The following is a 61213-nucleotide window of genomic DNA, read 5'->3' on the forward strand; positions in this document are numbered from 1 at the left end:
CGGCTCCTTCCAGACCACTGATCCCATCAGGAATTAGACAGACAACGAGAAAGTTGAGAGAGCTTCAGCTGAAGAGCGTCTGGAGAAGGCCAGCTGGGGTGTGTGGGGCACTGAGCATCTTGGCATTGATATAATCTCATGTGGCCGGCAGGGCCAGGTAGGTATCAAAAGTGAGAGAGAAAAAAAACATTTTAAAATTCTTTATCATTTAATAGGGAGTCATTTAATCTTCTTTATACAGAACCAAAGTTGAGTTTGCTTGAAATCCACATAATGAGAAGGAGCACAGGTTCAAAGTTTTACCTCTTCGGTGGTTTCGGTTTCGTTTGCAGCACTCAGCGGGAATCCTTCCAGTGGCACGGAATTCAGCACTTCGGGGAAGTGTCAGGAAGGCTGGCCTTCCCCTAGTGACCCATCTCTGTTCCACGATTCGCTGACTGCACCTGCCCTCCCCCAGACAGCAGTCCCATCATCTCTCCCCCCACCACCGCTCTGGCCTGATCTGGCGGTGCCAGGGTTGGGTTCACTAAAGTCAGAGCCACCCGCCCAAGGGACCAGGCTTGTATTTGGGTAACAGTAATGACCAGAGTTCTAGCATCCTACTGGTGACGAGCATAGGCACGCAAAGCTACAAAACCTCCAAGAAATGGCTAGGAAGTCAGATTGAATTTTGAGTTCCCTGGCATACAAAACAAAGTACCTAGTCCCGAGTCAAGCTCACCAAGGGTGAGTGAGGACCCTGTGGTGGGGAGAAAGGCCTGTCTGTACCCAGAAAGCTGGGAGAAACCCGGAGAGGCTGTGTATGTATGAAACTTGAAAGCCATGGGGTAGGGTAAGACCCAAGCCCTGGGAAACACAGGTACTTCCAGACTGAGTGAGGAGGAGCCCCACAAGCAGACTAAGAGGGAACATCGAGGGGCTGGAGGAAGCCAGGAGAGCATGGTGTCACTTAGGCCAACGTCGAAGAGCGTTTCAAGGCACTGGGGGTCAGTGGGCCAAATACTCCAGAGCATCCGCTAAGACAGGAAAAGTACCCTCTAGATTGGACAATTAAGTAATCTCCAGCACACTTTGCCAAAAGCAATTTCTTTTTTCTTTCCTTTTTTTTTTTTTTTAAACTCATCTTTATTGTTGAATGTATCACAGATGTTTCTCCCTTTTTTCCCCCTTGACCCCCTCCTCCTCAATCCCGCCCCCCTCCTGCCTTCCCCACACTATTGTCTGTGTCCATTGGCTATGCACATATGCATAGAAGTTCTTTGGTTTATCTCATCCCGCCCTTCCTCCCTGCTTCCCTTTGAGGTTCATTAGTCTAACAACCAATTTGTACTTACTTCATCTTTTTCACCTGTCCCTCCCAGCCCCCACCCATCTGGCAAGCAACAAAAAGTTCTCTATCTATGAGTCTGTTTCTGTTCTGCTTGCTCATTTTGTTTGTAGATTCAATTGTTGATAGATATGTATTAATTGCCATTTTATTGTTCATATTTTTGTTCTTCTTCGCCTTCAAGAAGACCCTTCAACATTTCATAAACACTGCTTTGGTGGTGATGAATTTTTTTAGCTTTTTCTTGTCTGGGAAACTCTTGATATGTCCATGGATTCTAAATGATAGCTTTGTAGGATAGAGTCTTGGTTGTAGGTCATTGCTTTTCATCACCTTGAATATCTTTTGCCACTTCTTTCTGGCCTGCAAAGTTTCTTTTGAGAAATCAGCTGACAGTCTCATGGGTGCTTCCTTGTAGGTAATGGACTGCTTTTCTCTAGCTGCTTTTAAGATTCTCTCTTTGTATTTAACCTTTTGCATTTTGATGATGATGTGTCTTGGTGTGGACCTCTTTGAGTTCAACTTGTTTGGGATTCTCCGTGCTTCCTGGATTTGTATGTCTATTTCCTTCACCAAGTTAGGGAAGTTTTCTGTCATTATTGTTTCAAATAGGTTTTCATTTTCTTGCTCTCTCCTCCTCCTTCTGGTACCCCCATGATGTGAATGTTGGTATGCGTGAAGTTGTCCCAGAGGCCCCTTACACTATCCTCATTTTTTTTTTATTCTTTTTTCTTTTTGCTGTCCTGGTTGGGTGTTTTCTGCTTCCTTATATTCCAAGTTGATGATTTGCTTCTTGGCTTTACCTACTCTACTATTGATTCCCTGTAAATTATTCTTTTTTCATTTTAACTTTTTTTTTAATCCTCACCCAAGGACATTTTTGCATTTATCTTCAGATAGAGCAGGGGGGAGAGAGGGAGAGAAACATCAATGTGAGAGCAACACACCGAGTGGTTGTCACCCACATGACCCCAACCAGGGCCGGGGACAAACTGCAACTGAGGTATGTGCCCTTAGTGGGAACTGAACCCGGGACTCTCTGGTCCGTGGGCTGACGCTCTAACCGCTGAGCCAAACCAGCCAGGGCCCTGTAAATTATTCTTTACAGTTGTCACTAATTTATCATGGTTAATTTGTTCCAGACTCTAGCAGTTGCACCTGGCATTGAAGGATTCCTGGGGTGCTTCAATGCATAGACCTACAGTCTATATGTTCAGTAATTTTAATTTTAATTGTAATTGTAATACATGGGTGTATAATTGACTCAGACAACTGAGCATGCACTGTATCATTTTCACTCTCAATCAACTTTTTTTTTAATCCTCACCCAAGGACATTTTTCCATTTTTTGTTTGGATAGAGTGGGAGGGAGGGAGAGAGAGAAACATCGATGTGAAAGGGACACATCGAGTGGCTTCCACTTACACAACCCAGCCAGGGCCGGGGACAAACCGCAACCGAGGTACGTGCCCTTAGCGGGAACTGAACCCGGGTCTCTCTGGACTGCAGGCCGACACTCTAACCATTGAGCCAAACCGGCCAGGGGTTCGATCAATTTTTTAATTAATATATTTGAAAAAACCTCAATAGAGTGAGGCTGCGAAAGTCGAAGTGAGAAGTGGCGAGGGATGACTGTATTTCACTTAGTGCATCCTTAATTTCTGACTGGTCCTTTTTTATGTTGTTGATGTTCTCACTAAGTTCCTTGGAGTTCCCCTTAAGTTCCTTGAAGGTCTCCTAAGTTCCTTAAATGTCTGACCAAGTTCCTTGAGCAACCTTATAATCAGTGTTTTGAACTCTGCATCTGATTGATTGCTTATCTCCATTTTTTTTTTTTAGTCCTTTTCCTGGAGTTTTGTTCTTTTCTTTCATTTGGGACATGTTTCTTTGTCTCTTCATTTTGGCTGCTTCCCTGTGATTGTTTCTATGTATTAGGCAGAGTTGCTATGCCTTCTAGGCTTCATAGGGTGGCCTCCTATTGTAGATGTCCTGTAGGATCCAGTGGCACAGTCTCCCTGATCACCCCAGCTGGGCCCTTGAGGCACACCCCTAGGTGGACTGTACACCCTTCTATTGTATTTGAGTCTTGATTGCTGTTGGCACATCAATGGGAGGGATTTACTCAGGCTGATCAGCTGCAAGGACTGGCTGTGCCCACTGCCCACCAACCTCTGACTACCCTGGATGATCAGCTGTGCAGGGGCCCAACACACAGAGCAAGACTTACTTCATCAAAGCTCTGGTACCCTATGAGTCCACTCATTGTCACTTGTTGAGGTGGTTGGGTGATGGTGTTTCAATGTGGTCTGGAGCTGTTCACTGGGTGGCTGGCTCTGGGGCAAGGTCAGCCACTGCCTGTTTTCAACCTGGGGCCACCCAGCATAAGCTACAAAGTGATCTACAGACGGCTGCTTCTTGTGCTGGGCTTGGAGGTGCCCAGGAAAAGCCAAGTTGTGAACCAAGGCTGGCTGCTTCTAGTGCCAGGCCTGGGGTCACTTAATGAGAGGTATGGAGCTTGCTGAGACCAGATGCTGCTTGTTTGAGAGATTTTAGGAAACTCTGAAGCAGGATCCCAGACAGACCAGTCCTATAGTAAGGCCTTTGGAGACAGCTTGAGTGGGGCGGGGCCTTAGGGAATCACCAGGGCAGGGCTAACAGTGTGAGCTAAGTTGCTGAAGTCCCCCATATATAGCAGCTGTCTGCCTACCCTGTTGGGGGAGGGCTCACCAAAAGAGCAATGGCCTCCGCCAGCACGTCTGTCCAGGAGAAAGCTGCCTCTCCAGCCCTTGTCCGGAGGCCAAACAGCTCAGGTCTGCCCTATTCTCTGGTGCCCCTCAAGCTGCCTCCCCTCCAAGCTCCGAGGGAGCAAGTCCAAATAGGTCTGTGCAATGGCCCTTTAAGAGGAATTGCTGGGGCTCCAGCCACCTCAGCCTCCCTCTGTCTCAGTTCCCGCTGGTTTTACAGCCAGGAGTTACTTTTCTTCCTGGCACTGGAACCCTGAGCTGGGGGCCTGGTGTGGGACAGGGACCCTTCAGTCCTCAGGGAGGACCTTCCCAGCCGAGGTGTCCTCCTGAGTTTTATCCGCCACACGTGGGTGTGGGACCAGCCGGTCCCCGCCTCCGTCCCTCCTACTAGTTTCATGCGGCTGCTTCTTTAATTCCGTAGTTGTAGGACTTCCATTCAGCTCGATTTCAGGCGGTTCTGAATGATGGTTGTGTTGTAGTTTCGTTGTAATTTTGATGTGGTCGTGGGAGGAGGCAGGGCTGCGTTTACCTACGCTGCCATCTTGACTGGAAGTAAAAGCAATTTCTTTTTAAAAATATTTATTTATTTATTTCCAATGACAGTCTACCTTCAACATTATTTTGTATCAGCACAGTGGTCAGACAACCATATACTTGACAAAGTGTTCCCCGCGACACCTCCTCACCTTGAATGTGCCCGATACTACCTGATTTTGGAAGCTAAGCAAGGTCAGGCCTGGTTAGGACTTGGAAGGGAGACCAAAAGCAATTTCAATAGAGTATTGGAGGATGAAGACAAGCCTTGGGACCAGATTTCAGTTCCACCCGACTGCTCTCTGGAAGAGAACAGATGTGGGCTGTGGAGTGTAGATGACAGCTGCTGTCTGTCATGCGGATGGGAAACAGAGCCAGTTTGCCAAAAGAGAAAAAATAGATGCGGAGGCACCAAGAGGGAAAAAGAAGACCTCCTGCCCTTGCTGGTGTGCTCAGTGGTTAGAGTGTCAGCCCTCGAACCGAAGGGTCTCGTGTTTGATTTCAGGTCAAGGGCATGAGCCTGGGTTGCAGGTTCGATCTCTGACCCTGGTCAGGGCATATGTGGGAGGCAACTAGTTGATGTCTCTCTCTCACATCCATGTTTCCATGTTTCTCTCAGTCTCTCTCTCTCTCTTTCTCTCTGTCCCCCTCCCTCCCTTCCACTCTCTCTCTAAAAAAAAAAAATCAATGGAAAAAATATCCTTGGGTGAGAATTAACCAAAGAAAACAAACAAACAAAACAACGAACTCCCCTACAGTTCCCCAGGCGGTTTCTGAGGCCCCTGGTTTCTATGAGACACTCAGCATCCTCAGACAGTAGTGACTCTCAGTGGGTTTCCTGTGGCTGCCACTCAAGAGAGTTGTAACTCATAGGCCATGTCACTTGACTAGATGAGTGGGAGTGGAGGTTATCCCTGAGAGAGATCTTGATGGAGAAATAGACGTTTGCTGGGGAGAAAGGGGGACATCCCAGGGAGTGGCACAGCATACCCAAAGACAAGGGGTCTCAAGGAACTGAACCTGCTTCCAGGGGAACTGGGTGTGGGTCCCTATAAAGGATGTTACAATCTCAAATCAAAACCAAGGAAGGCTTGCTATAAGCTTTGTAAAGAATGTATACCATTGGTAATCTCAACAATTACAACTGTTTACATGTTGAGTGCGTATAATGAGTTATTTATGCAAACTGTTAATATCTCCATTTTATAGGTAGGGAAACTGAGTCTCGGAGGGGTCACACAGCTAGGATTCAGACCGACTTACCAGAGGTTGCATGGCTATGAGTTGCTGATGCTTAATTGGATTTCAGATCCTGAAACCAGGATCTGTTGCCTCAAAGTATTTTTACCTGAAAATAAATCCATGGATTTTGGCAAGCCTTTTGGAAAATGTAAAAATTGGGAAGAATCTCATCTATTCTCTCGAAGTGGGCAGGAATTGCTTGTTCTATAGCTGGATATAGCTGTAGGGAAGTTAACACAGACTCCAGCAACACCCCCTGCACAGAGAACCCATTTGCTTCTTCAGCCAGTCAGCAAAGGTATGCTCCCATTATTGCACATCAGGTCTGAGGCTGGAGGGTGTGTTTGTTGGGGGGGGGGGGGGGGACGGGGAGTGTCATTCATTCATTCATATGACAATACTTGCTGGGCTCCAATGTACAGTGCCAGGAACTGTGCCAGGCACCACGGTTAGAGGTGACTTACAGCTCCTCGTCCTCTGGGAGCTCCCTCTAGAGGCAGGAGGTACACAGGAGCCGCAAAGTCATTTCAGACCGTGGAAAGGGCCATGATGGAAATAGGGTGATCTGAGACGAGGGACAGGACGGGCACCACTTTGAAATGGGTGCTGGGAGGCCTGTCTGATGAGCTGACACTTGAGCGGAGATAAAGGTGGACAAGAAGGGGGTGTTCATGTGAGTATCTGGGGAAAACACTCTCACTTGCCCCTTTTAGTGAACAGAGAAAAGGCCAGGTGGCGGAGGAAAGTAGGTGGTACAGGCTGAGCTCAGTGATGAGGTGGACGGGGGTCATATCATGTAAGACCTTGTAGACCACGGTCACCTTCAAACCAGGTTCTGGAGAAAGCATGTACCCTGGCAGGGGCGTCATAGAGGTGCTTCCAGAAAGTAGCGGGAGAGCTGGTCCTAGAGCCCATTTATTGAAACACACTAGTGGGCGAGGGGTGTGGCCCGAGGCTTTCGCTTTAGCCAATCAGAGGCCGGGGGCGGGGCGAGGGGCCTGTGGCTGGTCAGCGACCTCTCCAGCCCACCTGCTCCCTGTATTTCTCTCTAAGATTGTTTTATTCTTCAGTCCCGAACAAGTCATCAATTATATGGGTGAGTGACAAGGTTAGGCTTGACTTACCTTCCCCAGGGGACGGATTGGAGGGAAGAGGATTGGATAAATTCTCCAGGAACGGCTTTGACTGACAAAGCACGAAGGCTTTGGGGTTAGACATGCTTTCGTTCCCAGTTTTGCTAGTAACTTATCTAGGAATAGTACAGGAGTCCCCTCCCCTCCCTGGGCCTTGTTTTCTTTATTTGTGAAGAAGGGACACTGGGCGGTGGTTGAAGGGTGGTGAGTGATGTGTAAGGTTTCTTCCGAAAAGGCCTTACATTACTAGCGAGACCAAGTGCACAATAGAGTTGGCTAAATTCATTAGTGTCATAGAGGTGTTCTTACTGACTGCTTAAAAAGAAGACGTATTTGGCCCTGGCTGGTTTTGCTCAGTGGTTAGAATGTAGACCTGCGGTCCAGAGAGACCTGGGTTCGGTTCCCGCTAAGGGCACGTACCTCAGTTGCAGTTTGTCCCCGGCCCTGGTTGGTCGTGTGGGTGGCAGCCACCTGATGTGTCCCTTTCATGTCAATGTTTCTCTCTCTCTCTTCCTCTCTCTCTCTCCCGCTCTATCTGAACAAAAAATGGAAAAATGTCCTCGGGTGAGGATAAAAAAAAAAGAAGACATATTTGCCTATGACAGTAAGATGGGTCAAAACAAATAAAACATATAACTTTGAAACAATTGTTCACTGTAAATAAAGGTAGAATCACACCTCGACAAGATTATATTTGAGATCATTTAACAAAGACTGAGTGCCCCCTCTGCGCCTGACCCAGTTCTGGGCACAGGGATACATCAAAACAGCAGAAACAGACGCTCTCAAGGGACTGACAGTCCACTTGAGCATTTAAGATGTTTTTATGTGTGTAGATTTTTTTTAATATGCAATTTTGCAAATGTAGAGGAATAAGAATTAGATTGATTTTCTAAGATTAATTGCAAGGAAGCCATGCAAACTTCTCACCATGTGTGATATTCAGCCAATGAACTGATAAGATTCTGTGGCTTCAAATTGCAAATAGGAATTTCTGTGGGTCCCCTTTCTGGAATAGCTGTTTGGGTAATGTGTATTAAGGGGGTACATTTCCTCCTGTGGGCAATGATTTATACCTTAGCCCAATCACAGCCCTGCTTTCCATATACACTTGGAAATTCGCTGTCACCAGGGCTTCATCAGTTTCATCGACAGCTGAGAGGACGCGCCAGGGAGTCAGATTGCATTCCCAGCTCACAGATAGGGACATGCTGCAGTTCTCCCAGGCCTCGTCTCCCAAGAACCAGGTGCTCTTTGCGGACCTGAGGGCACAGGGAGACAGTGGGCCCATCCTCCTGCTCTGTGCCAGAGGAGGACAGGCACGAGTAAGAAGCTGTCACACAGTCTGGGCTGTCTTCATCTACCACGGGGCCTTTGAATGGACACGTTTAAAATCTGTGGGTTTGGAAAACTCACGTGCTCTGTATTTTCCCATAAGCACTCTTGGGGTCTTGATCTTGTTTCAGTTCCTCTGGGAACTAGAATGTCTGTGCAGGAGTTCTCTGTGTGGTCGGGGCAATCACCGAGGGTCCTTGAGACCGTTTTCAAGGAATCCATGGGGTAAGAAGTATTTTTTTTTTTTAAATCCTCATCTGAGGATATTTCCCCATTCATTTTCAGACAGAGTCGGGGAGAGAGAGAGAGATACAGAGAGAAGGAGAAACATCGATGTGAGAGAGACACACTGATTGGTTGCTTCCCGAATGACCCTGACCAGGGCCAGGGACTGAACTGCAATCAAGATACATGCCCTTGACTAGAATCGAACCCGTGACTCTTTGGTCTGCGGGCCAACGCTCTAACGGCTGAGCCAAACCAGCCAGGGCAGTAAGAACTCTTTTAACGTTAGCACCAAAACATTATGCGCCTTTCCCCTTCACATTCTCTCTGGAGTTTTCCGGAGGCTACACGGTCTGTGTGATGTTGCGACAGACTGCAGAAGCAGCGACGAGAATGCAGCTGTCGACTATTAAGCCAGGCATGAAAGAGATTTGCAAAACTGTGAAACAAATCGGCTCTCTTATGAAAACGTGTTAACATAAATAACATCTTAATGAACACGTTTTCCGTAAAGGATCCTGTACCCTTACATTCTGTGCATGAGGATGAAAAGAAACTAATCATTATCCGAATCAACCCATCCATCTCCCAGGTGGTCTGGATTCCAGCCGAGGCTCCCTCTCACAGCAAGCAAGGTACCTCCTCTCTGGTCACATGGAACCAGATGGCTCCTAAAGGGGCCCTTCTGGGTTCAGCTATGACACTTTAGGGTGTCTTCTCCCATCAGACCTGGGAGCTCCTCACACAGGGCTGTCTCCCTCCCCAGTGTCCATCTTCTCGAAACGTTTGTGGAACAGGAAGAATATCTGCCCAGAGGCACTGCAGGGACATTGAGAAGAGACAGTGAATATGAATGAAAGTGTGGTAAAAGTGGCAATTTGCCCACACTGGGTCTATAGAAACTTTAACAAAGGCCTAAAAAGCTGAGCATAAATATGGACACAGCATACAAAAGAGGAGACAAAATCTGTAAGGAGACACTTGTCAAAAGTACTCTGAAATTTTATTAATTTATATCTATTAAAAAAACAACAACCTTATATGCAACTATCTGCACAAAAATCTCACAAGACCAGAGGCAATACATCCCTGTGGCATGGGCTCAGGAATTTATGACGACTCCCTATTTAAAACACACTAGAGCCCTGGCCGGTTTGACTCAGCAGTTACAGCATCAGCCCATGGACCGAAGGGTCATGGGTTTTATTCTGGTCAAGGACACATACCTGGGTTGCAGGTTCGATCCCTGGCCTCAGTTGGGGTCATGTGGAAGGCAACCAATCGAAGTGTCTCACATCGATGTTTTTCTCTCTCTCCTTCCCTCCCTCCCTTCCACTCTATCTAAAAATCAATGAAAAAATATCCTCGAGTAAGTGTTAAAAAAAAGTACAGTCCCTCATTGTGTTTTATATAATTGGTATCACACTAAATATGCAGTTTTGGGTCCTGCCTTTTTTCCACTTCACTTCACTTTGGGAACATTTCCCCATAACTTTACAAGTGCTTTGTAAATATGAGTGTGATGGCCACTTCCAGTTTTGCCCCACCCCTGAGGACTGGGCACCGTGCCGCCTGGATGGGAGGATGGAGGAGACATAGAAAAGGAGGTGCTGGAGCACTAGCCCACAACACTGGTAAATTAGGGGCCGAGTTCCTTCTGTAGGAGGGAGTTCCAGCTCTCAGCAGGCTCTTCCTACAGGTGGGAATCTCCCTGCTCCGTGGGACAACCTGCTGGTGGATTTCCATTCACCTGACATCAGACGCAGCCTAGGTCCGTGTCAGGAGGCTCTGACACGAAGGCCAGCCAGGACAGAAAGCATTTCTGAACTGACAATGTCAGTGAATAGAAAACATGCTCCTATGTGCTCTCTGGCTAGTGACACTTCTGCAGGTGCACAGGTTAGCAGGCGTCAGGGTAAGAAACTGCTCTCAGTGGCTTTGAGCGTGTAGCTCTGTGGCTGAGTGAGGGTGTCAAAAATCAAAGCCAAATGACAAAACGAGAAAGCACCCCTGGATAGTTGGTAAATATAGCACTTTAAAGTCACCCGGGGCCTTCACAACCCCAGCAGTCCCAACTTTTGCTGGGGTGTTCGTGTTGGTGTGGAACTGGCAACAAGGAGAAAGAGAAGAAAAAGGGGTGGGGAGAGGGTGCCCCAAGTGTGCTTCCATGACAACCACATTTTCAACTTCAAAGTGCTCCCAGCTTTGTTCCTCTGGAGAGCGCTGTTACATCATGGGGTAGGCGATGACAAAATAGTTAAGCTCTGAATCGATCAGCTTTCTGTACTTCCGGTAAATTTCCCGCAGTGTCCTGTCCTCTTCATTGGTCTCATATCTGTTTGTATAAATTCTCACCTGTGCCGATAGAGAAACACAGCTATGCACATACACCGTGACTGCATCACTCAGGCACGGAAAACCACCTGAATGATGTACACGTACCATTGTTGGCAGAATCGAGAAAAGCCCAAACCCAACCACTAGGCAGAATCCAGGTTCCATTCGGCAAGATTGTTAATGGAAATTGACTCAGGTCTGGCTGGTGTGGCTCAGTGATTGAGCAAGGACCCAGGCACCAAGAGGTCACCGGTTTGATTCCCAGTCAGGACATATGCCCGGTTGTGGGCCCGATCCCCAGTGGGGGTCATGCAGGGGTGGTCAACCGATGTTCTTTCTCATCAATGTTTCTATCTCTCTCTTCCTCTCTCTCTAAAATCAATAAAGAAAAAAAAATTGAAAAAAAAAGAGCTTAACTCAGGTATATGACTGCCCCCACTCCTGCTTCACCTTTGACCTTTGTCCCAGAGCAGAAGCGCCGTGTCTGGACGCCTGCGCCGCGGGCCTGGGTGCCCCTTCCAGCCCTGCCCAATGCGCCATGGGGCTCTTACCTTGAGTGTGCGCAGGGCACACTGCCCTTCTTCTTGACTCTTCAGGATCCACTCCACAAACTTCACATCAAGGAAAGCCCAGATTTTGAAGTAAAACAACTTTCTGCAGGTCAAGATGAGGAGGTGCAGCTCCTTGTCAAGCGCCTCGTGGTTGTTGTTGAACTCAAAAGTTAATTTCTGGAAAATCACCAAACGGGAAGAGGCATGTGGGCGAAGAGGCCGGGACTAGCTGGATCATCCCATACCGTTTCCGTGACTGGACTTCCGCCTGACAGCCGTGGTGGCTGGAGGGCCTTAGAGAAGATGGACTGCCCGCGGAGGTCACGGAGGGAGGGATTGGAGATGAAGGCGATCTCATCCAAATTTGCAAAACTTGGAGTTTGGAGGCAGTGTATTTGGAGTCCAGAGATGAAGGTCCTGGTCCCAGCCCTTTGGTGGACTAGACAGGTGACTGTGGACGTACCCCCAAACCTCAAGTTCTCCTGTAGCACTAAGAGCGGTAATGCTGTCTGCCCGCCCACGGGAAACCTCCGTGAGTATCAGATAAGCTATTAGCATTTCGTAGTCACTCACTGTTCGTAGTGGTATTTATACCTATGAATGTCAGTCGTCACAACCTTCTGTGAGTGAGGTCTTTAGTTGGGACGAAATAATGCTAATTTTATAGATGGGGAGCTGCCAGATTACGGAACAGCCCACACCTCTCAGCCTTTAGTGACTTGGGTCAAATTTGGCTTTTTGTTTGAAGTTACACTGTTTCCTGCCTGTTCTGACCCTATGGGAAGGTAGGAAGGGGCTGCCGACCTGCTACTCACCAGTAGATGCACCTTTTTTGTTAATTCTCATCTGAGGATATTTTCCCCCTTGATTTCTAGACAGAATGAAAGGGAGGGAGGGAGAACGAAGGAGAGAGGGAGAGAGAGAGGTGGGGGAACCATCAATGTGACAGAGACACATCGATTGGTTGCCTCCTGCATTACTGGGGCCGGGGATTATTGAACCTGTAGCCCAGGTCTGTGCCCTTGACCAGAAGTCAAACCCATGATCCTTCGATTCAAGGGCTGACACTCTAACCACTGAGTCAAACCGGCCAGGGCTCTTTTATTTTTTTAATAAAAAATTTTTAAATCCTCACTGGAGGATATGTTTTATTTATTTATTTATTTGGAGAGGAAGGGAGAGAGAGAAGACATGTATATGAGAGAGAACTGATCAGTTGCCTCCCGTATGCGCCCCTGACCAGGGATTGAACCTGCAACCTAGGTATGTGCCCCGACCAGGAATCAAACCCACAGCCTTCTGGTGTATGGGACAACACTCCAACCAACTGAGCCACCCGACCTGGGCTAAATGCACCTTTCTGGTCAGATGTTGCATCTCTGAGCTGGGGATACAGGAGTTTTTCCTGGTTGACAGTCAGTCAGAAAGCTCCTCGTGTTCCATGTGCAGGGAGTGAGCATCCCATTTGTTGTCGGCTGTGGTTTTATGGGTCCAGGGAGGCTTACTGTGGTCACATTCCTCAGAGTCTGACTTTAAGACTCAGTGAGTGTGTGAGCCCAGCCGAGGGCAGGCAGCGGTGGCCTTTCCTCCGGGGAAGCCAGTAACCTGGGGGCAGCCACTCCTTGAAAGGCTCCCCGCCCTCAGGTTACACCTACCTGCAGTGTGTGCCGGAAGGTGGGCAGGAGATCCAGCAGAGTGGGCCGCATGGACCAGTCTGGGTCACTGAAGTAGCAGCTTCTCAGACTGATGCTCCTGACCGGGATCTCCTGCAAGAGGATCCGGGCCAAGCGCTCGTACTTCATGATCCGCTCAAAGAAGAAGTTCACCTTCAGGTTGGTTGCGTGCCTGGCCAGCTTGGCCCAGGACATGCCCCAGATGACCTGCCCATGGGGGTCATGAATGTGGCACTTGATGTTTATGGTCCAGAGGTTACTGGCATTGTTCTCACACAAGTTCTCGAGCAGCTCGTCGGAGATGCAGTTGTAGTTCAGGGTCAGGGACTCCAGGTTTCGGAACGTGGCCATGGTCTTGTTGAACTGGGGGCTGCTGTAGACAGCGAGGTGATGGCTGAAGAAGTCCTCGATGTTGAGCTCTGACACCACAGTCTCATTCCTTAGGTAGCTCAAGGAGTTGAGAACATGGCAGCCTTGCTCCACGGTCAGCCTGGCCCCTTTCAGGTTGAGATAATCCAGGTGTTTGCCCATTTTCTTTAAGAAGAAGCTCAAGCTTTTGATGAACGAGCTCCTGATGCTGTTCCTCCAGACCAGGCGGTCCAGCTCCAGGTGCTGGATGGAAAGATACTTCAGACGGTTGTTACTCTTGCCCAGACTCGAGAGAAGGCCTCGCATGGTGACCTGGAACTTCTTGGTCAAGACAGCATTGTAAGGATTCAGGAATTTGATCTCCAGGTGTTCCAGATAACGACCAAATTTCTTAACATACCAAAAAGCTGACTCGAATTCAGACGCGTGAACCCTGGAAGGTCTCCCACTGAATGTGATGGTCCTGTATCGCCAGAGGTCAGCTGAGTACATCATCTGATTCCATTTTCTGCAGACAAGGGCTGCCCTGGACCTGTCCCTGTCTCCCAGCCACCAGAAAACACGATGTAGGCACACATCGGGCAGAGCGGCCCAGCAGCTCTGGTCTTGGGGCTGGGGCAGTTGGCTTTCTTCGTCCATCAGGGAACTGGGGTGTCCAGTGCAGCGGTGTGGGAGGCAGGGCTTCCAAATAGGAGGAAAGTAAAGCAATAGCTCGTGTTCTGTGGGGAGTAAAAAGGATGAGCCATTACCTGCCAAACAGAAATGAAACCCAATTGGACAACTTTGTACTGTGGCCCCATGTGTAGTAGGCACTGTGCTGGTGAGGGTGATGCAGTAATAAAATCACCGTACAGTCCCCACCTGCAAGGAGTCTTAGTCCATTAGGGTTCTGTCAGGACACAGACCAGCACTTGATTACAACAGCATAGGAGAAGTGAAGAGGTTCAGGTGTGTGCACGGGCAGGGTAGCACGAATGGGTGGTTAATTCTGTCTGGCTGGGTGAAGAGGAAGTAGAGGGCTGCTCAGAGGAGGTGATGTCTGAGCTGGGTTTTGCAGGTGAGTAGGATTTGCAAGGCTGGCCAGGTTGGCCTAGTGGTGGTGGTGGTGGTGGTGGTGGTGGTGGTGGAAGAACTGAAGGTTTCTGGGCAGCGGGATCAATCCGCGCAAAGCCACACGATGAGTTCACATTCAGGGAACTACACGTTGTATGGAGCAATGGAACTGCAGCTGGGGCAGTGGGACCTGCTCTAGTAAGGGGCTCTGAATGGTGTGAGAAAGACTATGGCCCCTCTCCCCAATACTCTGGAATCCTGGCATGGCTGGCCCCCATCTCTGCGTGAGAATCACTGTGTTGAGCTATACTGTTGATGGCTTTGTTGACATTCAAAAGGTGCAGCAGCAGAACAAGGGTGGAGAACCTCCACTGAGGTCACAGGAGGCCAGGGAAGGTCAAAGGGGCACATGCCTGGAAGTGATGTGGTCCGTGTTGAGGTATGGGAAGGACCCTCGGGGAGCAGAGGCAGGAGGGTCTAGAGCAGAGTTCAGGCTCAAACCTGGGACTAGGGTGGCATCATAGTGAGAATGGAGTGGGTTGTGAGTTCTTTGGAGGACAAGATTTGGTGACTGGGGAACCCAGAAGTAGGTAGGACCGGAAGTCTCTGGCTTGGCTGTTGGACTGCAGGTGGTACCCCCAGCCAGGCCAGGGAGGACCAGGGGAGAGCTGGGCTAAGGCTAGCCTGGAACACCGAGCCGTTGGACTTTTTATAACCATATGCTGAAATCTTCATGGCTTTTTGCTTTCAGTGTTTCTCCTGTCTGAAAACTCCTCATTTTCCTTAACGTGCCCTAACCCCCATTCTTCAAGCTTCAAGCCCTACCACTCCATAACGCTTTTACTATTACTCTACCAAGTGGCCCAAGAAGACTGATAATGGCTCACAAAAACTCAGAGCTGAAAGAGAGCTGATGATTGATTTCTTACGGATGGAGACTGAGGCCCAGAGAGGTGAAGCAGCTTTCCTGAGGTCACACAGCAAATGACTAGAACCTGGGCTGATTCTTTCGTCTATATTTTTTACTACCTCTATAGGTGCTGAAGGACAAGTTAATTGTATTTCTCAACTCCAGACAGACATTTGTCTGGTTTTATTTATTCATTCATTCCCTTTCAACTATTTCCCACTGCATTGCCCCCCACCCCATAGGCAACTCTCCCAATGTGTTTGATCTGCATCTTTTTGTTTGTGTACGTGCTCACCAAATGTATATTTAATATGTGCAAGAATCATTCATGTCACTCTGCGTACATCTCGTCCACTACGTCCATCATGGAAGGAGGGTATCCCTGTCTGTCTCCCATCCACTCTCCCTAGATGAACGCTGGCCTCCTCCAGCTCCCACCAGCATCCCAGCGGCCATGCACATCGTTAAGTGGGCTCCTGTGGAGGACTTTAATTGGGATCTTCTCCTGTGCCTTTGTCCCCATCACCCCATGATCGCCTACGGGACAAGTGGTATCCTGACTCCCGCTGGCCCTCCCATCCCCAGATCCAGACAGACCTCCACGGGGACTTGGCAGCAGTCTGCCCCCACCCAGGACCCAGGGCTCCAGTGGGTTCCCAGAGTCGCTGCCTCTATATTCAGCTTGCCTACTCTTTCCACTGTCCATCACGTAGTGTGACCCGTGTCCAAGCCTTTCTCTCCACGGGACCCACACAGTCCTGGAGATGAAGGGCAGACTCATTCATTTTGTGAGCAGGTACTTCAACATTGAACAAATGAAGGAACAGGTTTGTCCCCTCAATCACGTATAGACTGCCCAAGGCCAGGGGCCTTCACAGCACTTAACCCAGGGTAGGGCACCCAAAAGGTGCCTAAGGAAAGCTAACCCAATTCAAAGGATAAATGAAACCCTTTGCCCCAGCAAAGTCACCTGTCAGAAGCATTATCAGATGCCTGAAGTCACAGGGTGGCTTTGGAAGAACATAGGCGGTGGGCTGGGAATGTTGTTGTAAGTGGTCCAAAGTCATGTGTAATTACTGGGGCCCCCTCCCCTCCCCCAAGATCCCCTCACCAATGAGAGGCAGCGTAGCTTCCTGGGTTGGATCCTGGTTCTGCCAATTGCTATGTGTGACCTTAGGCTAATTGATTTCTTTTTGCCTCAGTCTCCACCTTTGTAAAGAGCAGTAATAATAGTGCTTTTCTTCTGGTGTGGAAGGAGGACATAAGCTGATATGTGGAAAGCGCCGGAACAGTGCCTGGCACAAAGTCAATGCTGTACAAGTGTTTGCTGCCCTTAGTAAGTTGGCGCCAAGGGACTTCCACATCCCTGAAGGGAAGGTGTGAGGCGCCCATTGTACATATGGGGAAACAGAGGTGTCAGACGGTTAAGCAAGTCTCCCACTGAGATGGAGTAGTAAGTGGGGAGGTGGGATTTGAACCCTCCCTAAGGACTCTCAAACCTAGGTGTGGTCTACCTTATTATCACAGAGCTTCCCGCCCGGGAAGGAAACCTAAGGATGTCCGATCACCCCTGGGGAGGGAGGTGATGGGGAAGCTCCCAGGAGGAGGCGGATGAGGAAGGCAGCCCACCCCTCCCCTTGAGGGCCTGGGATGTCTCCGGGTCACCCCCGCCTGCGCCCTCCCTGCACCCGCGCCCACCTGTTACTGGCTCTCTGCGCCCTGCTCCTGCTGCGCCCCGCTGGGCGCCTGCCTGCTCCGTTTGGTGCCAACTCCAGGACCTCCCGGCGGAGCCTTGACCTCTCGGGGGCTAAATGCCTAGCTCTGGGCCGCCTTTGTGACGCGCCGCCCCTTCCGGGCTCTGCTCATCCCTACTGGACGCGGGGGCCAAACCCGGGCGCCAGGTCAACCGAGCATGTGCCTAGCCGGTCTTTGAGGGGTGGGTCCAGGACGGTGGGGGTTGGGGGGCGGGGCGAGGCAGGAGGCTTGGCCTTTGCGTTGGCGAGGATGGGCATGCCCCTGCTCTTCCCTCTTTGGGCAGGGAATAGTTCTGTCCTGAAATTGGGGCTCAGTCCACTGTCTTCCTGTCCTGACCCAGTCCTGGGGGCCCTGTCAGGTCCCGAGAGACCCAGCTTAGGCACCTCTTCTTCAGAATCCATCAGCACGTGCTGTGCCATGCTTCCACTCTCCCCCCAAAGGAAGGCTCCCAAAGGAAGGCCTGAAGCAAACCTGACCCCCCCGTGGGGCAAAGCTTGAGAACTACTCCACCTTTCCAGTTGGGGGAGGCTATGGAGCACCTAACCCACCCAGTTTCCCTGGCCCCTCCCCTCCCGGCAGGGGCTGGTGCCCTAACCCGTCACCCCAAAGGCCAGGCAGAGAGGTAGGCATGTACACTGTTTGCCAGCAGCATCTCTAGGCTTCTCCCAACCACTCGCCTACAAACAGCCTTCCAAGGCACCCCTCTGGGTTTCACCAGTGAGCCAGGAGGGGCCTACGGGAGGCTGGGGACAATGTTTACTAGAGGACTGTTTTCATCAGGAAATGGATGGACAGATCAGAGAACACCCACACCAGGGACTCTTAGGCAGCCTCTGCCTACCACCAGCCTCACTTCTCTCTCTCCCCCCTTCTTCCTTTTTGGCCCTCCCCTTCGGGGTGCATTGGCTCACCCCCCATACTAGCTGCTGCCATCCCTTGCCCTGGACAACCAGTGAGGACTCTAAAGACAGGTGAACACGCAGCTTTCAGGGAGGGTGTTTTATTCTTCGGGTAATATATACATACATATCTCAAAAGTCAACAGTAAAGAAGACAGTCCATTTAGAAAATGGGCAGAAGACCTTAAAAGACATTTCAGATGGCAAATAAGCAAATGAAAAGATGTTCAGCGTCATTAGCCATGAGGGCAATGCAATTTGAAACCACAGTGAGATGTGGCCACATACCTATTAGAATAGCTAAAATTAGGAAAAGATGATCATGATAACACCAAATGCTGGCCAGGGAATGTGGGGACCCTTGATCTCATACATTGCTGGTGGAAATGTAAAATGGACAAGGCTGGGCTCCCCCAAGGTGTCCAGGCCTTGGGGCCCAGATGCTTAATGAAATTCTCAGGCAGAAGACCTGGAGGCTTGTTTATCTCCTGGTTTTTCCGTAGCTCTTGGGCAAACCAACATCTCTGTTCAAAAGGAGGAAAATAGTTAAAACCCAAACCTCTTCTTCCATAGGAAAAAGAACCCAAGGAATAAAACCCGCCTCCTTTCACAGTAAAAGCTAGCACAGAAGTTATCTTCTAAATCTGCAGTACCTTTTTTTTCCCCAAATCTAGTCGGAGTTTCTCAGTTGTTTTCCTTTCAATGAAGCTAACCACCAGCATTTCTCCTAAAGAAATGGACATAAAAAGAAGTTTGATGTGTTTAAAGTAGGAAGTGCTATTTCCTGGGTATCTCTGGATATTGCTATCCCTAGTTCCCAGGGCACAAACCCTAACAGATGGCAGAGAAAAGGCATGGAGCCCAGTGAAGCAGGAAGGGCCTGTGGGTGGCTTGGAACAATGTCCACTAGAGACCTGTCATCATCAGTGGGGTGGATGGACAGATTAGAGAACACCCACACCAGGGACTCTTATACAGCCATTAAAAAAGAAAAAGAAAAGAGAGAGAGACAGACAGACAGACAGACAGACATATTGACTTGGAGGGAGGAATGTCCTTGGGTATTGCCAAATTACAACATTAAAGTTGCAAGGAAATCTGTATAATTGGACTCCAAATGTGTATGTTTATATGTGGTTACATAATAGGGTGTATGACCCATGCTGTTACCCTGTAATTATTTTTGTCAGACGTAATATATTTTTATTTGATAAATTCGGCAACCCTATTATATAAGGATAAAGAGAAGTAGGGAAGGAAACAACAAATTGTGGGATGTAAGAGAATATGGCATTACCTCAACATAATAAAGGTCATATGTAACAAACAGCTGATATACTCAACCAGAAAAAACAAAAAGTGTTTCCCTTAAGATCAGGAACAAAACAGGGATGTCAATTTTTACCACTTATATTCAACATAGTACTGGGAGTCGTAGCCTCAGAAATCAGACAAGAAGAAATAAAAAATATCCAAATTGGAAAGGAAGAAGTGAAACTGTCACTATTTGCAGAGGACATGAGACTGTAGAGAACCATAAGGATTCCACTGAAAAACTACTAGAACTGATAAATGAATTCAGTAAAGTAGCAGGATACAATATCCTGAAATTGGATGAATTTTTATATACCAATAATAAACTATCAGAAAGGGAAACTAAGAAATCCCATTTATAATTTTATAAAAAAAAATAAAAATAAATAAAACACCTAGGAATAAATTTTTTAAACATTTAAAAATTGCTTTTTGAGACTGGGAATTGAACTTGTCACCTTTTGGTGTACAGGACAATGCTCCAACCAACTCAGTTACACTGGCCAGGGTCCTAGGAATAGATTTAACCAAAGAGATAAAAGACTTGTACTTAGAAAATATAAGACAATAAAGAAGAAAACTGAAGAGGATACAAATAAATGGAAGCATATACTATGCTCATGGATAGAAAGAATTAACACCATTAAACTGTCCATACTACCCAAAGCAATTTATAGATTCAATGCAATTCCTATCAAAATACCAATAGTGGTTTTCACAGAACTAGAACAAATAATCCAAAATTTTATATGGAACCACAAAAGACCCCAAATAGCACCAGCAATCTTGAGACAGAACAAAGAAGTTATCATGCTACCTGATACCAAACTATACTACAAAGCTGTGATAAAACAGCATGGTACTGGCATAAAAACAGACACATAGATGAATGAACAGAATATGATCCCAGAAATAAGCCCGCACCTATAAAGTCAACTAATCTATGACTTGGGAAGTAAGAATATATAATGGGGTAAAGATAGTCTATTCAATAAATGCTGTTGGGAAAATTAGATAAATGCAAAACAAAAACGAAAAAGAAAAGAAACCACCTTCTTATGCCACATTAAAAAAAATCAACTCAAAATGAATTAAATACTCAAGTGTGAGACTTGAAGCCATAAAACTCCTAAAAGAAAACATAGGCAGTAAAATCCCTGACATTTCTCTTAGCAACATTTTTTTTTCTGATGTACATTTCCTTGGGCAAGAGAAAAAAAAAGAAAAATAAACAAATGGGACTACATCAAACTAAAAAGCTTCTGTACAGTAAAGGAAACCATCAACAAAACAAAAAGACAATCTACTGAATGGGAGAAGATATTTGCCGATGTTACATCTGTTAAGGGGTTAAGATCCAAAATTTATAAATAACTCATACAACTCAATACCAAAAACAAACAAAAAACTCCAATCCAATTAAAAAAGGGCAGAGGACCTGAATAAACACTCCTCCAAAGAGAACATAGAGATGGCTAATAGACATATGAAAAGATGTTTAACATCACTAATCATCAGAGAGACGCAAATGAAAACCGAAATGAGGTATCACTTCCCACTTGTCAGAATACCATCATCAATAAATCAACAAACAAGGGCTGGCAAGGATGTGGAGAAAAGGGAACCCTCATGCACTGTTGGTGGGAACACAGTTTGGTGCAGCCACTGTGGAAAACAGTGCGGAGGTTCCTGGAAAAATTAAAAATGCAACTGCCTTATGACCCAGCAATTTTACTTCGGGGTATACCTCCAAAGAAACCCAAAACACTAATTTGAAAGAATATATGCACCCCTATGTTCACTGCAGTGTTATTTACAACAGCCAAGACATGGAGGCAATCCAAGTGCCCATCAATAGATAAGTGGATAAAAAAGTGGTGGTACATATATACAAAGGAATATTACTCAGCCATAAAAAGGAAGGAAAATCTTGCCATTTGCAACATCATGGATGAACCTAGAGGGTATTATGCCAAGTGAAATAAGTCAAACAAATGGAGACAAATACCATATGATTTCACTTATATGTGAAACCTAAAAAACAAAATAAATGAAAAAACAAAACAAAATAGAAACAGACTCAGATACAGAGATCAGACTGATGGTTACCAGAGGGGAGGGGGTTTGGGGACTGGGTGAAAAAGGTGAAGGGATTAAGAAGCACAAATTGGTAGTCACAAAATAGTCACAGGAACGTATAGTACAGCACAGGGAATTTAGTCGATAATATTGTCATACCTATATATGGTGCTAGGTGGGTGCTTGAAATATTGGGGGACCACTTTGTAAAGTATATGTCTAATCACTATGCTGCACACCTGAAAATAACCCGAAATAATATTGAATGTAAACTGTAACTGAAAATTTTTTTAAAAGAGAGAATATGGCACTAATAACACCCCCAGCAAGTATGAAATTCACCCATCTTTGTAAAATTACATGTGTATGTATAGACGCTTAAAGAAGTTAGAAAATAAAGATTTAGGTCTACCTTTCTGTAAGGAGTGTGCATCAGAATGAGTGAAAAAGGCAAATGGTGGAACAATTAATACAGGAAGATAATATATGGGAAAGAAATCATTCAAACCCCGTATAGGTTTGTTCTGGTTTGTGTGAGTAAAGGCAAAGCTTGGGAAGGAGACCCACCGGGCTGCTGATGTTGGTATCTCAGGGAAAGTATATAACTTTGTATGGTATTATGTCATGTATTTTGAAAAACAGCAATAATGAAAAAAAAAAATTTTTTTTAAGTGAAGCATCCAGTCTGAAGCTTAAGAGCATAAGCTTTGGAGCTGTACACCTATGGATTGTAGGTTGGGCTCTGCCACTCTCTAATTGCATAATCCTGGGGAAGGGACTCGACCTTTCTAACTTCCTCATTTGCAAAATAGAGATAAAATATCTGCCTGTTATGTATAATGAAGATCAACCTTTTGGAAAAAACTCTGCATTATAACTGGCACGTAATGGTTCACTACCTTTTTGTTTTGTTTTGTTTTATCCTCACCTGAAGACATTTTTTCCTTTTTTTTTTTTCAGGTAGAGTGGGAGGGAGAGAGAGGAAGAGAGAGAGAGAGAGAAACATCGGTGTGAAAGGGACACATCGAGCGGCTGTCACCTGCACGACCATCCAGGGCCGGGAACAAACTGCAACCGAGGTACGTGCCCCTGGCGGGAACCGAACCCGGGTCTCTCAGGACCGCAGGCCCATGCTCCAACCGCTGAGCCAAACCGGCCAGGGCACTACCTTTAATGCTAATTCTTGCTATTACTAGAAAAGAATCTAGGATGTAAAACTCAGGATAATGAGGCTACAAATCCTGATCTGCTGGAGGTCCATCTCAATCTGCTGGAGGCAAGATACCCGCTGACGTAGGGTCTTGAGCAAGGCTCTGCTCTCTGGACCTCCATTGGCTTATTTACCCCCGGAGAGAGCTAGACTGGATGCCGTCTGCTTCATGCATTTACTCAACTGTTGAAAGCATTTGTGGTCAGCCGCTGGGCCAGCAACTGGAGACACAGAGATGAAAGAGTTGGCTCTGCCTTCAAAGGTAGCCCCGACTCTGGGAGATCATGCAAATAAAGCAGGTGTAAGTGGGAGGAGAGAGTGGATTTGGGCACACAGAGCAGGAGGAGAGAGGGAAGGGCCTTTCCAGTGGTAACTTCTGCAACATCCTGGCAGGCCCTGGCTTTCTCTAACCCTGTCCAGATGGTTTACAGCCAGGTGAGGAGGGAACAGAGGCTGGGTACCTGGTGTTGGTTTAGGGTCGGCAGGGGAAGTAGGATATTACACTGAGGACACTTCTTCAGAATGTCATAGGCCGCCTCGTCTTCTGCAGGAGAGGGGACCCAGGGCTCGTGCTCAGACGTCAACGGCAGACCCATGGTTCTGACGCTGCCACTTGGTGCTTGCTTTGTGGAATTTTCAGGAAGAAGAGGGAGTCTGTTCATATTTTTTGTCTTCGGACGAACATCTTTTTCTGCTGTGGAAGTTGGATCTTCAGTAGCCTGACTTGGGAGGGATGGAGGAGAATTTCTTGGCTCTCTGGTTGGAAAACGTTTTGCAGATGCTGAGGTGATGCGACATTTATGCTGCAATTGTGAGTAATACATAAAATTTAAAAATGACTTTGGCTTTAATGGCTGGACAGTACAATAGAATAGATAACCAGAAAACTTTCCCCCACAAACACTTAGAAATGCTGGATAAAATATGGCAATCATTCACTGAAGTGGAGAGCCGACTTTGTAAGACGGCGAGAGAGCTCCATGTCCCAGCATGAGGACCTGACCCGTTAAGCGCGTGAGCTGACACTTTGGGAGACGTGGGGTCAATCTCATTACTGTGAGCTTGGATGACTGCAAAGTCCCATGCACACAAGGTGGGGAATTGAAAGGAAGACTCCCTTTTCCCTGCACAAAGCCGGGAACCTTGCATGCTAAACTGTGGGGGCTAAGAGAAAAGAATCTGTTAGTTGGAGAAGAAAAGCGGCAAGGAAGCCTGTCTACCTTGAGCTGGAGTTGGAGTGTGGGGAAGAGAAACGGAAGCTCCTGAAAGCTCAGAGCCACAGGTTCATGCCTTCCTGGTGCTTGGGGCTCAGAGTTATTTATATTAGTCTCATGGTATGGGCACACCCAAGTGGAATAATTAATCGAAAAGTTAGAATGTATGGCAGCAGCCACAAAAGCCCTTTGGAGGGTATATAACTTCAAACTAGGTCACCCAGGATTCTCACAGGTGGAGTCCCACTAAGTAGAAACTTACAACTGAAACTTACAACCACACGGGAAGCAGTCTCCTTGAGTAAGAGTCATAGACAGAAGCAATAGCAGGATTAGTCTCCAAGAAGTTCAGACAATAGCCCTGGCCAGTCTGGCTCAGCAGTTAGAGCGTTGGCCTGTGGTCCAGAGAGACTGGGGTTCGGTTCCCGCCAAGGGCATGTACCTCGGTTGTAGTTTGTCCCCCGCCCTGGTTGGGCCATGTGGGTGGCAGCCACTTGATGTGTCCCTTTCACGTCGATGTTTCTCTCTCTCCCTCCCACTCTTTCTGAACAAAATATAAAAAAAAATGTCCTCGGATGAAGATTAAAAAAAAAAAGAAGTTCAGACAATAAACTATAGGATAGAGACTGTAAAATAAATAAACATAAATGGAACATAGAACTTATATGCAGGTATGCATACCCATAGACATAGACAACAATGCTGGGGATGGGTGCGGGGGTGGGATCGGGAGGAGGGGATCAATGGGGGGAAAAGGAAAAACATTTGTAACAGAAATAAATTAATAAAAAAAATAATTTTAAAAAATGAATGGAACAAGAGAAAAGAATAAGACCCTATTTAAAAAAAAAGAGTAGGCAAATTTGAATGAGATAAGTAGAACGAGAAATGAAAAATACAGACATTGAAGCTCAATGGATGGACTAAAATCAGCAGATTGGCTTGGAAGGTGGACTTGAGGAAACTCCTCAGAATCGAGGAGTGAGAAATAGAAAAGGTGAAAGGTTAGGAGACATGAAGCTAGAACCAGAAGGCCAAATGTACATTTGTTACGTTCTACAGAAAGAGTGGGAGAACATGGGAGAGTTAAGGAATATTGGGGATCCAAGGATATTAGAGCTGAGACTTTTTCTCAACTGATTAAAGACAAATATTTAGATTCAGGCAGGAGACATCCTGAGGAAGAGAGAAAACAAAACAAAACAAAAGACATTGTTTTGAGCAGTAGGAGTAAAAGTAAATCCTCTGAGATGTATTTATCTAAGAGATACCCTGTAGGGACGCCACAGGAGACTGAGAGGCAAAGGGGATCTCGGCATGACCAAAGAAAAAGGTGATCTTCAAAAGAATGACAGGGAAGAGTTATCAAACAGAATCCCAGAGGTGGAGAGACGGTGGGATAATCTTCAAAATGCTAAGAGGAAAGAACTGTTGACCTACTATTTGATATCCAGTTAAACTACCGTTCAAGAATGCAGAAAAAAGAAGCACGTTTGTGTTTTTTTCTAATTTTTCCCCCCTTTTTATTGGTTTTAGAGAGAGAGAAAGTGAGAGGGAGAGAGAGAGAGAAGCATCGATGAGAGAGAACATCGACTGGCCGCCTCCTGCATGCCCCCCACTGGGGATCAGGCCCACAACCTGGGCATGTTTCCGGCCTGGGAATCGAACCGGTGACCTCTTGGTGCATGGGTCGATGCTCAACCACTGAGCCACACTGGCTAGACAAGCATGTTTTCAGGCAAGTAAAGATTTCCTCCTCACAGCTTCTTGCTGAAAGAACTACTGAGAAGTGTATTTCAGGAAAAGAGAACGCTTCCCCGGAAGGAAAGCGTGGGATTCAAGAAACAATGTGAGCAAAGGAAATGATAGATGTGTGAGTATATCCAAACAGGCATGAATTGCATAAAACATGAAAACAAGGTGAAACTAAATTATTCCGGCAGCGTTCACATGTAAGGTGAGAGGAGAACATCAGAGTTAACATGTTCTCAAATCCACATATTGTTTGTTAGAAGGCCAGAGAATATGATTAATTTTAGACTTGAAGTCAAGTATTCATATAAAAAAAAATGTTATGGGTAACTACAAAAATGAGAGAAATAGAATGCAGCGCTGGCTGGTTTGGCTCAGTGGTTAGAGTGTCGGCCTGCAGACCAATGAGTCGGGTCCGACTCCGGTCAAGGGCATGTACCGTGGTTGCTATTCGTCCCCAGCCCCAGTAGGGGTCGTGAAGGAGGCAACCAGTCGATGTGTCTCTATCACATCAATGTTTCTCTCTCTCTTTTCTCTCCCTCCCTCCCACTCTATCTAATGATAAACAGAGAAATATCTTTGGGTGAGGAATAAAAAAAAAGAAAAAGAAATAGAATGCAAAATTGCCAAATCAGTAGAAAAGAAGAAAGAAAATGAAGAAAATCTGTTCAATCCAATAGAAGGCCAGAGAAGAAAAAGCATCAGCAGCAGTAATGAACAAGCATGGTCCATGGAAGGCCCGGAAAAGATGGGAGAGAAGAATTATTTTAAGCCCTGGCCAGTTTTGCTCAGCGGTTAGAGCATCGGCCTGCGGTCCGGAGAGACCCGGGTTCGGTTCCCGCTAAGGGCATGTACTTCGGTTGCAGTTTGTCCCCGACCCTGGTTGGTCATGCGGGTGGCAGCCACTCGATGTGTCCCTTCACGTCGATGTTTCTCTCTCTTTCTCCCTTTCTCTCTCTCCCTCCCACTCTATCTGTACAAAAAATGGAAAAATATCCTCGGGTGAGGATAAAAAAAAAAAAAAAGAATTATTTTAATATTGTTGAAAATGATGAGGGTATTGTAGTTAAGTAGGAAAATGACTACTAAAATTTTTTTTTTTTTTTTTTTATTGCTTTTAGAGAGGAAGGGAGAGGCAGAGAGAGAGAAACATGGTCAAAAGAGAACATTAACTGGCCGCCTCCTGCACGCCCCCCACTGGGGATCGGGCCCATAACCTGGGCATGTGCCCTGACCGGGAATTGAACTGGTGACCTCTTGGTACATGGGTCCACGCTCAACCTCTGAGCCACACAGGCTGGGTGGGAAGTGACTACTTTTAAGACATATATTAAAGGATGTTGGGTGAAATGACAGGCTATCTTGGATTTTGCTTGAAAACACGTTTGAAAAGAAAAAAAGGATAGATAAGTAAGCAATGTTGAAAACTTTTGATTACTGGTATATCTGGGTGATGAATATATAAGGGTTTATTATATTATCTCCCTACTTTTGCATTCGTTTGAAAACATTTGCAACACCATTAAAAATTAAGATGGTAGATAAATTCTACAGCTATCCAAGCTATCACTTTCAGACATATAAGATCTAAAAAAATTAGCCTCTCATGCATCATTTCTCAAGAAACTATTCAAGGATACACTCTACCAAAGAAGGAGTAAACCAAGAAAGAAAACGACCTGAACCTAACACTGGGGAGAGTGGAAGGAAATCGCAGAATGACAGCCCCTCATCAGACCTGGGGAGCCACAGGCCCCCACAGTTAAATGAATAGAGTCCTTGATGTGTTTGACTGTATTGAGGGGTAAGTTTTCAGATCTGGTAGAAAGCTTTAGGGGTGATTTAGTGATAGGCACCTAGAAAGTGAAGCAGATAAAAAATTGAAGCAATTATTAACTCCAGGGAAACCCAAAAAATTGTAGAAGAAAGGACATGCAATTATAGTTTGTGTGGCATAGCCATGTACAATATTTATATGGCCATAGTAACACTGGTGACTGGTTTAACCAGAATAGGTGATATCCATAAACTGGGAGGATAGAGCGAAGAAACTCAAAGGTGTGTAGAGGGCAAGTGGTGTAATGAAGTGAAATTCGTCTCCCTAAATCCTTGTGAATTAATAGATTATATCTAAAATTGAAAAAGGAATAGCAGTATGAGAAGGTGTGTAGACATATGGAGGTAAATACCAGAAGAAATGGCTAGAAGAGTTGTGACCTGGGAGCAGTTGGCGTTAAGGGGAGCAGAGAAGCTGGAGTTATAACTGGGGTGGCAGGAGACAACGAACAAGGGCTGTAATGAAGTAAATTAGATAATATGTTCGTAATGAATAAACGCTATGGAAAGGCAAGCAGTAGAGAGAGGTAAGGGGCGCGGTGAATGTGAAGTGGTGGGGGGGTTACAGTTGTAAATAGATTGTTTATAAAACACCTAAGTGAAGATGCAGAGTAATATATAAGTCTGAAGTTTGGGAGAAAAGTCTGGAATGAGATACAGATTTGGGGAGTATCTGCCTACATAAGGCATTTTTAAAAATCGTAAGATTGGATGAGATGATTGAGGGAGTGAGTATATACAGATAGAGAAGAATACAGAGACTGAACTCTAGCACAAGGTTGGGGAGCAAGAGGAGGAGAGATCGGTGACATAACTGAAAACCAGGAGAGTGTGGTATGCAGGAGGCCAAGAAAGAGGTGAACTGAAGTGACCTGAGGAAGAGGGAATGATGGACTGTGTCCCTCATACACTGAGCACTGAGGGTGGGCCATTGGATTTAGCAATTGGAAGGCCACTGATTTTGACAAAAGCAAGGTTTTTGGGGAGCGGGTACAAAGCCAGATTGGAGCCCTTATAAGAATGGGCGGAGCCCAGCCGGTGTGGCCAGTGGTTGAGCCTCGACCCATGCACCAAGAGGTCGTCAGTTCAATTCCCGGTCAGGGCACATGCCCAGGTTGTGGGCCCGATCCCCAGTGGGGGGCGCGCAGGAGGCAGCCAATCAGTGTTCTCTCTCATGGATGTTTCCATCTCTCTCTCTCTCTCCCTTCTTCTCTCTCTAAAATCAATAAAGGAAAAAAAAAATAAAAAAAAAAGAATGGGCAGAGAAGAAAGAGAGATTGACTACAGACAGCTTGTTCAAACATTCTCCCACAAAGGGGAACAAAGAAAGAAGATGGTAGCTGACAGGAAATGAGATCAAAAGAAGTATTTTTCTGTTTTGGGTCATGTTCATATAAAGTGAGAGGCTGAGAACCATAAAGCCGCCTGACGTTACAATTATTCCAGTTCCTAATTTGCAAATAAAAAAAAAAAAAGAGGAACAGAACGCTGTTGACTCAAGGCCAAAGATGGCACCATCAATATACGTGTTTGTTAGCAGTACCCCTTTAAAGACTGGTCATAACCAGTGTTAGAACACACTCGAGAGGACAGTTTGAGACTCTGGCTGCAGACATGTGCTGCTCGCGTTACCTCCCCTGTGGTGGGGGAGAGGGCAGGTGCTGCAGCGGTGGGGCCATGACCTGTGTAGGCAGGGAAGACGGGTACAGCATAGCAGCCGGCATCAGGTAGGGACGTAGGCAGCTGCTCACAGGTACCAGGTGGGCGGCAGAGTGCGGGCCTGTGGAGGCTGGTGCGATCGCACACGTGGCGGTGAGCGGTCATGGGTGTTTTCCTTGCGTGAAGAAGTAGACCAGTCATTATCCCCTCTCCCTCAGAAGAGGGAGGAGGCTCAGGGAAATGACACCACCAGGAAGTGGCAGAGCAGCACTGACATTCAAAGTTTCTGGCCACAAACCCAGTTCCATGTTTACTGGAGGACGTGTGTGAGGTTGCCAGTCTGGGCATTGCGAAGGTGGGTAATCAGCTTCACTCTAGTTCTTCTGTGCCCCCCAAGCATCTCCTGAGTCAAAGAGATGATGTGGACCATGTATGTGATTGAGTAAACATCCGTGTTAAGGAAAACAGACTCACGAGAGAGTTCAGTGTGCGGCTAAGGCCGAGGATCGCCGTGTGCTGACGCTGCTGGTCCACGGACCACACTTCAGAAAGCAAGTTGCTGAAAGGTGGAGGTGACCCAGATGTCTAGCGACAGACAAACGGATAAACAAAGTGTAGTGTGATCACAAAGGCCCTGCAGGATGAAGTACTGACACATGCTGCAACATGGATGCACCTTGGAAACATGCTCAGAAATGGCAGGCTATCACACAAGGCTACACATGGTGTGATTCCCTGTACACGAAGTGTCCAGAGCAGGCAAATCCACAGAGACAAAAGCAGATGAAATAGGGCATGACTGCTTAATGGGTGCGGGGTTTCTCTCTGGGGTGGTGAAAGTGTTCTGGAACCAGACAGAGGTGAGGGTTGCACAACTGTGAATGTACTAAATGTCACTAATGATACAATTTGTTACATGTGTTTGACCACAATAAACAAAGAGATCTAGGTCCTCCTGGGGGTTGGTTCTTTAATTCTGAGGTTCCTAGTTCTCTGAGTTGAAGGGTTAAGAGAGGATAAACAGTTCTCTGCTCAAGAAGGAGGTGAGTTTCTTGGAGACAAGCTTTGGTAAGATTCCCCAGAGGCAGAATGCTCCACCCTGTAAAAAGGGGGGTGACTTGGTACAGCCAGTGCACCAAAAGGTGCTTAGAGCTTTGGAGGAGAGCGTCTGTGAGTGTTCCCAGGCAAAACCGATCGATCGATCGATCGATCAATCACATCATTACATCTCTACAGAGTCCCCCTTTGGTACCCAGCCCTGAGATCAGCTTCATTGTGGGAAGAGGGAGAAAGTCATTCACTTTCGTGAAGGAGCTCACAGTCTAATAGACAAGACCCCACAAGGGAGAGAAAATTATAAGGCAGGTCCCAGTGAGGCATGGCCCAGGCCCTGAGGTTGACGATGTTCGGAGATGACGAGGGATGGCTGGACGGGTCGGGGAGGCGCCCTGAGAGCTGGCACCAAAGGAGACCGATTATGAATGATAAATTAGCCTAAAGCAATTCCCAGCCTCCCTTTTGGAGCAAAGCAATAACTATGAGACCCTCTAAAAGCCTATGGAAAATCGGACCCAGAATCTACCTTGCACACTACACTTTTCCGAATACAGACATGCTACAGGCACCATTCGAAAGTGACTCATTGCTACTCACCATATGGTTTAAGTACTTATTTGCTGGGGTCATCTGGTTGCAGTAATGGCAGCAGATATTGTTTTCAGGAGCTGCAGTTTTCTTCCCTAATAAACAGAGAAACACCACAAATGACTGCCCTTGACGGCGGCTAGCCCAGCTGTGCCACAACTGCGTATGTGGCCAGCGGTCACAAGTAGGAAGTGTCCCGGCCTGCCTGCCCGGCCTGCACTGCCAGTGTCCTTGGCCATGCAGGCAACCCTCACCAAATCACCCGAACCATTTCCCTGATGGCCACAGAGGTTCGCTCAGCGCGGCACATGACCCTGATGGAGAGACATGCTCTGGAGCAGGGCTGGTTTCTAAGGAGACGAGGGTGCTGTTGCCACAGAGGCCAATCCTGTCCAGTCTGACCGTTCTCTCTTTCACCAGTTTCTGAGCTCTGGGCTCACACTGTTATTGTGTGTCTCTTTGTTGATTGTGCTGTGCTATCTTGTTGGAGTTGTGTTGTACTGACGTCGTGTGGGTTGTGTTCAAGTCCAGCCATGACGGAACGGAGGAAATGTACACGAATGTCAGCATTCTGGGTTTTCCTTTGCCGGTCTCCACCCTGAGCAGACTGTTTACCAGGAGAGTTGTACTGTACAGGGAGTTTGGGCTCACTCCACATGTTACCAAAACAATCAGGGAAATCAAGTTAGATTGGCCACACTGATGGGTGCGTCCTCTGCTAACACACCTCCTGAAGGGGCGACTATGTCCAGGGAACATGAAATGGTACCAGGGAGCCACCACATAGGCCCACAGGCCAGGAGCTACCGCTGATTTTCTTCTGTCCTCTGCTGCTGGTGGGAGAAGCTCCAGATCTGGTGTCGGGAGACTTGGGTGTCCAGCTTTATGTCTGCCTCCTGCAAGCTGCTGCCTCCCTCTGGGCAGGGGGTTGTCATCGGAAGAGGAGGCAGGTGGGTCTCTGCCAAGCTAGGATCATGCCAGAGGAGTTCCCAGGAGGCCTCCCATTCTGCAGGCCCCCATGGCCTCTGCGTCCACCTGTGCGCTCCCAGGCCCCACCCCTGCCTCCTGGTCTCCCTGCCAGTCCTTTGAAGAGCACAGCAGACACAAGGAGGCCCCTCTGGTACATGGCCTAGGACCAGAACAGCCTGGTGGGTTTGAGACCAGCACACCTGTCATCAACACGTCATCTGCCCCGTTGAAGGCCGACCTTCCTTGCACCCCATCTAGGAGAGGCTCCCTGTCCTCAGAGCCTCCCTCTTCCTCCCAGCCTGCCCTGCTCACCTGCCCTGCGCTGGGCCTGCTCCGTGGGGCACGCCTTCCTGTGCTGGGCCAGCATGCGGACCACGACCTGCTGGCCGCAGTCCAGGCAGAGCTCGGTGCGGCTGCCGCAGTGGTGCTCGTGGGTCTCCAGCTTGCTGAGGCGCACCACCGCCCTGCAGAACTTACACTCAGCGGGGCGCTCCCGGCATTCCGTGGTCTGCGGGGGGTGGCAGGGCAGCGCGGTCACTGGCCTGCAGTGACTGCAGCCCAGTTGGGGACATGAGCTTATTTCTCTAGGGGATTGAAGCCACTCAGAAAGCAGATGGGAGGGGCCAGACTAGGGACCCTCTTCAGGGCATTTGAGCTCTCCTGGGTTCATGGACCACGGTGAGCCCTCCTGACCAGCATCTGGGGGACAGAAGGCTCGGTGTGCCTCTGGTGAACCAGTTCTCCATTGTTTCCCAAGAGGTCAGGTGGAAGTCTCCATTATCGGCCCCCCCTCCCCTCCCACTGCACCCAGGTTGGCTGCTTGGCTGTGAAGGATGGATCACAGGGGTTCTCACCTCATGAAACTCTAGCAGGTGCTTCTGCAGGCTCTGCTGGCACATCGCACACCCGACCTGAACAGAGAGAAGAGACACGCTGGGCCCAGCCAGCGCCCACGGCCGCCCGGGCTTCACACTCTGCAGCCTTGGCCGAGTGAGCGCGGAGGGGCCAGGGTCGGGTGTGGCTCCCTCCGTGTCCCCGTGGCACCAGCCCCGTGTTCAAGAAGTGTTTGGGGGCCCGCTGAGTTGAAAGGGATGCCTGAGCCTGAGGATCTCCAGAAAGACAGACAAGAGGCTCCAGGAAGGATTGACATGAAAGAGCAGGAAAGAAAAGTCAGCCTTAGACTGACCTTGGCTCTGACTGCTTTCTAGAGCTTTCCTTTCCTGCTTCCCCTCTTCACAGATCTCAAAAGGACATTCAGCCTTTCCTGAAACGGGACCCCTTCCCTCGGCCAAACCCATATGCCTGTGGGCAGAGGGCTGGGCGTGGGAAAACCAGGGGCAGACTCCGCTGCGAATGAGAAGGGCGGAATGCCTGTGCCCACCTCAGAGGGCTGAGGCACGCAGGGCGTTGCAAGGGTCCGACTCTCCTCGCCGCCAGCTCCACCCCGGCCCTCCGGCGCCTCACCTCCTGGTGCCCATTCTCGCGGTGCTCGTCCATCTTCCCCTGGGGCACTGGCTCCTTGCACTCGGGGCACAGGGCCAGGAACAGCAGGCAGTGTGCCTCATGGAGGGCCACGTGGGTAGAGGCCATGCTTCTTTTGCTGCCAGATGAAGGGGAAAGAAAATCAGGCCTATTTCATGGTATAAAACATGGACCCGTAGTTTACACCCAGGGCTGCTGGGTGAAGAGATGGAGGCTTCAAGCACTGAAAATGTGACGGTGACGCCGCTGGTCCCCTTTCCCCATGTTGGTCCCAAATCAGAACAATGCACAATCATAAAATAACTGTGAGAACGCTCTACAAAGCTCTTACATTGCCCGGGGCTCGTGAGGGTGGGTGAGGAGCAGGAGGGAGAGACTACAAAGGAGCCCCAGGAAAGTCTTGGGCTGTGGTGGTTGGTTCATGGCTACATACGTATGTCAAATGCATCAAACAGTACACTTTACTTTTTTTTTTTTTTCATCCTCACCCGAGGACATTTTTCCATTTTTTGTACAGATAGAGTGGGAGGGTGAGAGAGAAAGAGAGAGAGAGGGAAACATCGATGTGAAAGGGACACATCGAGTGGCTGCCACCCACACGACCAACCAGAGCCGGGGACAAACTGCAACCGAGGCACATGCCCTTAGCGGGAACCGAACCCGGGTCTCTCCGGACCGCAGGTGGACGCTCTAACCGCTGAGCCAAACCGGCCAGGGCACAAACAGTACACTTTAAAAATGTACCATAGCCCTGGCCGGTTTGGCTCAGCGGTTAGAGCGTCGGCCCGCGGTCCCAAGAGACCAGGGTTCGGTTCCCGCTAAAGGCATGTACCTCGGTTGCAGTTTGTTCCCGGCCCTGGTTGGGTCATGCGGGTGGCAGCCACTCAATGTGTCGCTTTTACGTCGATGTTTCTCTCTCTCTTTCTCTCTCTCTCTCTCTCTCTCTCTCTCTCTCTCTCTTCCTCTCTCTCCCTTCCGCTCTATCTGAACAAAAAAATGGAAAAATGTCCTCGGGTGAGGATTAAGAATAAATAAATAAAAATGTACCATAAATGCAGTATATGTCAATTATTACCTTGGTAAAGGTGTTAAAAAAGAAAGAAAGAACAAATACCACATTCTTTCAAAGAGTTTGTCTTGTTTTCAAGTGCTCCCCTGCCTGGCCCACAGCCAATGGGGACCCCAGCCCTGGCACACCCATAATGTGCTGCAAGGGCATTGCCAACTCTCAGAATCTCCATCCACCTGTCCGCTGCCTCCAGGCTCACCTGTGCGTACCCACAGAGAGACCCCTTCTTGGAGAACCCAAAGAATGCAAGCGTCTGAGCCCTCCTGATCCCGGGAAGGGTGTTTCTTAATAGTCCTTATTAGCAAGAAATGCCTCTTTTCACGTGGATCAGCTCCTGCTTCTGGGAGCTTGGGAGGAAGGAAACTTGGTGCCAGTGTCCCTGAAGGCCCAAATGATGACAAATGATGAGGAGAGGTGTACACCCCAGTCACTGGCGTGTGGAAGGGACTCCCTCCTCTTGGTCTGTACCGGCTCTCGGCTCTGCACTGCCCAGACAGACACCCAAAGCTGTCTCGCTCTCCCTTCCTCTGGTCTGCCCCTCTGCCTGGCCTGGCCCCTATACCTCTCTGCTCTCCCTGCCCCCTCGCCTCAGCTGCTTCAGACACCCAAGAGCCAGGAGGGCTGGGCCGGAGCAAAGCTCTCTGGGAAGGCTCTCCTTGGCTCCTGCACAGGTAGGCAGCTTCCAGAGTGCGGCCCTTCAGTGGGCCAGGTGCTCCTGAGTTGGACGTATGGTCCTGCACCCCTGCTCAGTCTCCTGTACCCCGCTCCACAGCTCCTTCTCAAGATGCGTGGGGAATTGGTCCCGGACTGGTGTGCAGACCATATGATCCGAACCCTAAATTAGAACTCTGAGTAGCCCAACAGGGACAATTAGCCTGGCTATTTGGCTTTAGGACCATCCCTGAAAGTATAGACTATCTCGAGGTGTGGAGGGGGGTGCGGTTGAGTGATGCAAGGGAATGCTGACCACTTGCTATCATCCCATTATCTCAGAGATCTGCGGAGTTTAAGCTTTCCTTCCCCAGGGGCCACAGCACCCCGCCTGTCCCTCCCCGGTATTTTGTGCCTGGCCCCTTTTCTCCTCATTGCAGAAACGGACTTATCCTATCTGCCCTCTCCCTAAGCAGCCTCAGGTAGCTGGAGAAGCAACTCCTTACCAGTTCCTGCACACCTGGGAGGCTCCCTCCATGTTCTAGTCTCCGGAGTCTCTAATTGAGTTTCGTTTCTTCCAGAAGCAAAACTGAAACTGTTTCAACAGCTGAGCCCGGCCCAGCCCATAGCTCCAGAGAGGGAGGGGTTTTCAGAATTCTCAGCCCTGGGCTGCCCCCAGGCTCCTGTGGCTGGACGCTCCCAGGAAGCCCCTCTGTGGCATGGCCAGCCCAGCTGTCCCCCCTGCCACCCTCCCCAGCTGCTGTCACAGGCTGTTTCTACAACCCCGAGGGAGGGAGGCAAAGGCCAGGCCTCCTCTGGGCAGCGGCCCCTCCCCTCTCCCAGGCCAGCTTTGCTGCATCCAGGTCTCTCCATCAAACACTGGCCTCCCCTCTCTCCTGCTCCTGCCGCTGCTCCCTCCTCTGCAGGAGAGAGACGGCTTACTGTGTTGAACTTGAAGGCTGCTCCCTAAGAGCAGCTACAGGACTTCCTCCTGCGCCCTACTCTGGTCCTGGTTGGTAATGACTTTGAAAACAGGGTCTTGGAGGAATTGGGGATGCAGGGAGGTGAGCGCCAAGCTGCAGCTTGGTGATTTAGGACAACAGTCTGTCTCTGAGTGTCTCTTTCCTTATTGTAAATGATTATAGCAAACACGACTCTAACTCTAACAAGGTGATAGGGATGATGAAGGTTCTAGTTTCATCAGCCGCATCTTCAGGAACTTCCAGAAAAACCACAGGTGCCTGTCCAACCCCAGAAAAACCACAGATACCTGCCCAACCCCAGAAAACCAAAGCATGACCCTGGATGGGTAGCTCAGTTGGTGGGAGCGCTGTCCCGATACACCAAGGATGTGGGTTCAATCCCCAGTCAGGGTACATACAAGAATCAATTAAGCCCTGGCCGGTTTGGCTCAGCGGTTAGAGCGTCGACCTGCGGTACAGAGAGACCCGGGTTCGGTTCCCGCTAAGGGCATGTACCTCGGTTGCAGTTTGTCCCCGGCCCTGGTTGGTCGTGCGGGTGGCAACCACTCGATGTGTCCCTTCACGTCGATGTTTCTCTCTCTCTCTCTCTTCCTCTCTCTCCCTCCCACTCTGTCTGAACAAAAAATGTAAAAAAAATGTCTTCGGGTGAGGATAAAAAAAAAAAAAAAAAGAATCAATTAATGAATGCATAAAGAAGTGGAAAAACAAATTGATCTCTCTCTCTCTCTAAAAAATCAATAATAATAATAATAATAAAAAGAAACAGAAGCACCGAGGGATGATGTGACTTACACGTTGCACAGCCAATAGGCCGCAGAATCAGGCTTGAACCCAGGCAAGGCAGCCCTAGGCTTGTCTCTCCTGGAATAGCCATAGGGTCAGGAGATCAGAGTTCGAATCCTGATAATCTTATTAACTGGCAGCTTGAGTTACCTTAGCCTTTGGGGCTTTTGTTTCCTCACTTTTTTGGATTCAACTGGGGACCTGGAGGACTGTAGGAGACCAGGTGCACCCCAAAATTGTGAGCAAAATTGCTTTCATGTGAGTGTGTGCCTGTTCTCAAGGAAGAGCCACTGTTTTTAGCAGACAGTCAAGAAGAGTCCACGACCCAGACAATTATAAATGACTGGACTCATGACTCAAAGGTCGGAGACGCCAAGAAATCAAGTTCTGTTAAAAGCAACACGTGTCCAAAATTCTGTATGCATCACTGAATCTAGTGACTAGAGAACATTTGTTTTGTCTTCTTGTGTTCATTTCACAGGGAGAACAGGGTGCTAGTCAGATAACTGAAAATGATAAAACAGTATATCTAATTGCTCAGAGAACTGAAAAATATACAAATAACTGCAAGTCCATTAGAAACATTTGGACACCACATATTTTTTTCTTTATTGATTTCAGAGAGATAGGACGGGAGAGTGAGAGAGAAACATGGATGAGAGAGAATATCGATTGGCCGCCTCCTGCATGCCTCCCACTGGGGATCGGGCCCACAACCTGGGCATGTGCCCTGACTGGGAATCAAACCAGTGGCCTCTTGGTGCATGGGTCGATGCTCAACCACTGGGCCACACCGGCTGGGCTGGACACTATATTCTTTATATTGAAATTTTTAGAGGGGGTTTAATGTATATTTCTGTTTCTCAGAATTTTATTCATAAAAAATCAAGCCCATTTTTAATTAGCTTCAACATTCATTTTTATTGTTTATAAACACAGTGAAGATATTACTGTGTAGTTCGAGAACTTTGTGGCTTTGCACATTTGTCTAAGCGTTTTCATTTATTTCAACTTGAGCAAATACACTACACACATAACTTTACAACAGCTGATACATACATGGCAGCTTCTCACAAATGCATGAAGAACTCCCTCCTGTTCGCGATGTCAGAAATAAAAAAGAGATGGTACTACTTACTTAAAGCACTTAGCGTGGGGCCTGGCCACTTACCGGGGATCGTGGTGCTGAGGGTGGGAGAATAGTAGCTTCCAAACTTGTCCACACACTGGACTTGCTTGGGGAACTTCCAAGCCCAGAAGAACCACAGATGCCTGCCCAACTCCACAGTGTGATTTCACTGGCCCCTCATGTGGCTGGGACCTGGGAGTTTCTGAGAGGGTCCAGGTCATTCTAACATGCGGAGAGGTTGGGAGCCGCAGGTCTAGGAGGAAAGGGCTGGTTCTGAGTGCCAGGGCCACGCTGAGACCTGCGCCTTGGCCCTTGGCTTTCCCGTCTGAAGAATAAGAGAATGGGGCCAATGAGCATCCCTGGAGATTCTGAAAGTGAAGCTGAGCGGTGTGGGGATGGACACTGGGTGCTGCATGGGGAGAGCTGGGGTCAGTGGGTGCCTGTCCTAGGAGACCTTGAGCTCGCTCCTGATCAGTACCCTGCCCCTGGATGAACCGTAAGAGATGAAGGGAACCTGGCCCCAGGAGGGAGGCTGGAGGGTCTAGGATTCGTCGAGCACCCAGCTCTCTTATTTCCTTGTGGGTGATCCCACAAGAAAACCCACGCAAGCCAAGGTGCAGGCAAGGTCTTCATCCGGGTTGGCCCAGGGTAGCACCCAGGGAGGGAAAGGGTGGTTCGGGGAAGTGAGAACAGGATGAGGGGGTTGCTTACACACCCTCCCCCCTGCACCTGCTCAATACACCCACTCCGGTGTGTGTGTATCCCCTTGGGGTCCTCAGAACTCCTCCAGACCCCAGACCCAGCTGTGCTAACAGAAAGACTCCAAACCACGTGTTGTGCGATGGTATAAGCGGGCTGAGAGAATTCTCGTGAAGTCTGCAAATCCGCAGGAGCAGCCTTCTGAGGAGGTAAGGGGATTAAGGAAAAGGCCCAGACATGGCCTCCAGCCTCCTAGGAGACTCTAAAACCCATTCAGGTACCAAATGAAAGACAGTGTGCAATAATAATAATGATCAAAGGGATAGGAGGTAATGGTGAATGCATGCTTAAACATTTTCTGTGTTCCAGCCACTGTACTAAGCATTTTTCAGGCATTATCTTTTAAAATCTGCCCAACAGCTCTGGTATAAGAATGACTAGCACCATTTCACACCTATAGAAATGAAGGCACAGAGAGGTTAAGTATTTTGCTCAAGGTCACACAGTGAATGTTAGAGCTGGGATTCAAACCAGGGTCACCTGAGGGAGGGGTCTGTGTACCTAAGCAAGACACCATCCACTATATTTGACAGCTGGTGGAGGGGGAGGCAGGGTTAGCATCCTGATTCCCTGCCTCATCAGTGGGGCACCTTCCTTAATCCCCTGATCTCTGCTTCTCCCTCCTGTCCACCTCTAGGCAGTTTTGTGAATATCAGCAATAACAAAAAAACGGAGTTTTCACACATGTTGTTTCCAGCTGAGATCCCTCAGAATGGGGGGGGGGGGGGCGGGTAGAGCTGTAAAGAGGGGTGCACAGGTGAGACATCTGGAGGATAGAAGTCCATGACCGAGCGGTAGGGGTGGAAATGAGCGTGAGTTTTCTTCATCTACATCTTAACTTTCTTCCAAGGAGCTTCCTCTTTGCAGACTGTCCCACCCTGCCCCACCCCTTCCCTTACATTCATTTCCCTGGTTCTTCAGGGTCAACTCCGATGTCATCACAGACCTAGGACCTGCCTCCTCTGTCTCTGGTGAGGGTTAGTTGCTCGGCTGTCTGTTGCCCCAGCTCCCTCCCAGCCAGCCACTGAGTCCCACACGCTTTGTGCCAGCAGGCAGTTGGGCACTGTGCTGTGTATGGGATAATCAGAGCAGAAGTCAGCAATGTCCCCCCACCCCACCCCGCCCCGGCACCCAAGGGCACTCAGAACAGCAACAACACCCTTTTCTTTTGTATTTTAAAGACACCCTAATTCTGTAACTCATGCATGAATACGCTTTCCTTAAAAAAAAAAATTAGAATATTACAGATAAAGTAAAATTTCCGAGCATCTCGAATTTTCACTGGAGTGTGTGACCAGGCACATTGTGGCCGGCACAAAAGCCTGTTCCCGTTCCCACCGCCGTGTGAATCAGTGCTGTGGGCTTACATGATTTCATCATCCTGCTACCCGTTTCTGGCTGGTTGCCAACCCCTCCCCAGCCCCAATCCCCCAAAAAACTAGAGGAAAAATGCTCTGTTGTGAGCTTAGAATTCCTCCCCTGGACGCTCTGGCTACTGGCTTGGCAGCTGTCCGGAGCTTCCTGCAGTCTGGTCGTGTCAGGCCGGTGGACGGGGAGGTAAGGGAACGGGCTCCCAGACGGATTTAGCGGGGCCGCCCAAAGCTGCCTTCCCCCGGGAGCAGGGAAAGGGAAGCGGAAACTCTAGGCTGGACCGGGGAGGAGGAATAACAACACACACCTCGATGCGTCGTTCTGAGGATAAAAGGAGAGATTGTGAAAGCTGCCCCAGGTCATGGCAAGCGGGAGAGAATATTAAAAGAAGGTTATTTCAATAGTTGTCTTTGAAAGTGATCTTAGTTAGGCTTTATTCTTTCAAGGGATTGCTGTGCTAAGAAAAATGATGTAATGACAGAGGTATTTCACTTCCCAGACAAAAATTACATGGTGGAATCGTGCCCACTTCTGTCGGTCGGTCGTGCCTTTGGAAGGATCCTGTGGTCAGAGTGGGCCTGAGCCCTGGGAGACGTGATCATAGAGACTGCAGTCTCCCCAAGTACAACATGTTTGGGTGGGAGTTTGTTTTTCAGACCACATGCAATTGTATCAAATGACTAGTCTGGATGGAATTCAAGCCTGGGGATCTCTGTGATTGTGTTTGGGGCGGACTCCAAGCCTGGCTGGGTGGCAAAGTCAGGGGATGCCCTGCTGGCTCCTGCTTAGTTGGCATCGAAGGGGAGGAACCTTGTCATTAAACTCCTGGGCAAGAAGCAGCAGCTCCTTGGCCTTCTGTCTGCTTTTGTGGTCCCGGTACTTTTCCCTTCTCTTTCCTGTCAGAGGGCTATTTTCACACATGCTCAGTGCTTTTCCCTGGTTAAATCCCCACCTCCCCTGCCCTTCACTCCCCAACTCATTCCCATCCAATCAGCAGTCACAGGGAGGGTGTGCAGGGGTCTTCTCTCTCTTCCTCAGGTGAGTAGTTTAGATCTCAGTCACGGTACAGCCACCTTAGTTGCTGCTAAATGTCACGGGACACAGGAAAATGACCATACTCACCAAATCTTTTGTTGTCACTTTTGGAGGGAGGTAAAGAGGAAAAAATTCATAGAGGGCATGATCTGGGTTGAATTATTCCCTTAGCCACAGTTGTTATTACAAGGTGTTGTAGGCAGGGTATACAAACCAGGTCCAGCCCAGTGGAAATGCACTAGGTGGGGTCTGGCAGGCTCCCGAATGTGAAGCTCCATGTCCTCAGGGACGTCCCACCCTCTCACCACATTGATGTACGATCACCAACCAGAAAGTGCACCTGAGCCTCGGTGGCCCGTTTTTCATTGAAGATCCAAGTTGCCATCTGTTATCATTTTCCTGCAACCCAAAGCACATTATTTTTTATTTTGCAGTGTAGCTCTTCCGACCAACAAATCTTTTAGTTTATTTATTTTTTATTGAAAGTGTCTTTATTTTGTCTCAGTTTCTGAAGACTCTTTTCATTGCGTATAGAATTCTGAGTTGCCAGGTTTTTCTTTTCTTTCAGAACACTGAAAATTTTGCCTGCTCTCCAAAACCTCTGATGAGAAGTCTGTGCTTCGTAATGTAATGTAATGTAATTTGTCATTTTTCTCTGGCTGCTGCCCCGATTTTCTTTTTGTCTTTGTTTTTCAGCAATTTGATAATGATTTGCCTCGGTAGTTTTCTTCCTATGTATCCTGCTTGGGGTTTGCTGAGTTTCTTTTTCTTTGCCAACTTTTGAAAATTTTTTAGCCATTTTTGGCAAATATTTTTCTGCCCTATTATTTCTTTCTTTTTATACAACCCTGATTAAATGTATGTTAGATATTTTGATATTTTCCCACAAGTCCCTGAGGTTGCATTCTATTTTTTTCTCTGTTCTTCAGACTGGATAATTTCTATTGATCTAGTTTCAAGTTCACTGACTCTCTCCTCTGTCATCATCAGTCTACTGTTAATATTTAATTTCAGATATTGTATTTTTTCAATTTTAGAATGGCTACTTGATTTATTTTTATAGTTTTTATTTATCTTCTGAAGTTTCCTGTTAGTTTGTTATAAGTATTTCTCTTCTTTTTTTTTTAAATCCTCACCCGAGGATATTTTTTTAATCTTCAGATGATAGAGCAGGAGGGAGAGAGGGAGGAAGAGAGAGAGAAAAACATCGATGTGAGAGAGACACATCTAGTGGTCGCCACCCCAACCGAGGTACGTGCCCTTAGCGGAAACCGAACCCGGGACTTTCTGGTCCACGGGCCGACACTCTAACCGCTGAGTCAAACCGGCCAGGGCATAAGCATTTTTCTTTATGTCCATGAGTGTGGCTGCTGTAACTGTTTCAAAATCCTTTTCTACTAATTACAACATATGCATCATCTTGGAATAAGGCTCTGTTGTTTATATTTTCTTTTTAGAATGGGACCTATTTATTTGTTTCTTTGCTTTCAAACAATATAGGATTGACTCTTGTACACTGTGAATATTACGTTGTAGAGATTCTGAGTTCTGTTACAGTCCTCTGAAAAGCATCCAGGTGCTTTTTAAGCAGGCGGTTAACTGATTGGATGCAAATGTGGACTGAATTTCAAATCTTAGTTCAGATTTTTATCTAGCTAGGTTGTTTAAATCTGCTTCCTGTATGTGTGGTTTGGGAGGAGTTTATGTGCAGAATTTAAGGATCCTTTTCTATGACACTCTTTTTTTCCCTCAGAGTTCCCCATCACTTTCTAGCTGCTCTGGTTGTTCTCTGGTCCTTCAAGCCAGAGAGAATGAGGATTTTCTATTTAGCTTCAGGACGCCTGCCCTTAGATGAAAAGTTCTGAAAATGGAAACTCACCCACTTCTCTTCCCGGAAGTGTTAACTAATATCAGGCTTTTTTTTCCCCCAAGTTTTTTTATTTTTATTTTTTTCTCTTCAGTGCCTTCAGGTAGATTTTTTTTTTTAAGTTAAAAAAAAATTTTTTTTTTTTAATTTTCCCGGAATTTACAACGATTCTATATAGAAATGTCAGTCCTATAGGAGATTATTTGGCCATATTGGAAGCTGAGATTCCTGACTCCATCTCGAGGTCTCCACAAATGCTGTCTTTCTCATTCACATCCCCCTCCGGCCGCACTGGTCCCCTTGCTGTCCAGTGAGCTAACCATGCACCCCTCCAGCACAGGTGGGATTTGCATTCGTTGTTCACTAATGGGAACCTGGAAGCCTCTTACCCCAAGAATCAGCTCCTTCACTTCCTTCAGGTCTTTTTTCAAACGACACATCTAAGTAAGGCCTTTCCAGGCCACCTTATACAACGTTTCTGCCCCGTCATGACGTTTCCATGCTTTGTTTTCCCCCCTCATCATACTATATATTTGATTTATTTTTTATATCTCTTTTCTTAACTAGACTGTAGCTCCATAAGGGAAGGCATTTTGATCTCTTTTGTTCACAACCATTTTCCCAGGGACTAGAACATTGCTTAGAACATATTAGCACTCAATGGGTATTTAGTAAATGAATGAATGAATGGTCTCATCAGCAACCCACATGCAAGCATCTTTGTTTCTGAATTTTCCTCGTTGTCAAATCAACCACTCCTCTGTTACTCAAAATTGCTTTGTTTTCTCTTCTCTCCTGTTTGTTCTTAGGAGTTCATACCATTTTTGTACCACATTCCTATCATTTTAGTAGAATTTGAGGAAGGCACAGAATTAAATGCCTGTGTGCAATTCATCATATCTAATCAGAAGTCCAAGTTTTTCATCCCGTTTCCACCTTTTACACAGTGTTTTCCTCAGCTTGTTCAGAAACATTTCATTGTCCTAATAATTTAAATACATAGTTAACCAAAATGTTGTAATACTATATAGAGAAGATACGGCGAAGGGAAGGAGAAATGGGTCTGTCCAACGTAGTAGAATTTGTGGAAGATGGATGATACTTATCTTTTATGAGAGGAAGTCAATAAATAGCTTCTAAAATTGGGAAGTCGCGACATAGTTTAGTTATGTTATTTGGAAATATGGAGGTAAAGACTGGGAGAAAGTGCTAGAAGCACTGTTGCAAATGTGCGGCTCTGGGTAACGGGAAGAGGTGGGGGGGACAGAGTAATTTGTTTTTGTGCTGCGAGGGGGCTGGGAGAGCAGAGGAGATACCCACCAGGCTGCCACAATGATGACCACAGTGATACCCACTGATGGCCAGATTAGAAATGTCATTAAGAGAATGAACTCGGTCATCTTTCATGCTGGGGACACTTCCGTGTAGGGATTCTGATGGGAAAAGCAAGTAAGGTAATGCTGACCAGACCTTTACCTCGACAGTAGCTTGTCGGTGGGAAGAAGCACCAGACGTTCAGGGCGATCGAGAAATTCTAGGGCCTGCGGTTGGGAGAACGCTGACATTGATATGCAAGCCCAAACTCCACCTCGCTGTCTCGCTGCCTCCGTCCTCCATCCACGCTTCCAGGGCCGCCTGAACGAACCGTCGCCAGGGCGGATGAAAAGTCCCGCACGTCAATTCCAAATCAGGTTTGTATATTCACCCTTTTGGAATTATAATAAGGGACGTCATTTTAGCGTGCTAAGAAACCGTCCCTTCCCTTCTGCTTGCACAACCTTCATTCTGTTGCAATTCTTTCTTGATTGTTTTTTTGTACAATCATGTTCCCGGCACTGTCCCTTTTTGGTTGAAATTAAGCAAAACTAGATTATTTACTGACTTGCATCTTGTAAATGACAGCTGGGGCTTTGTTGATAGCTTCTCTATTGTCCTTGTTGGGTTTTTGTTTGTTTGTCTGTTTTTGTGTGTGTGTGCTAATATTTTTAAGCAGAGACCTGACTTTCCAGGTTTCCTGTTCCTATTTTAAATAAAATTTGATTTTTCTATAAGTTTATTTTTTGAAAAATCCCCTCACTTATTTCATATAAGTGAAAACATTATTACGACTATTTTAAAATGTCAAAAAAAGCCCTGGCTGGTTTGGCTCAGCGGTTAGAACGTGGCCTGCGGTCTGGAGAGACCCGGGTTCGGTTCCCGCTAAGGGCACGTACCTCGGTTGCAGTTTGTCCCCGGCCCTGGTTGGTCGTGCAGGTGGCAGCCACTCGATGTGTTCCTTTCACGTTGATGTTTCTCTCTCTCTCTGTTCCTCTCTCTCCCTCCCACTCTACCTGAACAAAAAAAAATAATAATAAAATAAAATGTCAAAAAAATATATCTGTTCACCCACTGCTCAGCTTAAGAAAGAAAATATTAGAAATAACCGTTGAAATGTCCTGTGGTCCCGGGATTCTACTTCCCTGCCTGCCCAGATATAACTACTCTCCTAAATTTGGAGTTTATGATTTCCTTCCATGGTTTTTAAACATTTACTATATATGTATAGACCCATAAACAATATATAATATTGTTTTTGCATACTGTTAAACTGTGTATAAAATGGCGTTAAATGCATGTGTGTGTGTTTGTGTGTGTATGTGTGATGTATGTATGTCTATAGCTTACTTACCCCAACATAGCCTTATAGTTTTGAGATTTATCTACATTCAAAATGTAGCTCTAGTTTATTTATTTTATTATTATTATTATTTTTTAATCTTCACCCAAGGATATTTTTCCATTTATTTTCAGATAGAGTGGGAGGGAAGGGCAGAGAGAGAAAGAGAGAGAGAAACACCAATATGAGAGAGATACAATGATTGGTTGCCTCCTGCATGACCCCGACCAGGGCCAGGGACGAACTGCAACCAAGGTACATGCCCTTGACTGGGAATCAAACCTGTGACTCTTTGGCCCATGGGCCAACGCTCCAACCGCCAACGCTCTAACCACTGAGCCAAACTGGTCAGGGCTAGTTTATTTATTTTAATTGCTGAAAGATTAACTGTATGACTGTGTTTCAAATTGTCAATCCATTCACCTGTAAACTAGGATTTATGACTTTCCTTTTTTTTTGTCTTTGGAAACAATATCATAATGAAAAGTCTTCAAAAGAACTGACATTAATATACTCAGATTTTTAAAGGAAACTTTCTGTAAGAAGAAGAAATGCTGCCCTGGCCAGTTTGGCTCAGCGGTTAGAGCGTCAGCCTGCGGTCCAGAGAGACCCGGGTTTGGTTCCCGCTAAGGGCATGTACCTCGGTTGCGGTTTGTCCCCGGCCCTGGTTGGGTTGTGCGGGTGGCAGCCACTCGATGTGTCCCTTTCATGTCAATGTTTCTCTCTCTCTCTCTCTCTCTCTCTCTGTTCCTCTCTCTCTCCCTCCCACTCTATCTGAACAAAAAAAATGGAAAAAATGTCTTCGGGTGAAGAAATAAATAAATCAACAGAAATCTTGAAAGGTAGGTGTGAGAAAATTTCCCCAAAATAAAGCAAAAAGACAAACAGAAAGGAAACGCAGGCGAGAAATGATAAGAAAATTAGACGGCCAGTTTGGAGATCCAACACTCAAATAATAAGAGTTCCAGAAAGAGAAGAGAGGACATGGAGAAGCAGAAATGGTCAAAGAAATAATGTAATAAAAGTTTCCAGCCCCCCCCCCCCCCCAGCGTGGTTCAGTGGGTTGGGCGTTGTCCTGGGAACGGAAAGGCTGCCGATTTGCTTCCCATCAGGGCACTGCCTGGGTTGTGGGCTCGATTCCCTGCAGGAGGCAGCAGATGGATGTTTCTCTCTCCCTCTCCCTTCCTCTCTCTCTCTAAAGTCAATAAGTAAAAAATAAAACAAAATACTTAAAAGAAATAAATAGGGTTGTGAGTTCAATTCTCAGTCAAGGGCACATACCTGGGCTGCAGGGTCAATCCTGGCCCTGGTTGGGTCCTGTGTGAGAGGCAACCAATCGGTGTGTCTCTCTCACATTGATGTTTCTCTCTCTCTTTTCTTCTTTCCCTCCTTCCCTTCCACTTTATCTAAAAATCAATGGAAAAATATCCTTGGGTGAGGCTTAAAAATAAATAAATAAAATAAAAATGTCTAGAACTAAAGACTATCAGTTGACTGAGCCTTCCAAGTGCTCAGCACAAGAAAAATAAAGATCCTGTTTGTTTTTGTTTTTGTTTTTAAGGCACTTAATATGACATTTCAGAATACTGGGAACAGAAGATCCTATGAATTTCCAGAGAGAAAAAAATACAGCAGATTAAAACAAACAAACAAACAAACAAACAACAACAACAAAAAAAACAAGAGCAAGAATGGATTTAGATTTTTTAAATAGTAACACTGAAATTTAAAAAACAAGAGAAAAATTGGTCCAGCCGGTGTGGCTCAGTGGTTGAGCATCGACCCATGCACCAGGAATTCGCTGGTTCAATTCCCGGTTGGGGCATATGCCCAGGTTGTGGGCCCGATCCCTACTGGGGGCATGTAGGAGGTGGCCAATTGATGTTCTCTCTCATCGATGTTTCTATCTCTCTCTCTCGTTCTCACTCTCTCAAATCAATCAAGAAAAAAAAAAACAACACCACGAGGAAAATGCCTTTACATATTTGAGGGAAATGATTTTTGGCATAGAATTCTATATTGAACCAAACTGTTCATTAAGGATGAGTGTGGAATAAAGATAGTTTTGATGCTTTGCTGGATTGAATTTGGTAGTAATTTCTTTAGGACATGTGTGTAGGTTTATCTGTGAGCTAAGCTTATACCTTTCCTTTTAGTAACTGCCCTTGTTGGCTTTGGTGTTGAGGTTATATCAACCTCATAAAATAAGAGTGTATTTTCCTGTTTTCAGGAACAATGCATTTAGGATTCTACTTACCTACTCATTTAACTTTTCTGTATGTTTTAAAATGTTCACAATAAGGTGATAGGAGAATAATTAGAGCAAAAGGGAAAATCTGAATCCTCACCCAGCTCAAATGAATCCATGGTTTTGGGTTTGCAGCCAGTCAAGGCCATTATTACTATTTCTTGACACAAAACTTTGGACCTAGCGTCAATCTGGAAAAGGGATCAAAGTTCACGTTTTCATTCAGACCTCATTTATATACACAGTGATCAAAGGGAACTTGCCTAACTTGAAAACACACAGTACAGGTTTTTCATCCCTGTGCCGCTCTCTCTCTAACTATGCCACCCGCCCCTCCCCCTCCCCCCAAAAAGGCTTTTGGAAAGGATTGGATTGTCAATAAGAGGGATATTTGCTATTCTTATATTGTCTGAACTATTTTGCCTTTACCCTACACCTTGAACCTCACTAACACTTTTCTAGTGTTAAATGTATGCAGGCCCCTTTAAAAATGTCGTAAACATTTATTCTGCAGTATTTAAAATATGTCTAAAAGCATAAAGGCTAATAGGAAAAATATCTCTGTATCTATACCCAGTTGAAATAATAAAATATTTCAGATATAGTTGAAGTCCCTTCTCTAATCAAGGCCTCCCTACCAGGTTAAAACTAGACTAAATTTGATGTTTACTTATACTGATAGTCTTTATAATTTTACTACTTCTGTTTGTATCCCGAAGCAAAATGTAGTATTATATTGTAGGTTTTAAATTTTATAAACATTATCATGCTTTAAGTATCCTTCTATAACTTATTTCTTCCACCAAATGTTATGAGCTTTCATCAAGTATTTATAAGTTTCATTCATATTAATGTGTATACTTCTGATGCCTTCATTCTTTTCTGTTACACAAATATTTGGCATGAAAATACCCTAATTCATTTATTAATTCTCCTGTTTTCAGATGTTTCCATTTTTTGGCTCTTGCAAAAAGTATTACCATAACTTTCTTTTTTGTTGTTGTTGTTGAAAGTATTACAGGTGTCCCCCTTTTCTCCCCTTTACCTCCTCCTTCCTGCTCCCACCCCCCTCCTGCCTTTCCCAGCCTAGTGTCTGTGTCAATTGGTTGTGCATGTTCATAACTTTCTTTTACATGTCTCCTTGTATATATGTGCAAAAGAAGTTTTTTTGTGTTTTTTTTAATCCTCACCCAAGGACATTTTTGCATTTATCTTCAGATAGAGCAGGAGGGAGTGAGGGAGGAAGAAAGAGAGAGAAACATCGATGTGAGAGAGTTACATCAAGTGGTTGCTACCCACACGACCCCAACCAGGGCCGGGAACAAACTGCAACCAAGGCACGTGCCCTTAGCGGGAACCCGGGACTCTCCCATCCGCAGGCCGACGTTCTAACTGCTGAACGCCAGGGTGCAAAAGCAGTTTTTTAAATTATTATTTTGTTTTTAGGGTAGTGGTCTTTGAAATTCTTGGTTCATATGCTCCCTAAGATAATTTTGGAAAAATTATGTATCTCTTTCTACATTTTTAAGTTGACATCTAAAATTTTTAAATCATAACTTAAAATATTAATTTGAACCATATGAATTTGCCATATTTGTTGGTTGAAAATGGCTGCATATTAACAGTTCATATGGTTCAAACTAATAGCTGCAAAGAATGTCCTGTTTTGTTATTATAAATACCAATAAAAAATAACTGTTACTTCACTTTTCAAGATGTATCCAATAGAATCTAAATAGCAGAGTAACTTGTTACTTGCTATTACCCACTTTAAAAATATTCAAATAAACTCTTCCTTGTCATATAAATTATAAATAACTATATTTTTATATATTATAAATATGTATTTTTATATAGTTATTTTTCCCATGTATCTTATATTTCCATTCCATTTAGTTCATAAAAGCTCTTAATATATTTTTCATTGGAAGTCTTCTATTGTTCTTCTAATCATATTTTCTGAAGTATAAATATATGTATAAATGGAGTTCATGTTTTATTTTATTTATTTATTTTTTATTTAATTAATTAATTTATTTTTGTTACAGATGTTTCTTCTTTTTCCCCCACTGATACCCCCTTTCTACACCCTCCCCCTCGTCCCCAGCTTTGTTGTCCATGTCCATTGTTCATGCACACATGCATATAAGTTCTGTGGTTTATCTCTCTCACCCCACCCCCTCTTCTGGGGATTGTTAATCTGTATCCCACTTCCATGTCTCTGGGACTACCCTGTTCCTCAGACTTGTTATGTTCATTATATTTTACAAATAAGTGAGATCATGTGATATTTGTCTTTCTCTGCTTGGCTTGTTTCGCTTAGGATAATACTCTCCAGGTCCCTCCATGTCATCGCAAAGGATAAGAGATCTTTCTTTCTTACAGCTGCATAGTACTCCATTGTGTATATGTACCACTGCTTTTTTTTTTTTATCCTCACCCGAGGATATTTTTCCATTTTTTGTACAGATAGAGTGGGAGGGAGAGAGAGTGAGAAACATCGACGTGAAGGGACACATCGAGTGGCTGCCACCTGCACGACCAACCAGGGCCGGGGACAAACTGCAACCGAAGTACGTGCCCTTAGCGGGAACCGAACCCGGGTTTCTCCGGACCGCAGGCCGACGCTCTAACCGCTGAGCCAAACTGGCCAGGGCTGTACCACTGCTTTTTTATCCATTTGTCTACTGATGGACATTTGGGCTGTTTCCAGATCTTAGCTATTGTAAATAGTGCTGCTATGAACATGGGGGTACATACATTCTTTCTGATTGTTATTTCAGGCTTCTTGGGGTAGGCAACAAAATTTCAGACATCATACGCAGCAGAATTTTCACTGATATATCACCTAAGGCAACAGAAACAAAGGAGAAAATGAACACATGGGACTACATCAAACTCAAAAGCTTCTGCATAGCAAAAGACACAACCACCAAAATGGAAAGGCAATCCACTCTATGGGAGAGCATAACTGCCAACGATACATCAGATAAGGGGTTCATTTCCAAAATATATAGAGTGCTCATACAACTCAACAAAAGGAAGATAAAGAACCCAATTAAAAAATGGGCAGGCCCTGGCCAGTTTGGCTCAGCGGTTAGAGCGTCAGCCTGCGGTCCCCGCTAAGGGCACGTACTTCGGTTGCATTTTGTCCCCGGCCCTGGTTGGTCGTGCGGGTTGCAGCCACTCGATGTGTCCCTTCACGTCGATGTTTCTCTCTCTCTCTCCTTTCCTCTCTCTCCCTCCCATTCTATCTGTACAAAAAATGGAAAAATATCCTCTGGTGAGGATTAAAAAAAAAAAAAATGGGCAGAGGAACTAAATAGACACCTCTCCAAACAGGACATACAAATGGCCAAGAGACATATGAAGAAATGCTCAACATCACTAATCATCAGAGAGATGCAAATTAAAACAACAATGAGGTATCACCTCACACCTGTCAGAATGGCCGCCATCAACAAATCATCAAACAACAAGTGTTGGCGAGGGTGTGTTTCTGTCTGCTGGTGGTAATGCAGACTGCTGCAGCCACTATGGAAAACAATATGGTGTTATCTCAAAAAAATAAAAATTGTCCTGCCATTTGACCCAGTGATCCCACTTCTAGAAGTTCATGTTTTAAAGTTCTTATGATAGTAAAACCCTAAGTGTTACATTTTTTTCTGCTTTGAATTATGACAACAATTATTAGTATACATTTGACCAAAGCAACACAAATGTAACATAGATTTTGATAATTATTATATATAAAAGTGAAATTTGATTGAAAATGCAGCACAATAAGGTTGATGGGGTTTTTCTTGTTACTAATTAGCCAAGAATGAATGTTACTTGTTCATTTGGCTAGAGCAGGATTCAGCATTGATTCTACCCCTATTTCCTGTTTTGGACGTGAGCTCTGAGCAGCTTTGCTCTTAACGAATAGATAGGAATAGAAGATGTTTAAAGAATAGAATTTCTTAATTCTATGAACTTTTCCCAAATTACATCAAATTCATAAAAAAATCATGTAATGATCTATCATAGAAAATTGTGGGTTTTCTTTTTAATATTTTTCTTTATTGGTTTTTAGAGAGAGAGGAAGGGAGGAGAGAAATGGAAACATCGATCAGTTGCCTCCTACATGCCCCGCACTGGGGATCAGGCCCACAACCTGGGCATGTGTCCTGACCGGGAATCCAACCGATGGCCTCTTGGTGCATAGATCAACGCTCACCCACTGAGCCACACCGGTTGGGTGGGTTTTCTTGTTTTTAAAAAAATTGTTTTTGATGTATCAGTTGACAGCTTGACTGGGTTCTCACTCAATTTTGTTGACAGCAAAGAATTGGACATCATCTGATTTGGAAAATCATTTGTTGCTGAGACATTTTGAGTTATTTTTTTGTTCATCTTTCAGGAAGTACACCAAAAAGTGTTTACTAGGATTTTCAAATGATAACTAACTATCTCTTTTATGTAGCGGTATCATTTAAAATCCAATATACTCAGAAAGATTTGAAAAAATGAAAATATTGTTAATTTCAATACAACTTACAATTTCAATGCATCTTATAGAACAGAAATTTATTTTCTGTTATCACATGCTTTAATTATATTTGTGTCAAAACTTTGGAGCTACAAATTTAGCTCAGTTGGCTTATGGGAAACATCCTCTATATAATCTAATTGGTAAAGTGGTCTTTAACATTTTTAAAATTAAATTTATTAGGGTAATATTAGTATATGTACTCCTATGTTCATTGTACTATTATTCACAGTAGCCAAGACATGGAAACCACCTAAGTGTCCTTCAGTGGTTGATTGGATAAAGATGTATAGATTTTTACAATGGAATACTACTCAGCCATAAAAAAGATGAAATACTGCCATTTGCAACAACATGGATGAATCTTGAGAGTATCGTGCTAAGTGAAATAAGTCAGATGTATGATTCCACTCATATGTGAGATATAAAAAAAAGCAACAAATGAACAAAGAAACAAGCAAAATCAGTCTTTATTGTCCAATTAATCATCCAAATTAGGTATTTACCCTCTGTTTAAAAAAATTTGGTTTTCAATTTCCAATTTGGATAGATATGTAAAATTCTAATTCCTGTAACAACCATATCACTTATGAAATCGTGTAATTCAAGTACCTGAGTTCATATAACTCACATAAGTTGGTCTTGTTTCCACCCACATGACTTTCAAAAGATATAAGGAGCCCTGGCCGGTTTGGCTCAGTGGTTAGAGAGTGAGCCTGTGGACTGAAGGGTTGCGGGTTCGATTCCAGTCAAGGGCATTTACCTGGATTGCAGGTTTGATCCCCGGGTCAGGGTCGGGCAGAAAGCAACCAATCAATGTGTGTGTGTGTCTCTCTTCCCTCCCACTCTCCCTAAAAAAAAAAAAGAAAAAAAGAAAAGAAAATCAATGGAAAAATGTCCTCAGTTGAGGATTAACAAAACAAAACCAAAAATATAAGTATAATTTTCTGAATTTAATATTTATCATGTGTGGTAGTGTTAAACAGAACAAGGTCTCAAGGTCTGGGAAGTTCTAACTAAATGTTATTTCTTGCTAAATGTTAAAATGTAGCTTAGTATTTTGAAGAGGGAGCTCTAAATAAGATGAGCGGACAGGAACTCAACTGGTGAAAGTAGCTAATGGCAAAGACAAAATCAACATGTAATTGACCAAGCAATGTATATAAGCAATGGCTAAGCCTCCCTTTGGGGAGGCAGAGCTCCGGATGTGAATCCCCTGTGTCCTTTACTTGCTGCCAGAAATAAAACTACCTTGCAACAACCATGTCTCTTTTGTTGTTGTTGTTGTTTTTAATAGAGCATTCCAAGCGGGAAACCCCTTGAGTTTGGTAACAGTAGATCATATTATTTGCGTACGTTATTAATTCCCTCCCCACCTTTGCAATCCTTCCCCGTAGACAGAGTACATTTCCTCACCACATTGACTTTGGACCTGGCCATGGACTTGCTTCAGCTAATAGAAGTTGAGAGACGTGAAGCAGGCTGTACCTGAGCAGAAGCTTTAGAGGTGCTGCAAGGTCCCACCAGCCCTCTTGCTCCTGCTCTCTGGCAGAACAGTGAGCCTGGGGGGGTCTACTTCCCTAGCCTGGGCCTGGGAATGAGAGCACATGGGAAGCGGACCCACAGTTCTGAATTAGAAGAGGATGGAGCTGCCCACAGTCTACCCACAACCTGGAGCAGAGTTGCAAAAACGACCGACTTCCAGCGGACTTGCAGCTGGGAGTAAATATTTGTTGTTGCAAGCCTAACCTAGTGAAAGCTGACCAATACTTGCTTTGAATAGCAACATCCAATACTCTGAGCAAATCAGGCCCTGACTATTTTGCAGCCAAAGCTTGTTTACAAATAAAGCCGTGTTCCCAAGTTAAAGTGTGGAAACAAGTGACCAGTCTGTGACCAGCCGCCGTTGGAGCAAACCTTTTCATAGAAATACTTATGCATCCAGCCCAAATACACACAAAGACACTCAAAGTCTAAGAAATCTATTCTCAGCTGCATTCCTGGGCATGCCTTATGCAGGTTACAGCCTCATCAGTAATACCATTTTCTTTGCTATGGTATTAGCCGCAAAATAGGAACTGGGAGGAACTGGATTTATCAGTCTAAAGAATATAGTATTTTGTTTACTGCAATTTTAAAATGATTTTTTAATTTTAGCAGTCTAATTTATAAGAAGTTGCAAAAATAGTACAGAGAGCTCCCATATACCAGTTCTCCGGGTTGCTCCAATACATACGGTAGAGCAGTATTAAAAACTGAAGATTGAGCCCGGGCTGGTTTTGCTCAGTGGTTAGAGCATCCAGGACCTCGGACTTGAAGTGTTTCAGGTTTGATCTCTCCTGAAAGGCATGGAAAAATATCCCCGTGGGAAAATATCCTCAGGTGAGGATTAACAAAAAATAAAAATTGGAAATTGACATTGGTAAATACTACCAAATCAACTACAGATTTTATTTGGATTTAATGATTTTTGCATGCACTCTTTGTAAGTGTCGGTATATCTGTAATTCTATGAAATGTTACCACATGTATATATTAGTGTATCCATCACCACATTAGGGTATAAAACTATTCAATCACCTTTTTTATAGTCACATTCTCTCCCAACTCCAACCCCTGGTGACAAGTGGTCTGTTCTGCCTCCCTCTAATTTTTTAACTTGCAAAACATTATAGAAATAAAATAATGTAACCTTTTGGCATTTTTTTTTTCTTTTTCATTCAGCACAATGTCCTTGAGATCCATCCAAGTATGTTCTTCTTTTTCTTTTTTTACTGCTGAGTGGTATTTCAATGTCTGTTTTTCTACTCACCTGTTGAAGGACATGCGGATTGTCTTTAGCGTGGGTCTGTTATAAATAAAACTGCCATGAACATTCACATACAGGTTTTAGTGAACATATGTTTTCCTTTCTCTAGGATAAATACCCAGGAGCTTTTATGGTAAATGTTCAGTTTAACTTGATAAGAAACTGTCAAACTGATTATCAGAGCGTCTGTACTGTTTCCACTTCCCACAGTAATGTACGAGAGATCCAGAAGCAACTCATCAGTGCTTGGTCAGTATGTTTTATTTTAGCCATTCTAGGAGGTGTGCATACATACTGCAGTTTATGGTAAAATTTGTGGAACAATGTCTTCCCCCTCTTCATTCCCTCTATGGAGTGCCACGGTGTTTGCTACAAAATAGATTTATTTGAAAAAGTGTACTTGGCATTCTATATCTATTCCGCATCAACAGTGTATCAGCTATAAATATAAATATATATATAAATATGTATTTAAATATATTTTTGTTGATTTTTTTCAGAGAGAGATAGAAACATCAATGTGAGAGAGAAACATCGATTGGCAGCCTCCTGCACGCCCCTTATTGGGGATTGAGCCCAAAATCTGGGCATGTGCCCTGACTGGGAGTGGAACTGGGACCACTCAGTTCCTGGGGTGATGCTCAGTACACTGAGCCACACCGGCTGGACACCAGCTATGAATATTTTTAAGAGTAATTATGATTTCTTCATCTTTGTACTATTTTCTGTGTTTTCCAAAGTTGAGTTTGATGACCATGTGAAAATGTTAAGCTTATTTAACGTTCTTATTCATATTCTCAGCTTTTCTCATAAAAAATTAATGGATGTAAGCAATCTTGAGAAAGAAGAACAAAGCTGGAGGCATCATCTCCCTGATTTCAAATGTATTACAAATCTATAGTAATCAAAACAGCATGGTACTGGCATAGGAACAGACATATAGATCAATGGAACAGAAAAGAGAACCCAGAAATAAACCCACGGACATTTGATCAATTGATATATGACAAAGGTGGCATGAATATACAATGGGAGAAATAACAGTCTCTTTAATAAGTGGTGTTGAGAAAACTGGACAGTCACAAGCAAAAGAATGAAACTGGACCACTATCTTACACCATACACAAACGTGAACACAAAGTGGATTAAAGCGGCGATTTTCAACTGGTGTGCTGCAAGAATTTTTAAAACATGCAATATCTAACTTTTAAGTCAGGAATACGGACCTCTTTTTCCTTAGATTGTCAAATTAAAAAAACATTTACAACAGTTAGCACAACAATAGCTGTCTGGTGTGAATGAATCAAAATTATACCTATTTTTTGTCAGAAACACAAAAACATAATATACTTTTTAGTGTGCCACAGAATTTTAGTAATTAGTTTATGTGTGCCATGAGATGAAAAGGTTGAAAATCGCTGGATTAAAGACTTGAATGTAAGGCCTGAAACCATCAAACTCCAGAAGAAAATATAGGTGGTAACCTCCCTGACGTTGACCTTGGTGATGATGTTTTGGGACCTGACTCCAAAGGCAAGGGCAACAAAAGCAAAAATAAAGAAATGGGACTACATCAAATAAAAAGTTTCTACACAGCAAAGGACATCAAGTGAAAAGGCATCCAACTAAATAGGAGAAGATATTTGCAAATCATATATCTGATAAAGGGTTAATCTCCAAAATACACAAAGAACTGATATAACTCAATAACAAAAAAGAACCCCAAAACAATCCAACTTAAAAATGGAAAGAGGATCTGGATAGACATTTAAAAAAAAAAAAAATACACAGATCACCAGCAAGCAGATGAGAAGATGCTCAACATCACTATTCATCAGGCAAAAGCAAATCAAAAACACAGTGAGATATCGTTGCACACCTGTCAGAGTGGCTGTTATCACAAAGACAAGAAAAAATAAGTATCAGAGAGGATGTGGAGAAAAAGGTACCCTTGTGTACCACTGGTATACAGGGATGGGCAAAAATAGGCTTACAGTTGTTATAATATGGAAAATAATACAATAATTAATAAATAAATTCTGTTTTGCGTCCTCACAACTGTAAACCTACTTTTGCCCCCACCCTATATAAATTGGTATAGCCACTGCGGAGGTTTCTCAAAAAATTAAAAATAGAACTATCACATGATTCAGCAATTTCACTTCTGGGTATTTATCTGAAGAAAATGGAAACACTAATTTGAAAAAAAAAAAAAATGCACCCTAGGTTCATTGCAGCATTATTTACAATAGCCAAGTTTTGAAAACAACAGAAGTGTCCATCAATGAGTAAGTGGATGAAGAAGGAAATCTTGCCATGTGTGACGACATGGATGGACCTTGAGGGGATTATGGTAAATGAAATCAGTCAGACAGAAGAGGACGAGCACTATATGATCTCACTTATATGTGAAATTGAAAAAAAGGGAATCCAGAGAGGCAGGGGTGAGAGGGTGGTGAAATGGTGAAGGGGTTCAAAAGTTACACATTTCCAATGATAAAATCAGTCAGTCAAGGGGATGTAATATGCAGCATGGTGATTATTGTAAATAATACTGAATTGTATATTTGAAAGTTGCTATAAGAGTAGGTCTTACAAGCTCTCATCACAAGAAAACAAATGTTTGTAACTATGTCTAGTGATGGATGACAATGACCTATTATGCTGATTATTTTGCAATATACACAAATATAGAATCATTATATTATGTACCTGAAAGGAATGTTATATGCTAATTATATCTCAATGAAAAATTAATGGTGCGTTTTTAGAAGCTGACTGTTTTGTAAATCAATGCTTTTGCTTAATAGATGGTTTTGTAAATCAATGACTTTGCTAGAGAGATGGCATATCAAACTCAGCACAGCATCAGAAAGTTTGACTTTAAACTCTGATTTGGTTGTACTTGGATTTTGTGGAGTTGAAAAACTTTCCTATATTTGTATCATGTCTGGAGTCTGTTTTGTTTTTTAAAAATGGCATCTGCCACCTTACTATATCCAAGAAAATTCTCATCTTTATTTTCTTCAATACCCCCATTTTCTATTGATTAGAAATGGGTCTATAGGCTGGCAAATTTTCAAAAATTTAAATTGTACACAATGCCAATTAATTCTGAACCGAGAGTAGTGACTGCATGTTGAAACTGAGATCATATTGATAAAACACACCTAATTTAAAAATCTTAAACCCAAAGGAGACTTCTACTGCCTCAATTTTAAGATAAAAATTCTATTAATTTATTCATATGGGGATGAAATTTGCATTATACAATTATATTCTATGTATCATTATAACTAAATATTCTAAAATAATTTTGATTTATGTATGTTCCTATTTTTAGTTAGGGAATTAGTTATTTTTAAGTTCAAGAAATACATTCTAAAAAAAAAATACATTCTAGTGTTTGGATTCATATTTTGAGAAATATTATTTTTAAAACCCAAGAAATAAAATATAGAACACATCCTGACGAGAGGTTACCAAAAGCAGCCACATTGAGATAAAATGATTGAGACCCAATTAACCCACTTTATGATAATGTAATCAATACAAGATATAAATTGACATGCTCTTTTTTTTTTTTTTTGATATTTTTATTTTTTATTTATTTATTTTATTAATTTTTGTTACAGATGATTCTCCTTTTTTCCCCCACTGATTCCCCCCTCCCTCTCCCCTCTCTGCCCCTTCCCCAGATTGTTGTCCATGTCCACTGTTCATGCATACATGCGTATAAGTTCTGTGGTTCATCCCTCCCCCACCTCCCCACTCCTTAGGGGATGGTCAGTCTGTACCCCGCTTCCGCGTCTCTGGGACTACCTCATTCCTCAAACTGTTATGTTCATTATATTCCACAAATAAGTGAGATCATATGAAATTTGTCTTTCTCTGTTTGGCTTGTTTCACTTAGGATGATACTTTCCAGGTCCCTCCATGTAGTCTCAAAGGATAAGAGATCTTTCTTTCTTACCGCTGCGTAGTACTCCATTGTGTATATGTACCACAGCTTTTTGATCCATTCGTCTACTGATGGGCACTTGGGCTGTTTCCAGATCTTAGCGATTGTAAATAGTGCTGCTACAAAGATGGGGTTACATATATCCTTTCTTATTGGTGTTTTATGCTTCTTAGGGTATATTCCGACATGCTCTTTTTCATTACTTTTTTTATCATGTGATATAATATGTGGCTAAAATTATAAGTTATTGGTGAAGTGGGAATATGATAAAAGCAGAGCATTTCTTTGGTAAACAAATTTGCATGTAAAAATTGAACTCTCATTTCGCTTTTGGAAATAATTAAATGACTCATGAATAACATGGAAGAAATAACTTTATTAATTTATTACATATTATGATCAAACTTTTCATATGTGTTTAACATATGTAGTGTAAGAAAAATTTCTCTACTGCTGAAAACTAATTGGTCCTGCAGCTGCCAGTAAGGCATCAACTGGTCCATGCAATTTCTCTTGCATATCAAGTTTCCCTGTAAGCATGGGTCTATTTCTAGGCTCTTCACTCTATGCTACTGATCAATTTTTCTTTTTTTTTTAATCCTCACCCGAGGACACTTTCGTATTCATCTTCAGATAGAGCGAGAGGGAGAGAGGGAGGAAGAGAGAGAAACATCTACGTGAGAGAGAGACACAAGTGGTTGTCACCCACATGACTCCAACCGGGGCCAGGGACAAACTGCAACCAAGGTATATGCCCTTAGCGGGAACTGAACTCAGATCTCTCTGGACTGCAAGCCAAAGCTCTAACCGCTGAGCCAAACCGGCCAGGGCCTGATCTATTTTTCTATTCTCATAACAATAGTTAATGATGACATTAATTACTGTAACTGTGAATCTTGAATTCTGATAGGCAATTTTCCCTCCACTTCTCCAGATGTGTCTTAACTATTCCTGGCTCCTTATAAAAGTTTGAATTTTAGATTTAGCTTGTCAAATAAAACTTCTTTGGGGACTTTAAATGGACTTGAAATGAATTTATAGTTTAATTTGAGAGGAATGAAACTCTTTACAATGTTTAGTCTTCCTATCCATAAACTTGGTATAATCTCTCCGTTAATTTAGCTTTTTCTGTTGTTGTTGTTGCTGTTGCTGTTGTACTTTAGTTTCCAGTATTCCTGAACTATCTTGGGATTTTTTCTCAACACTTTTAATACTTTCTTATTCATTGGTGATTATGACTGGCTTCTATTGCTTGCCCGGCAAATTTTTTCTTAAGTTTGAATGAAGTCTCAGTTCAAATGTCACTTCCCCTATTGGTCCTGCCACTCAAAATTATGTTTTGCATATAACTGCAAAAGGAAATATTTACAGATTGCTTACTATATATCAGGCATTGTGTTAAACACTCTGAGCATTAACCCATATAGTTTACAAAGCAATCTTTGACATCAAAGTTGGTGTTATTATTCCCAGTCATGAAAAAAGGAGCTCAGAGAAGGCAACGTGTCTAAGGCACACGGCCAGGATGAGACAGGGAGGGACAGCATGAGGATCCGGGCAGTCTGGCTCCAGAGTCCACGCTCTAACCACGTTATGATCCCATTCAAGCAGTTGCCTTGCTGTACTGAAATGGTTTACATGCCTTCATTTATACATCCCAGAGAAAATGTTTTGAGTGCATACACTGTATCAGGCACTATAAAAGGTGCTGGTTGAACATTAAGGTGTTGAATAAAACAGGCATTAAATAAAAATCACACCGATAAATATATAAGTACAAATAATGCTAAGTGCTCTGGGATGGGGGTGGGGGAGGAAAATTCAGGGTTAGATGAGAGAATTACAAAGGGGGGGGCATAAGACAAGCAAATGCAGGAAGGGTCTGGGGGAAAATGTGTTCTTAGGTGGAGGTCACAGGAAGAGAGAGTCATAAATTTGATTTAGGCAGGATATGCTGAGTTTTAGGGTGCCTGAGGCCCAGCCAGGCTGAAAAAGGTTGGAAATATGGAGATCTGGGACTCCCACATCATGGCTGGGTTGAAGACAGAGGGTGGTAATTACTAAGGAGCACGCTGTGGTTAAACCTCAAGCAGGGGCAAGACTCCCCCAAAGAAA

General features: G+C 45.0%; 2 protein-coding genes across 2 annotated transcripts; both read right to left on the reverse strand.

Moving 5' to 3' along the window:
* Positions 1–10555: 10555 nt before the first annotated feature.
* Positions 10556–14186, reverse strand: FBXO39 (F-box protein 39). Its single transcript, XM_036269798.1, has 3 exons — positions 13084–14186; positions 11429–11605; positions 10556–10895 (listed from the first exon to the last, which is right to left on the reverse strand). The coding sequence occupies exons 1-3, from the start codon at positions 14107–14109 to the stop codon at positions 10767–10769; spliced, it is 1332 nt and encodes a 443-aa protein (XP_036125691.1). The 5' UTR covers positions 14110–14186; the 3' UTR covers positions 10556–10766.
* Positions 14187–18750: 4564 nt separating this feature from the next.
* XAF1 (XIAP associated factor 1) lies at positions 18751–35850 on the reverse strand. Its single transcript, XM_036269678.1, has 7 exons — positions 35473–35850; positions 33229–33364; positions 32619–32675; positions 32077–32272; positions 30805–30890; positions 23152–23493; positions 18751–18814 (listed from the first exon to the last, which is right to left on the reverse strand). Exons 1-7 carry the CDS (start codon positions 35502–35504, stop codon positions 18758–18760), a joined length of 906 nt encoding a protein of 301 aa, XP_036125571.1. The 5' UTR covers positions 35505–35850; the 3' UTR covers positions 18751–18757.
* Positions 35851–61213: the final 25363 nt, after the last annotated feature.

This window comes from Molossus molossus, unplaced genomic scaffold (assembly GCF_014108415.1).
Source record: "Molossus molossus isolate mMolMol1 unplaced genomic scaffold, mMolMol1.p scaffold_m16_p_19, whole genome shotgun sequence".
Classification (NCBI taxonomy): Eukaryota; Metazoa; Chordata; class Mammalia; order Chiroptera; family Molossidae; genus Molossus; species Molossus molossus.

Excerpts from the sequence above, each read along its gene's own strand:
- FBXO39 (XM_036269798.1), bottom strand. The coding sequence starts at position 14,109 with ATGGACGAAGAAAGCCAACTGCCCCAGCCCCAAGACCAGAGCTGCTGG. Across the intron at positions 11,606-13,083 it reads CCTTCCGGCACACACTGCAG|AAATTAACTTTTGAGTTCAA; the intron begins GTAGGTGTAACC and ends GTGATTTTCCAG. Across the intron at positions 10,896-11,428 it reads GTGCCCTGCGCACACTCAAG|GTGAGAATTTATACAAACAG; the intron begins GTAAGAGCCCCA and ends CTATCGGCACAG.
- XAF1 (XM_036269678.1), bottom strand. The coding sequence starts at position 35,504 with ATGGAGGGAGCCTCCCAGGTGTGCAGGAACTG. Across the intron at positions 32,676-33,228 it reads GCGAGAATGGGCACCAGGAG|GTCGGGTGTGCGATGTGCCA; the intron begins GTGAGGCGCCGG and ends CTCTCTGTTCAG. Across the intron at positions 18,815-23,151 it reads CGACCCTAAACCAACACCAG|GAGAAATGCTGGTGGTTAGC; the intron begins GTACCCAGCCTC and ends CCATTTCTTTAG.